At 38.1% G+C, this 72,089-nt stretch overlaps 2 protein-coding genes across 5 annotated transcripts; one reads left to right on the plus strand and one right to left on the minus strand.

Moving 5' to 3' along the window:
* The first annotated feature begins 27,636 nt into the window (after nucleotides 1–27,636).
* TNMD (tenomodulin) lies at nucleotides 27,637–42,584 on the plus strand. Of its 3 annotated transcripts, XM_006192050.3 has the most exons (7): nucleotides 27,637–27,886; nucleotides 28,054–28,185; nucleotides 36,837–36,977; nucleotides 37,194–37,295; nucleotides 40,186–40,339; nucleotides 41,722–41,888; nucleotides 42,203–42,584. In XM_006192050.3, the coding sequence occupies exons 1-7, from the start codon at nucleotides 27,839–27,841 to the stop codon at nucleotides 42,410–42,412; spliced, it is 954 nt and encodes a 317-aa protein (XP_006192112.1). In that variant the 5' UTR covers nucleotides 27,637–27,838; the 3' UTR covers nucleotides 42,413–42,584. The 3 variants fall into 3 exon arrangements, with proteins under 3 accessions (XP_006192112.1, XP_014420937.1, XP_032330385.1); XM_014565451.2 differs by lacking the exon at nucleotides 27,637–27,886 and having other exon boundaries at nucleotides 28,054–28,189; XM_032474494.1 differs by lacking the exons at nucleotides 27,637–27,886; nucleotides 28,054–28,185 and adding an exon at nucleotides 35,620–35,795.
* A 23,118-nt stretch (nucleotides 42,585–65,702) lies between these two features.
* Nucleotides 65,703–70,364, minus strand: TSPAN6 (tetraspanin 6). Of its 2 annotated transcripts, XM_006192052.2 has the most exons (8): nucleotides 70,123–70,364; nucleotides 68,935–69,123; nucleotides 68,582–68,656; nucleotides 67,783–67,881; nucleotides 67,405–67,539; nucleotides 67,010–67,093; nucleotides 66,333–66,438; nucleotides 65,703–65,921 (listed from the first exon to the last, which is right to left on the minus strand). In XM_006192052.2, the coding sequence occupies exons 1-7, from the start codon at nucleotides 70,207–70,209 to the stop codon at nucleotides 66,370–66,372; spliced, it is 738 nt and encodes a 245-aa protein (XP_006192114.1). In that variant the 5' UTR covers nucleotides 70,210–70,364; the 3' UTR covers nucleotides 65,703–65,921; nucleotides 66,333–66,369. The 2 variants fall into 2 exon arrangements, with proteins under 2 accessions (XP_006192114.1, XP_032330997.1); XM_032475106.1 differs by lacking the exon at nucleotides 68,935–69,123 and having other exon boundaries at nucleotides 70,123–70,346.
* Nucleotides 70,365–72,089: the final 1,725 nt, after the last annotated feature.

Consider the following 72,089-nt stretch of genomic DNA (forward strand, 5'->3'; position numbering starts at 1 on the left):
CACAGGTGATGAGGAGATTAATTTTAGAAGGGGGAAATGAAAAAGACTTCTCAAAAGAGGTAGTATTTGGACTAGGAATGGAAATTTGATGAGGGTTGAGGGTCTCATGCCTTACTAAGAAGGCAAAATTTCTGCAAACAGATGTTTATTTTGTCTATTCTATTTCTGATTCTGTTTATGATTTTTAAGTAAAAGTTATTTATTACATTTTTATTGTAATAAGGAAAAATATAAAAAGGAAAAAGAAAATGTTTTACAATTTCTTTAGTTTACTCCCAATATGATTTTTTTATTATTATTTTTTCCCATAGTTAAGACTTTATTCACCTAACTAGAAAGTTAGGAGTACCATATCAGACCTGGAATAGTTAGACACCTGTTGATGGTCAAATTATCAGAATACAGAGGTTTGGATGTGCCTTCCCCAACAATTCTCCTCCAGCTTTTTATACAGTTGAAAGTGTCCATTTGTATAGTTTGACCTCATCCACCATAAAAGGGACTGTCAGAATTGTTGACTCTTATTGACGAGGTAAGTTATTTTTTAAACTCATTGCTATCATAATCTTATGGTCTCTTTACTGTCATAATCAAAATATGTTTGTTCTTCAATCCTTTTATCTTTGTATTGGCAGAAAGTTGTGCATGGGTCTCTGACATTTCTGCATATTTTGCAAGCAGAGGCACTGACTATATTTTCAAGGATGTTTATATAGCAAATATCCATGAAAGATAAAGATAGTATCCCCCTCTGCAGTAAAGTACAGATTTGTTTATAGTCCGGTAACTTTTCCTCCCCTTCTTGCGCCTACAGATAAGGCCCCCTAGCCAAACAATCCTCTTTATCAAGGGGACAAGGCACAGTTTCTGCTTATCCCTGAGTAGTGGGTTTCAGTTCCTTGCCACCTTACAGAATTATTCAAACAAGCAAATCACATCTTCCCACAGATAACAGGGGGCACCTCACCCTCTTGATACTGCAAAGCTTGCCTCCCACAGCCCCTGGTTGTTAACTCTGATTCTGTGTGCAACCTTATATGCCCTGTAAGGCACATACTCACAGCTCATTTTGCACTGGCTCTGAGTGGGACGTGGTCTTGTACAGTTCAAATTAAAGCCTTTGGCCAATCTGGTTCACTGATATTACAAGTTTTCTTTCTCGTAGATTATTAAGACCTATAATATTGACTTCTACTGGTTTTAAAATGTCATTGCTACCACTGGAACACTAAAGAATAAATCACTGAAATCATTGATTGACGCCTATGGTAAAATAATCCTAATTAAATAAAGGTGGAATTCATTGGATGTGCAGAGGTTCTTATTATCCAACTATTCATTATTGGAATCTAATAGCAATTTCCTGCAGGGAACAAAAAAATGTTTTTGCCATAACACAAAAAATCTTCATCAATGAAGTAACCACAGTACAATTGGGCCCCATTTAAACATCCTTCTTTGACTAATGCTAGTGTATATCATTGGCCATTGTAGCAATGGTCTTTCTTTCCTATGAATATTCAACAAGGCACAGTACAAATCTGCAAAGTGAAATTGAAAAATTTGCAAAATATATAGAAATATGAGACAGATAAAAGATGTTGGCAAATTGCCCAAATAACTCATAAAGTCATTGGCAAATGATGACCTGGCAAAGTTAGATCAGTTAACAACTGAAGAGGAGACGGTGGATAAGGATGATGATAGCACTGACATTTCAATAGAGAATTATTTGAATGGTAAAACCTTAAGAGAGGTCCTTGGGAAAAATGATGCAGCTCTCAAACATCTTTGCAAAAGTGAAGGTCAAAAGTGAAGTAAAGGGTATTATGATCATGCTGTCACATAAGTTTGAATAAAATTACACCCCCAAAAAGCAAAAATTCATTATTTGTTTCTAAGAATTAGAAAATAGTTGAAGTTGAAACTGAATTCAGTTAAATGTAAGATAAGCTTCTTTTTATAATAGTTTCACTTTAGAACTAAAATTCCAATCAAATCTTTTATTTTTCCACTACTTATCGTGGAACATTTCCTGTTTCACATACATTCTCTTTAAGTGGCTTTTTCCAGTGCCAGTTAGTCCTAGATGATCAGGGCTTTTTGTGATTAGTTAGCAAACCACTGTATCAGGCTTCATTTGATCCTGGAGTACATATTCCACTGGCACAGTATTTCTTAAGAGTGGGACCCATACTACTGATAGTACTGATAATTTTAAGTGATTTGTGAATGATACTTATGCATTAGTTTTAATATGGAATAGAAAATATATAACCAATTAATTAAACCCAAGTTTTCATAGACAGTTGTGGCTTAAGACAAAGCTAAATTTTAAAACGTGAATTGTTTAAAATTAACTTAAAGAAAGTGTTAAGTATTATTTTTGTGTAAATGGTAGGCATATATGGCAAAAGTTACAACTGTGGCCCATAAATGACTCAGTTTTAGGAAGCATAACTCTGGCCTTAAGGTACCAGGCACAAATTTCAGGCACCTTAAAAAGATGACATCCAGTGACCAAGGGTGTGTTGAGTAGGACAGCATAGCCTCCCATTAGTGATTGGACAGGCTCTTTCACATCATAATTGTGGAACAGCTCCCAACTATTCAGATACATGTAAAACTCTCCAGAAACAAATAGCACAAGGTCCTGCTGTATAGTATATGGAACTATATTCAATACCTTTTAATAACCTATAATGAAAAAGAATATGAAAATGAATATATGTATGTATACGTATGACTGAAACATTATGCTGCACACCAGAAATTAACACATTTTAAACTGACTATACTTCAATAAAAAAATTTTTTAAAGAACTAATAAACAAGTTCAGAAAAGTTGAATAAAAAATAATTAAGGATAATTTTTTTTCATCTCTCATATCCTCTCTCTCTGTATGTCACTGCATCTTTCTCTACTGTTTGAACACTCCTGCCCCATTCTTACCCTTCTAAACAGAAGGCTTGGCCTGATCCCACTTTCTTATAGCAGTCCAGTCTGGAGGCTCAGAGTACTTTAAAAGCCGCAAAGTTGACCATCCCAAACATCAGGGAAGCAAAATGCCTCTCCCTCTCAGTGCAGGCAAGTGTGTGTGTGTGTGTGTGTGTGTGTGTGTGTGTGTTGTGGGAGGTAGTACAGAGGCAGTCATGTCATGAGTTTCTATCTTCATTTTTCAGTTCAAATGTTTTTTCCAGTAAGTTAGTTATTACATCAATTGATGAAGGAAAGGAAAGTTCTGATGAAAACTAAGCACTAAGACCTTCGAGCATTGATAAGAAAGGTAGGAAAAAAAAACTTAATTTTAAAGCTTTACAATATACTGCTTTCAAGGGGTAGAGATCTTTGGTATGGGCTCTGGTTTTCCAAATTTCAGTCATCTACTGCCTTTCTAGTTTTTTTAATTTACTAAATCATTGGTTTATTATAAGAAGGATATAACTCAGAAACATCTAGATGGAAGAGGTGCATAGGGCAATGTATAGGGAATGGACTCAGAGCTTCCACACCCTCCTCTGGTGCACCACTGTCCCAGAACCTCCACGTGTTCACCAACCCAACCTTCCCAACTTTTGCTATGTCCAATTATCTGTATTCTAGTTCACTTAATATTTTTATTTAAATCAATTCAGTTTTCTTACTTTGCCTCACCTTAAGCAATGATACTTGTGAAATTATAGGGTTTTTTGTCCTTGTTACATTTTTTGTATACAATTTAAAATATATAATATCCACCATTTACCAAATGAGTACTTTGAGACAGATACTATTCCAAATGCTTATATAAATTACTTCATATAATCCTCACATCAAGCCCATGAATTAGACACTATCTTTATTCTCATTTTAGAGATGAGAAAACTGAGGTACAGAAGATTAAGTAACATGCTCAAAGCCACATAGCTGGAATTCTGTAAGAACTGATAAATTCAACAAAGTTGTGGGATATAAAATCAACACAGAAAAAAATCAGTTGCTTTTCTATACACTAACAATGAACAATCTGAAAAGTAATTTAGGAAAACAATTCCATTTACAACAGCAAAAAAAAAAAAAGAATAAAAATCTTTGGAATAAGCTTAACCAAGGAAGTGAAAGACTTGTATACTAAAAACTACAAAATGATTCTGAAAGAAATTAAAGAATATGCAAGTTAATTGAAAGACATCTCTTTTCATAGGTTGGAAGACTTAATATTGTTAAAATGTCCATACTATCCAAAGTGATCTACAGATTTAGTGCAATCCCTATCAAAATCTCAATGGTATATTTTCCAAAAATAGCAAATGCATCCTAAAATTCATATAATATCTCAAGTAATCCTAAATAGCTAAAAAAAAAATCTTGAAAAAGCCTGAAGGTGGAGGTCTCATACTTCCTGATTTTAAAAAATTACTACAAGGCTACAGTAATCAAAACAATGTGATACTGGCATAAAGACAAACATATAGACAAATGAATAGAAGAAAGAACCCAGAAATAAATCCTCACATACAAAGTCAAATGATCTTGACAAGGATACCAAGATGATTCAGTGGGGAAAGGACAATCTTTTCAACAAATGGTGTTGGGAAAACTGGATATCCACATATAAAAGAATGAAGTTGTACCCTTATCTTACATCATATGTAAAAATTAACTCAAAATAGATCAAAGACCTAAACATACGAGCTAAAACTATAAAAGTGTTAAAAGAAAACAGGGGGAAAGCTTCATAACTTTATATTTGGCAATGATTTCTTACATATGACACTAAAGGCAAAGCCACAAAAGATAAATAGATAAATTAGACTACATCAAAATTTAAAAGTTCTGTGCATCAAAGAACACTATCCCAGAGTAGAAAAGTAACATCCAGAATGGGAGAAAATATTTGTAAATCATATATCTGGTAAGTGATTTATATTCTAAATATATAAACAACAACTGAAGAACAAAATAAAGGAGCCATCCAATTAAACATAGGCAAAGGGCTTAGACATTTCTCCAAAGAAGTTATACACATGGCCAACAAGCAAAAGAAAAGAAGGTCAACATCACTAATCATCAAGGAAATGCAAATCAAAACAACAGTTAGATACCACTTTACACCCATTAGGATGTGTACTATTAAAAAAAAACACATAAAATATCAGATGTTGGCAAGGATGTGGAGAAATCAGATCCCTTGTGCACTGTTGGTGGGAATGTAAAATGGTGCAGCTGCTGCAGAAATCAGTATGGCATTTACGCAAAGAAATAAACATACAATTACCTCATGATCCAGCAATTCCACTACTGGGAATATACCCAAAAGTATTGAAAACAGGGACTTGAACATACACCAATGTTTATAGTAGCATAATTCACAATAGCCAAAAGGTGGAGACAACTCAAATGCCCATCGACAGATGAACGGATAAACAAAATGTCCTCTGTACATACAATGCAATAGTATTCAGCCTTAAAGAGGGAGGAAATTCTGGTACATGCTATAGCATGAATGAAGACATTATGTTAAGAGAAATAAATTAAACACCAAGGGATAAATATTGTATGATTCTACTTACATGAGGTACCTAGAGTAGTCAAATTCAGAAACAGAAAATAGGATGATGGTTGCCAGAATCTGGGGGAAAAGGTCAATGGTGAGTTATTTTTTAGTGGGTACAAAGTTTCATTTTGTGAAGATGAAAAAGTTCTGGAGATGAATGGTGATGATGGTTGTGTAACAATGTGAATATACTTAAAATGCCACTTAGTGGCTACCTAAAGATGGTTTAAATAGTAACTTTTATATTATGTATATTTGCCATAAGAAGAAGGAGGAGGAAGAAGCTTACTTATCCTGAAGAACCATTAAGGACCAGAGCTTACAGATTCCAAATACCTCAGAAAACTAGGGTGAGACATGGGGCTAATACAAGGTAATTAGTTGAACAGCTATATATGAAGTGATTGACTCACCACCTGAGATTCCAGGCAATTACACCCACCACCAAAGAATCATTTTATGAAGAAACTGAACTAAAGAAGACCTAGTGGAGGGCAGGAGTGGATGTGGAGCTGAAAAACACGTGGATGAGGTGAAAGTCTGCACACTAAATGAGGGAGCCCTCAATTCCTGTCCCCTCTCCCCTGCTCCCAAAAATGCCAGCAGCCAAGCACCTGGCTCCCAAGAAGATGAATTTTTCTCTTAAGAAATGGAAAGACCTATAAAATACTCTTCAGATTCTGAATCTTGACATTGCTCAGTATAATCAAAGCAGCATGCCAAAAGACCAAACAAGCAAACAATAAAAGGAAACAGGAGGAAAGTGAGATAATGCAAGTAAAAGATTTTTATTTTTCAACCAACAATATATTTACACTGTTTAAAGGTCAAAACAATATAAATAGGGATTCTCTGAGAGGTCTCACTCTCAACCTTGCCTCCATCCACCTCCTTCCCACTCCTAGTCTCCAACAGGAAATCATTTTATTAGCTTCTTGTTTGTCTTTTTAATATTTCTTTAGATAATGTAAGCAAATATGAATATTTTTATTTTTCCTATTTATTTCACAAAACATAGTATACTGTATATTGATTCTTGCAATATTAAATTTTTTAATGTTAATTTTTTTATATTTAAATTTAGTTTTCACTAAAAATGTATTCTGGAGATCTCTTCATATGAGCACATGAGATCTTCATTTTTGTTATAGTGTTGTTTTTGACATTTCTGTATTTGGGGTTTTTTTGTTGTTTGTTTATTTGTGGGGGGTTTTTTGCCTGAAAGGCAAAATTTTGTACGCATGTCATTGTACATATGTAGTTTTATGTATGAATCTATGGGATATCTATAAGATAGATTCCCAAAAGTGGTATTGTTAGGTCAAAGAAAAAATAGATCTGTAATTATGGTATAAATTGCCAGATTCTCCACCAAGGGTTTGTGCCCTTCTTCCTCAAAGGCTCATCAACAGACAATATTGTCAAATTTTTGGATTGTTGCCAAACCAGTAGGTCAGATTTGGTATTTCAGAAAAGTTTAATTTGACTTTCTCTGATTATGAATGAAGTTTGGTGTATTTCTATATTTTAAGGCATCTTTGCATTTCTTTGAAATGTTTGTTTACATACTATGCTGATTTTTTATAATGTTCTTGGTCTTTCTTCCTCAGCTTCTATGAGAGACCACTTTTTCCTGTGATATAAATTGCAAATATTTTCTTAGTTTGTCTTATTTTCTTTCACTTTGCTTATGATGTTTTTTCCCATAAAGAAGCTTTTTCTTTTTTAGTATAGTCAAATTTGTCAATCTTTTTTCTTAACAGTGTCTTAATTTTGAGTCATAGGTAAAAAGGCCTTCTCTTACTCCAAGATTATAAAGGAATTCATCAATGTTTTCCTCTAGTACTTCGGTGGTTTTATTTCTCTTTAAATTTAAGTCATTGATCCACTTGGAGTTTAGCCTGGTAAATAGCATGAGATATGAATCAAATTTTATCTTTTTCCAGCACCATTTATTAAAAATTCTGTATTTTTAAATGTTTTTTCCAGGTTTACTGAGAAAAAATTGGCATACAACACTGTATAAATTTAAAGTGTACAGTAGGATGGTTTGACTTACATATATTGTGAAATGACTACCACATTAGGTTCAGCTAACATCTACCTTTTCATATAGACACAATAAAAAGAAAAGAAAGAAAACAACACCAAAAAAATCCTTGTGATAAGAACTCTTAGGATTTACTCTCTTAAAAACTTCCCTATATATCATACAACAGTGTTAGCTGTAGTCATCAGGTTTTACATTACATCCCTAGTACTTATTTACCTTATAACTGGAAGTTTGTACCTTTTGATCACCTTCCTCCAGTTCCGCCCCCGTCACCCTCTGTCTTTGATAATCACAAGTCTGATCTTCTTCACTATGAGTTTGTTAGTTTGTTTGTTTTATTTTTTAGATTCTACATATAAGTGAGATCATACAGTATTTGTCTTTGACTATCTGACTTATTTCACTTAGCATAATGCCTTTTAGTTCCATCCACATTGCCGCAAATGGTAGGAAATCCTCATTTTTTATGGTTGAATAATATTTACACATATATGTAAATATATCATCCATCAATGGACATTTAGGTTGTTTTTATATCTTGGCTATTGTACATAATGCTGCTATGAACATGGGGGTACAGATATCTTTCAAGTTAGAGTTTTTGTTTCCTTTGGATATATTCCCAGTATTAGAATTGCTGGATCATATGGTAGTTCTATTTTAATTTTTTAAGAATCCACCATATTGTTTTCCATAATGACTATACTAATTTCCAATCCCACTAATAGTGCACAAAGGTTCTCTTTTCTCCACATACACAGCGGTATTTGTTATTCTTTGTCTTTTTGAGACAGCCAATCTAACAGGCATGAGATGATATCTCACTGTGGTTTTAAATTGCATTTCCCTAATGACTAGTGATGTTGAGCATCTTTTCATGTACCTATTGGCCTTTCATATATCTTCTTTGGACAACATCTATTCAGGTCTTCTGCCCATTTTTTGATTAGGGTATTTGTTTTTTGTTATTAAGCTACATGAGCTGTTTGTATATTTTGGAAATTAATCTCTTGTCAGTGGCATCGTTTGCAAATATTTTCTCCCAGTCCATGGGCTGGGCTGTCTGTACAAGTGTCACTGCATATAGTGTTGTTGAATAGGCTGTGCAGTTTCCCATGTGCTCTGGTCAGGTTCCCTGGGCAGGCATGCTGAAGGATGTATTCAGCAATTGAGAGGTGCTACAAATTAGATTCCCTGCCTGGGCACGGTGAGAGAAGCGGCTCTAAAGCCAATAAAGCCCTTTGTTGTCTTAACTCAGATGACGTGCACCCCAAGTTCTCTGAATGAACAGGGCCACTGGCTTCGATCTGCAAACTACTGCCTCTGCCCACCCACATCTAAGCTCAAGTGCCACTGGACTGCACAACTTCCAGGAATTGTCATCAGCCTTTCTGGTCAGATGGGGCCGGAAGACACTCTCCACAGCAAGTGGGGATGTGATTCAGTTCCTTGCCTGAGAGAGGGCAAACCAGGTTCTAGGGCCAGCAAAACTTCTTGTTTGAGGAGTGAATTAGGCAGATCTGCACCCTGCCAAGTTCTCTGGTCAGAATGCACCATGAACCTGGTTCTGCAGACGAGCCATGCTGCTGGCTGGGATCACTGCTTTACACTACCGGTGTCACCTCGGGATGCCAAGATCCAGGTGCTGCTTGTTGTAAGCCCCTCCCCCCTTCTCTATCACAACTAGATTCCCAGAGCTTGAGCCCCACAGAGCCCCCTGCAGTCCCCAAGATGTGAGATCAGAGTAGGGACTCCCACAAAATGACCCACGTTGCTGTGGGAGTGGGCTAGTTGTCAGCATTTATTTCCCCCACTTGAGGAACCGGCGGTCAGAAGAGACCTCTCTGCGTGATGCTGCACTGGCGTGGGGGAACGCAATGCAGCAAACGTCTAGCTGCTTCTCTTATTCTTCTGATGCAGTCTGTCTTGGCTTCTGTGGTGCAGTGAGATGCTTCAGTCTCACCTCGGTGTTCTATGATTCTCTCAGTGGTGATTTGTTCTTGAATAGTTGTAAGTTTTTCTTTTTGTGAGAGGGAGTGAAGTAAAAAAACAATTTACATTGCCATCTTGGTGCCATCTTACTTTCCTCCAAATTCCACCTTTACCACATCTATCTTAGATGCCCTATACTAAATTCTTATATATGTATTGGGGTCTGTTTCTGGACTATTTCTGTTTTATCTGTCTATTCATTCACCAATACTACACACTTTAATACTTGAGGCTTTATAATATGTTTCAATATTTGATTTTTCTATTTCAAAGAATCCTAGTTATTTTTGTTTATTTATTTTCCATATGAACTTTTGAATTCTCTTCAAGAAAAACTACTGACAGTTTATTGGGATTGCATTAAGTTTATAAATTACCTTTCAGAGAATCAATATCTTTACAGTATGACTCTTCCCTGTCCACAAATAGAGCATGTCTTTTCATTTCCTCAGATATACTTTTGTCTTTCAGTCGTGTTTTCCTCATATGTCTTACATACTTTTTTGCTAAGAGTTTTTTTTGTTGTTGTTGCTGTTGCAAAAAGGTTCTTCTATTTCATTGCATCTTCTAATGGATTGCTTGTATGTAATAAAGATATTGATTGATTCCTATAAATTAGCTTCATATTCTACCATTCTACTGAATTCTCATTCTATCTCTCTCTCTCTCTCTTTCTCTCTCTCCATATTTGGACTGCTTTCCAAATGATTCTCTTCCATTAAAAAATTCTTTTTAAAAGCTAAAATTAATATCCCCAGAGAATTAAGAAATTATTATATCCATAGTTCAAGAGCAGGATTCTATGGGAAAAGAATAAAGAACAAGAAGATATTTTTGAAATTTAAAAAGACCAAATAAGAAGTTTAATCAAAACATTATAAGATAGAGGAAATCTTCCATTTAAAAAACTAAACAGCCAAAAGAAAAAATAATCAATTTGAATAGCCATATATCTATTAAAGAAATTGAATCAATAATTAATAACCTTCCCAATCAAACACTAGGCCCAGAGTTCACTGTTGAATTCTACCAAACATTAAAGGAAGAAATTATATCAGTTCTCTATGATATCTTCCAGAAGATAGAAGCAGAAGAAAACATCTTAGCTCATTCTATGAAGACAGTAAAACACCAATACAAATACCAAAAACATTACAAGAAAGAGAACTACAGACCAATATTTCTTACAAACATAGGTGTAAAAATCCTCAACAAAATGGCATCAAATTGAATCTACAATGTATAAAAAGGATTTTACACAATGTCCAAGAGGGATTTATCCCACATGTGCAAGACCGGTTCAACATTTGAAAATCAATTAATGTAATCCATCACATCAACAGGCTAAAAAAAAAGAAAAATCAAATTATATCAATAGATGCAGAAAAAGCATCTGACAAACTCCAACAACCATTCATAATGAAAACTCTCAGCAAAAAAAGGACTAGAGAGTAACTCAATAAAGAACATCTACAAAAAAACTACAGTTAATATCATATTTAATGGGGAGAAACTTGAACATTTTCTGCTAAATCAGGAACAAGGCAAGGATGGCCCCTCACCATTCCTTTTCAAGAGAAGGATATTAAAAGTAGATGGACTGGGAAGAAAGAAGTAAAACTGTCATTGTTTGCAGATGACATGACTGTCTATGTAGGAAATGCAAAAAATTGACCAAAAAAATTCCTGGATTTAACAAGCAATGATTGGAAGAATTTAAGACATAAGAGTAATATACAAAAGTCAATCACTTTCCTATATACGATCAATGAACAAGTGAAATTTGAAATTAAAAATACAATACCATTTACATTGACAATCAAAAAAATGAAATACTTAGATATAAATCTAACAAAATATGTACAGGATATATGAAGAAAACCACAAAATTCTGATAAAAGAAATCGACTAAGAACTAAATAAATGGAGAAATACTCCAAGATTATGCATAGGAAGACTCAATATTGTCAAGATATCAGTTCTTCTCAACTTGATTTATAGATTTAATGCAATCCAAATCAAAATCCCAGGAGGTTATTTAGTGGATATTGACAAACTGACTCTAAATTTTTTACAGAGGGGCAAAGACTTGGAATGTCCAACACAATATTGAAGGAGAACAAAGTTGGAGGACTGGCATTATCCAACTTCAAGAATTACTATAAAGCTGCAGTAATCAAGACAGTATGGTATTGGCAAAAGAACAGACAAATAGATCAATGGAAAAAAACAGAGAACCCATAAATAGACCTACATAAATACAGTCAACTGGTCTTTGACAAAGGAGCAAAGGCAATACAACAGAGCAGAGAGAGTCTCTTTAACAAATGGTGCTAGAATAACCCCTACATCCACATACAAAATAATAATAGTAATAATTATAATTACAATAAGCCTAGACACAGATCTTACACTCTTCACAAAAAGTAACTCAAAATGGATCATAGACCTAACTGTAAAATGCAAAACTATAAAACTCTTAGAAGATAACACAGGAAGAAACTTAAATTACATTTGGTATGGTGATGCCTTTTTATTTATTTATTTTTAATGGAGGTACTGGAGATTAAACCTAGGATGTCATGCATGCTAAGCACGTGCTCTACCACTGAGCTATACACCCCACCCCGGATGCCTTTTTAGATACAACCCCAAAGGCACAATCCATAAAAGAAATAATTGATAATCTGGACTTCATTAAAATGAAAAACTTCTGCTCCACTAAAGACATTGTCAAGAGAATATGATAAAACACAGACTATGACTAAATATTTGCAAAATACATATATGATAAAGTTCTGACATTCAAAACACACAAAGACTCTTGAAACACAACAATAAGAAAACAAATAAGATTTTTAAATGGGCCAAAGACCTTAACAGACCTCACCAAAGAAGATATACAGATGGGAAGTAAGCATATGAAAAGATGCTCCACATCATTGCATACCAGGGAAATGATAATTGAAACAGCAATGAAATACCATTACACACCTATTAGAATGGCCAAAATCCAGAGCACTGATAACACCAAATGCTGACCAGACAGGAACTCTCAGCCATTGCTGGTTGGAATGCAAAATGGCACAGCCAACTTTGGAAGACAGCTTTTGAGTTTCTTACAAAACTGAACATACTCTTGCCATATAATCCAGCAATTGCACTCCTCGGTATTTACTCAAAGAAGTTGAAAACTTATGTCCACACAAAACCTGCAAACAGATGTTTATAGCAGCTTTATTCAAAATTGTCAAAGCTTGGAAGCAACTAAGATGTCCTTCAGTAGGTGAATGTATAAACTGTGGTACATCCAGACAAGGAATATTATTCAGCACTAAATAGAAATGAGCCATTAAGCCATGAAAAGACCTGGAGAAATCTTAAATGCATATTATTAAGTAAAATAAGCCAATCTGAAAATTCTACATATTGTATGATTCCAACTATACAGCATTCTGGAAAAAGCAAAACTACAGAGTCAGTAAAACGTGGTTGCCAGGAGTTAGCAAGGAGGGAGCGATGAATAGGCACAGTAGAGAGAATTTTTAGGGCTGTAACACTACTCTATACGATACTATAATGGTTACGTTACTTTACATTTGTCAAAACGCATAGTATGCACAACACCAAACATGAACCTTAATGTAAAGCACAGATTTCGGGTGATTATGATGTGTTCATGTATGTTCATTAATTGTAGCAAAAGTACTACTCTAGTGGGAGATTTTGAGAGTGGGAATGGCCATGGGTATGTGAGGGATGGAGGTATATGGGTAATCTCTGTACCTTCCATTCACTTATGCAGTGAACCTAAAACTGCTCTAAAAAATAAAATGTATTTTTTAAAATCAAAACCAGAAGGTAAAGGTATAAAAAATGGGAGAGAAAAGATAATAAAATTTGAGGGCCAATCTGGGGGGGTCTAATAGCCACCTAATTAGAGTTCAGAAAGAGACAGAATGAAAGGGATGAAATTATCTAATAGTGCAAGAAAATTTTCCAGAATTGAGGGATCCAAGTCCCTAGAGTACTTGGTGAGTACTTGGTGAGCCCACCAAGTGATCAGCAACATGCACCAAAAAAAAACCTGAAGTGATTCACTTATCACGAAGGGGAGCTGGTTTGTAGTAAGCTTATGTTATAAAAGGTACTGTTCTTTTTCAGTAGCTCTAATTTAAGGCTTGTGAATCCATTACAGTCACTTCAGTGGAGTTTTCATTAGAATCAGTTGGCTGAGCCAAGGTGCTAATGAGGCCCCAGTCATGGGCGTAACCCCTGGGTGGGCCATTCAATGTATTCTGTTCTGTGGCCAGCCTCTTAGCATAGAACATGAGGGAGGCAGGGTTAAGAGGGTTAAAAAGTACAGATGAGTCGATTCGAAACCATCCCCAGTATGAGAAAAAACACTCCAAGTACCTGTCCTAGTGGAAGTGCTGCCTGTTCATGTATAACAGTTAGACTCCTCAGTTTGGATAACCAAGATGTACTAATTATTTAATATATTCAATTACTATCCACACACTGCACTGGCTCTGGGCCTTGAACTATTCTCTGGAGAAGGAAATAGTTGGGTTCTCTGTGTTTTTTGGTGGTTTCCTAGTTTTCTTTCTTCACATAAAAATTCAAGCAAGAGCCCAGAAGTAATTTTTCAGGCTAGTATTTCCAGGCACACGAATTTTATATGCCAGTCAGATTTATTGTAATAGGAATAGAATGAATTAAGTCAGCTGCTTCTAGATGAGGTTTGTGATTGATTTTCCAGAGCACCTTGGAGACTGCCCGTTTATCTCTTACTGTTCTCAGTAAAAAAATAAATAAATAAATAAAAATAAAAAATTTTGCTCTTTGGTCAGGTGTGTGCTATTTTCCACCTCTCTTCCTTGGCACCTACTACTGCACAGCACCACGCGTTCTTTTCACCCAAATTGCTTGGCTTTACCATGTCTCTCTGAGATTTTTTTTCTCCTTCTGGTCATTGCTCTTTTGTCAAATTCTCTTTGAACAATCTCTTCCTTTCCCTGTCTCTCTATTTCATGCTCACCTTCTAATGACTCTTTTGGTAATATCCAAAAGGCTTATTTAGGAAGAAAAAAAAAAACGATCAGCAGGAAGAAAAACATCTTCTCTTACTCCAGATTTTTCTCCCATTTTAAAATATGATATTCTATTCATCTTGGAGATTTTTTTAAGTTTTCAGAAGTGAATATTAATCAAGCCACAGCATGAGGCAGTGAGGAGTCCATTTACTTTTCTATGCCTCAATCTTAGCCTTTGTAAAAGGCAGTCACTAAGTTACCCAAAGCTGATACCTCTTGAATATAAGTAACTTCTTTCTTTTTTCTGTCACTGCTTTCTCACTGGTCTCTGCCAAAGCACTCTGAGTAGAATCCTACCTGTAAAGTGAGGAAACTGAGGGACAAAGCCTGGTTGTGATTTGATGAAGGTCACATGGTTTGTCTGTGGCATTCAGAAATAGCCTGGTAAACTCAGTACACCAGACAGTCTTCCCACTCAATTGTAAATCATTTAAACTCAGATTTAAGTATAATACCTTGCCTTGGTCTCAGTGCCACAGCATTTTATTGTTTCTGGCAGAGAAGGGGGAAAAATGAAAATTAATATAGTGGTTGAAAGTTAAATCTCTTTAACAGACTAAGCTCAAAAAGATACTCACTATTTTCCTTCAGTTCTTCCTCTTGCGCCCCAGGCTTGGTCCTGCTTGAAGAACATATGAAAAATTATTAATTTGTCTTCTCTGGGGCTAACTATCCCTGCTATAGTGAGAAAAGCCCTGGAAAAGGAATCAGGAGACCCAGGGGCTGGTCCTCAGTGGATCACTAACTAGCTGTGTTACTTTGGGCAAGTTGTTTCATGGTTCTGGCCTTCAGTTTTCCTATCTGTAAAAATAAAGGTTGGAGCAGAAAATTGCTAAGATCATTTCAGTCCCAATTTTGTCCGATGCTAGCTAGAATCAATAAAAGAAAACACTTTGTGAGTGAGCACGTGAGGTAAATACAGAAGTAAGAAAAGAGACTAACTGGTTGTTCAGCACAGTAGACAATGCACAAAGGAAAATCCAAAGAGGTATGAAGCTGAAAAGTGTAAGATGCTTTTAGCAACCTAGAAATGGATTTAGATATCATTTAATATAGGTCTGGCATGTTACAGAGAATACGAAGACTTGGATTAGATGATCAGTTCCAACCCTCAAGCTGTCCTTTCTTGTTGGTTGATGTAGTTACCCATCAAAGGGGATATAGAATGGGCTAAAAGCAAAGACCTTCAGAGGTGAAAAATATAGAAGGATAGAATCTGACCAATGCAAGTTTCAATCATCTACAGAGAATGGACACCACTATTTTAACCAAGCACTGATGGCATCATTGGTAACATAAAAGAATGTCTGACACTTGGCAAACATTCTATGAGGCTGCGCACCCATGTACATGAAGGCAGCCAAATAAACTCCTGTTGCTATAATCAGTGTCTCTTTGGGGCAGGTAGATTTCTTCCCTGTTACACTGGAGTAAATGAGTCAGCTTAACTAACTGGAAGAAAGTGGTTCTTCCAGAACCATGCTTCTCAAATTTAGGTATGCATGAAAATTATCTGAGGAAAGTTGTTAAACTGCAGATTCCAGAGTATGACTCCTGGGATTGTGAATCAGCAGACTGTAATTATATGCACCAATCTGTATCTTTAAAAAGTATTGCTGGTGATTCTAATGCAAGTTGGAGTGTACTTTGAGAAACTCTGGGGTAGAGAGACCAAATCAGGCCTCTTCTACAAGGCACCTGTTCCTATATGGTCCATTAGAATAAGGTCTTCAAGCAAAGAGTTCCCTACAGTGAGTTTTCTATCACACCAAAAAGACATAAGCAATACGTAGAAAATTCAGGTATAATCCAAATTCAACGATAGTATTTCTGACTGAAATAAATATAGGCTGTGATTATCCCCCCGTCTTTAGTATCTTCACTATCATCTTTATCAATTTTGTTCCTTAAGCATTTTAACATGCTCTGATCTACCCTGGACATTATTTTACTAAATTCTTCAGCAGTATTTGAAACACTTCATATTCCCTAAAGTAATGACCATTCCCACTGTTTTGAAACTCTTTCTTCCCTTGACTTCCATGACACCAGGTTCTCAAGATTTAACTGTTAATTTTCTGGTCATGACTACTTAGTTTCCTTTGTGGTATCTTCCTCCTATCCCCATTCCTATGGGATAGTGATCTCTGTTTCAGACCCTCTTCTCATTTTAAGCATTCTTCTTGGGCAGGGTTATCTTTTCAAGGAGCTTCAACTAACATCTCTAAGTTAACATCTACTAAATCTGAATCTCTAGACCACATCTCTCTCCTGACCTGAATAGTCAATCATCTCCTTGACTTCTCCACTAGAATGATGCCCAAACACCTCTACCTTGGTGTGTCCAAAACTGAATTTGCAAAATCCAATAGATCTACTAGAGGATCTAGCCATGAAAATCAGGTAAAGAAAAGAAATAAAAATCATCAGAATTGGAAAGAAAGAATTAAAACTATCTATTTCAAATGACATGATCCTATAATGGAAAAAACTACATAATCCACTGAAAAACTATTGGAGCCAATAAACAAGTTCAGCAAGGTTTCAGGATACAAGATCAATATACAAAAGCTACTTGTATGCTTATACACTAGCAATGACTGACCCAAAGTGAAATTAAGAAAACAATTCCACTTACAATAGTATCAAAAAGAATAAAATCTTAGGATAACATTTAACCAAAGAAGTGTAAGACTTGTACACTGAAAACCCAAAAACATAATTTAAAGACATTAAAGAAGACCTAAATAAATGAAAAGACATCATCCTACGTTCATGGATTCGAAGACATGATATTGCTAAGAAGGCAATACTCCCCACATTGTTCTACAGAGTCAAAGAAATCCCCATCAAAGTTCCAACTTCCTCTTTTGCAGGAATTGAAAGGCTTATCTTAAAATTTATATTGAAATGTGAGAGACACATAATAGCCAAAACAATCTTGAAAAACAAGAACAAAGTTGAAGGAGTCACACTTTCTGATTTAAAAACTTATTACAAAAACTACAGTAATCAAAACAATGTGATACTGGCATAAGGATAGACATATAGATCAATGGAATAGAATTGGGAGTCCAGCAACAAACCCAAACCTCTATGATCAATTGGTTTTTGACAAGGGTGCAAGACCATTCAATGGGAAAGGATAGCCTTTTAAACAAATGATACTGTAAAAATTGGATATCCACATGCAGAAGAATGAATTTAGATCTCAACCTCATACCACATAAAAAAATTAACTCAAAATGGATCAAAGGCCTAAATGCAAGAGCTAAAACTATAAAACTTTTAGGAAAAAACATAGGGATAAATCTTCATGACCTTGGATTTGGCAATGGAGTCTTAGATATGACACAAAAAGCATCAGCAACAACAAAAATATAAGTTGGAATTCATCAAAATTAAAACTTTTGTGCATCAAAGGACATTATCAATAAATAATAAGGCCACCCATAGAATGGTAGAAAGTATTTACAAATCATATGCCTAAGAAGAAATTTGTATCTAGAATACATAAGAAAATCCCTTATAACTCAATAGTAAAAAAACAAATAACCTAATTTAAAAATGGGCAAAGAATTTGAATAGACATTTAAAAGGATATACTATCCAACCATAGGAAAGAATAAAATAATGCCATTTGCAGCAATATGGATGGACCTGGAGATTGTCATGCTAAGTGAAGTAAACCAGAAATAAAAAGAAAAATACCATATGATATCACTTATATGTGGAATCTAAAAAATATGAGACAAATGAACTTATTTACAAAACAAAAACAGACTCACAGACACAGAAAACAAAATTGTGGTTACCAGCAGGGGAAGGAGGGGTGGAAGGATAAATTGGGAGTTCAGGATTTGCAGATACTAACTATTGTATATAAAATAGATAAGTAGCAAGGTCCTACTGTATAGCACAGGAACTATATTCAATACCTTGTAATAGCCTATAATGAGAAAGAATATGGAAAGGAATATATATATGTATAACTGAATCACTATGCTGTACACCAGAAATTAACACAACATTGTAAACTGACTATACTTTAATAAAAAATAAAAATAAAAAAGGATATACAAATAGCTAATAAACACATGAAAAAATGTCCAACATTATTAATGATTAGGGAAATACAAACCAAAACTGCAATGAAATACCACTTCATACCCACTAGGATAGCTGTAATTTAAAGAAAAAAAAAAGGACAATAGCAATTCTTGGAAAGGATGTGTAGAAATTGGAACCCTCAAATATTTTTGTTGGGAATGTAAATGGTATAACCACTGCTGGAAACAGTTTGGTGGTTCCTCAAAAAGTTAAACATAGAGTTACCGGACGATCCAGTAATTATACTCCTAGCAATATACTCAAGAGAATTTTTTTGTTTTGGTTTCCATTTTTTAATTGAAGTATAGTCAGTTTAAAATTTTGTGTCCATTTCTGGTGTACAGTATAATGTTTCAGTCATACATATACATACATATATTCCTTTTCATATTCTTTTTCATTATAGGTTACTACAAGACATTGAATATAGTTCCCTGTGCTATACAGTATAAACTTGTTGTTTATCTACTTTATATATATTAGTTAGTATCTGCAAATCTTGAATGCCCAATTTATCCCTTCCCACCTCCTTTCCCCCTTGGTAACCATAAATTTGTTTTCTATATCTGTGAGTCTGTTTCTGTTTTGTAGATGAGTTCATAGTGTCTTTTTTTCTTTTTCTTTTAGATTCTACATATGAATGATATCATGTGGTATTTTTCTTTCTCTTTCTGGATTAATTCACTTAGAATGATGATCTCCAGGTCCTCCATGTTGCTGCAAATGGCATAATTTTGTTCTTTTTTATGGCTGAGTAGTATTCCATTGTATAAGTATACTACAACTTCTTTATCTAGTCATCTGTCGATGGACATTTAGGTTGTTTCCATGTCTTGGGTATTGTATATGATGCTGCTATGAACATTGAGGTGCATGTATCTTTTTGAATTAGAGTTTACTCCAGATATATATCCAGGAGCAGGATTGCTGGATCATATAGTCTATTTTTTGTTTTTTCAAGAGAATTTTAAAACATATATTCACACAAAAACTTGTACATGGTTTCTTTGAACCATGATGAAGGTGTTCTGGAATTAGATAGTGATAAAGGTTGCACAACTCTTGAATATATTAAAAACCACTGAATTGTACAATTTTAAATGGCACATTTTTATGGTACATGAAATAGCTCCATAAAAATATCAAATTTAAAAAACATTAGAAATGGGCAACAGATTTTAACAAGCAACTCACAGAAGAAAAACTAATAGGACTACAATTAAAATGAGAAATAATATTTTCAGCCTAAATCCAGTGACTGCCATCCTTTTAAGGAAAGGGAGATTTGAAGATACACAGATCCACGCACAGAAGGAAGAAGGTCAGCTACAAGCCGAGGAATGCCAAGGACTGCCCAGAGCTATGATAAGCTAGAAAAAGGCAAGATCCATGAGCGAATAAATTTCTGTTGTTCTAAGCCACCAAGTTTGTGGTTGTTTACGGCAGCCCTAGGAAACTAAAACACCCTACTAAGAATCTGTATCCTACAGAAATGCTTGTAGAAGTGAGCAAAGATATTTACAATATACTAGTAGGCTCATTGGAGCATTCTTTATCATCTCAAAAAATTAGAGGTAACCTAAATGGCCGTCAATAGATAGCCAGTTATATAAATTACAGTACATCCCATTGTATATAGAATATTATTCTGCTATTAATAAAGGCTTCTTGTATTGACAAGGAATGATGTCTTTGATATAGTTCCAGGTGGCAAGATCAAGTAGCAGACAAACATGGATGCTTTTACAAGATGATATATTTTAAAAACTATTAATATTGTGTACATATATACATACATGTATATGTGAGTGTGAATTTTCACTTGAATAGTAACAGATATGAAATAATACCCATTAAACTCTTAGTGGTTAATTCTGAGGACTTGTAGAGGTGGGTGAAAACCTTTTGATTTTTTTTTTACTTTTTACTTTTGATAGACTATTTGTCAGTAAAGCTGCACTTCTTTGGTGATGGAAAAAAAATTTAAACACTCCTTCCACACTAAAATGCTTTCAGTTGTTCAAACATTCCATTGTCTTTCACGTTTTCAAGCTGTTGTCCATGATTTCCCTCTGCCCAGAACACTGTCTCTGTCAACATTTTTGCCGGGCTATTCATCGTCCAAGTCTTGATTTCTTCACTCCTAGAAGCCTGCCCTGAGTACCCTTCCCCTCTTTATAACCATGCAAAGCTGGATTAGAGACTCTCTCCTGTGTTCCCAAGCACCCTGTACTGCCCTAAGATAGCACAGAGCATACACTAGGCTGTGATGGTTGGTTTGCCTGTCTCCTCCACTACACGTGTTTTATGTACTGCAGTATTCCCAATCTACAGCCAATAATTATTGAATTTATTAATTGACTTATGGACAGAACCTTACTGAAAATCCAATTCTTTTTATTTCAAAGGGAAAAAAACAGAAAAATATAGAAGACATTGAAGAAGGGAGCCAAAAAGATAACTCAGAGATATTTTTCTTTAACCCAGGTGAAGAGTTAGATGGAAAGACAAAAAGAAAAACAAGGCAGCCTGAGAGAAAAAGATCTGGGTAACATGATCTGTCATAACTTCATCTCTCCCCACAATCAATATTCCTCCTACAATGGACCGCTCAGTACTCCCACACCCCAAACACAAACTTACATGACTTTGCTCATATAAGGGGAAGTGCACGTTTGCAGCTCAAAATGCTCTTCTACCCACCCCCCTGCCAAATCTTATTTTTAACAGCCTTTTGACCTCGCAGAAGCTTTTGACAGAGTTCACCACTGCCATCTTTGTTAAACATCCTCTTCTCTTGGTTTTTGTGACACCTCAGTGTTTTTCTGCCATTTTCCTGGCCACTCTATTTCAATCTCATTTTGCCAGCTCCTCCTCCTCCATCATTTGACTTCTAATGCTGGAATTTCTACAATGAAATCCAGCCAGCTGAAGGGTGAATGTCGAGGCCATGGTGAAAAGTGTAACCACAATGCCAAAGATAATGGAGAAATATTGACAAACTCCTGAGGAAACCAAAGTATGACTCCAAAATTTTCTATCCTATTATTTTGCCCTTCAACAGACAGATATTCTCAAGCATGCAAAAGTTCAAGAAATACAACACTCATGAGGGCTGCTTAAAAAAATAGCTGATAAAATCTAGACAACCAAGAGATGTATCAAAACAAAGAACTCAGGAATAAAAAGCTGCGATGAAAAGACTAGTGGTAAGCACTGAATTGATTTAAATACAGAACCAAGACCAAACAAATTAGAGAATTCTAGGTGAAGAACAGAATGTAAATGTTATAAACTATGAGAAGGTATAAATAATAATACAGCTAACAAAAGAGATGGGAGGAGAAATGCCCCTCGTCATATTTCATAATGATAGCTTATTTCCTCATATTTATAATAATAGTTTATTTTGAACCAGGCTGTGTGCCAAGTATTTCATATGTAGTAATTCTTTCATTCCTCATAACCCAATGAAGTAGACACTTTTTAATCCCCAGTCTAAAAATGAGAAAACTAAGTAAGGAACATAGAGATAAACTAATTTGCCCACCCTGTAGCTAGTAAGTAGCAGAGCTGATTTGAACCCAAGCAAGCTGTCTCCAGAACCCATGCTCTTTACCAACTACCCAGGGAATCAGTCTAACACTATCAAAAATTGAAACATAGAGATAAAAATATAATAACTATAACCTCTTTATAGTTTCCAAATCTTTGATCTTAACTTTAAAATAGTCTTTCAGAGATTACTACTCCTTGAGGGGGAAGAAACATTTATCAGAAGTTTATCAGTTTCTTTACTTTCACTTTGATTTATTTTTCTTTTGTTCAAGCATTTTTTAAAATTTCATACTTTTAAAAAGAGTATGTATACTATTTCTATTGAAATTTTCTATCTATCCATTTCTTACTCTTTTATAATAAAATTGATGCCCAGAATAATGTTCATTAATCTTAGTAATTAATGTTTATCTGCCAGATAGCAAAGTAAGCACTTTAAATTATCTCATTAAGTTATCACAACAATCTTATAAATAGTTAGTATTTTTATCCACTTTTATTCAAATAAAGAAACTGAGGCACAATAATGGTTATTTCTGGTTAGTGCAGATTTGGAGGTATTTTTCCCCTCTTTTTTGCACTTCTCTATATTGCTTCCTTGTTTAATAATGAGTATTTTTTACAAAAATGTGAGTGCCATTCTAAAAGTATATTTTTAAATAAATTACTCTTGAAGATTCCACAGTGGTCAGTCTTGAGACTTTTTCACTTTCTATTCTGCATTCTCTCTCTAGACCATGTCATCAACTCCATAGCTTTGAATACCATCCACAGGTAAATGGCTCTCAAATCTGTATTTCCACTGCAGGGTTTATTTCTGAGCTCCAGACACATATGTTCAACTGCCAGCAAGACATCTCCTCTTGTATGCTTCATAAACACCTCAGTTTCAACATGTCCAGAATCATAGCCATCACCCAAAACTGGTCCTTCATGTTTCCTAATCCCAGTGAATGGCACCACTCTCCACCCAAACACACAAACCAGAAACACATGAGTCATTTTTCATTCCTCCCTTTCTCTCACCCTGTGTATCCAGTTCATCACCAAGTACCTGCTACCTCCAAAGTATATCCCAAATCCATCTACTTCTCTCCACTACTACTTCCTCAACCCAAGCCACCATCATCTCTTGCAATCAGCTTCTAACTTTAAAAATTCTTGCCCCCGTAAAATTCATCCTTCTCACAGCAGCAAGAGAGATGGTAATAAACATAAAAGAAATTGTGTATCTCCCCTACTTAAACTCTTCAATGAACTCCCACTGTTCTTAGAATAAACTAAGAAACCCCTTACCCCTTATGGCAGAAACTGCAAATTGCCTATCCAATATGTTTCCCCCTTCTATAATAAAATCAGGATTTTCTTAGGAGTCATAAGAGGCTGAGTTGAAAATAAAAGCTCTTCATCCTCCATTATAGCTAGGGGTGGCCAAACCCAGTTCTAGCCAATAGATAAGAGGAAATCTACAGGATAGGGCTTCCAGGAAAACAGTCGCTTTCCTAATGGAAAGAGACAGACTCGGCTGTCACATGTCTTTTGCCCTTTGCATTCTCTCCTTTTGCTGCCTGGAAGTAGAACGGTCATCTTGGAAGCATGAAGATGGAAGCCATGCTCAAAGGATCATAGAACAAAAAGATAGAAGCTTGGGTCCTGAAACTTGCATGAGTCTGAACTGATGACAATGAGGCTCCTTTAAGTCAGAAAAATAAACCCTTTATTTTGTTAAACCATCATAAGCTGGTTTCTGTTATGTGCAGGCAAAAACAGTTCCTAATAGATACAATTTCATATGATATGGTCCCTGCCTACCTCTTTAGGCTCTTTAGGCTCTCAAGCAACTCTCCTCCTCATTCACTATATTACCACCTTACTGACTTTCCTTCTACTCTTCAAACACGACCTCTTTTCTGCTTCAAGGTATTTGCATGTGCTGTTCCCTCTGGCTAGAATAATCTTTTTCCTATTCTTCACAGACTACCTTCTACTCATTATTTAGATCTGAGCCTAAAGGATACCTCTTTAGCATAGACGTCCCGATCACCTCCACAATCCAAAATAGGTGCTTTCACAATACCATGAAATTTTCCTTCTTAACATGTTTCATTATTTATATATTTTTATTTATTTACAGGACTTTCTTTTCCCTTTTAGTTTAACTTCTGTCTCCCCAACTAGCCTCTGAGCTCTACAAGGTCAGGGACTGTGTTTGTCTTGTTCACTACTAAATATATATCTAGCCCCTATAACAGTGCCTACCACATAGAGTGCTAATAAATGAAAAATCTACTAAAATTTTGTTTGCTTTGTGCCATTTATCCTGCTCTCCTGAATCAGACTTAATCACTCCTCCCTCTATGGTTCCATGGCATATTGCTTTGACCTCTGTTTTAATTTAATCCTTTTAACAAATGAGGCATGTTTTAAAGGATCTTGAAGTCTGCTCAGAAGAAAAACACATAAAAACTAATTATAATGCAGTATAATAAGCACAACATTTGAAGTATGTGCAAGATGTGAAAATAGAACCAGGGAAAGAGTGATGAAGTCGATGAAGTGGTAGAGATGAGAGCAGGGAAGTCCTTCAGGAGCTGGCAACAATTAGGCAGCATTTTGAAGGCTAAATGGGAATTTTCAGGTAGACAAGCAGAGGAAGGGAAATCCAAGCAAAGAATATAGCATGTGAAAATACCCTGTAAAGTGAAAAAGCAGAGTGCCTAGAATCAATAAGGCATAAAGTGTAAAGAAGGCATTGGAAGCATAGCGTGAGTAACATTGTTGAGGAGGAACCATCTAACACAGTAAACATGGGTTTTTCCATAAGACTGCTCTCATGGCTTTCTTCTCCTTCTTTTTTAAGCTTGACCAAAGAATTGTAGAACAAATAGAACCATGGCTTATAGTTCATAACTTCCATAATCAATTTCATACATGAGCACGTCTGCAACAATTAGAAAATTACTTTTCTTCCTCGAGATGTTAGGATGCAGATGAAGTCATGCATACCTGCTCCAAGGCCTTGCCCAGATAAGACACCCAGTTGGCTCTATCTCTATGGTGGAAATTGTCCAAAATCTAGGCTGGAGAGATTAGGCAGGGTCCAGACCATGAAGTGTCTATGATGTCACCATAAGTAGCTTTGATTTTATAGACAATGGATAGACATAGAAGGATTTTAATCAGGGGAGAGGTTATCCTCAGGTTTGTGTCCTAGAAAAGATCATTTTGAAGGCAATGGATTGGAAGCAAGGAAACCAGTTAGGAGTCTATTACAACAATAGAAGTAGCTATGAGAACCTCAACTAAGACAGTGGAAATTGAGGATAGAGAGAATAAGATTGGGGTGATAATTCAGAGACAAAATTGACTGGATTTAATAATTGATTAGGCATTGAGGCCTAATTAGGCAAGAAAGAAAGAAAGCAAGGATCATTTGGAGGTTTCTATTCTAGAAATGTATCATCATGTCATTCAGTGAGAGAAATAATGTAGAAAGAAGAATATATTTGGAAGGGGAGATAATTCAGTTTGGAACATGTGGTATTTGAGCTACCTGTGGGATATTCAAGTGGGGATGTCTAGCAGGTTAGATGGACACATGGATCTGGAGCCCTAAGGACATCCTAGGTTAGAGATATGGATTTGAGACTCATCAGAGAAGATGACAACCTATACTAAGGCTTTAGAAGCCAATATGGGGAGATAAGAATGGCTTTGAAAGATGTAAGAATTTAGAATCAAAAAGACCTGGTCACTAATTGGATAATGGAATGGGACAATGAGAGGGGAGTCTAAGATAAACCACAGGTTTCTGGTTCTAGAGCCTGGGTGAGTGATGGTTCCACTGTTATGGACTGAATTGTGCCCCTTCCCCACCATTCATATATTGAAGCCCTAACACCCACTATTTTTTAATATGACTGAATTTGGAAATAGGGTCTTTAAAGAGATAATTAAGGAAAAATAAAGTTGTATGGATGGGCCCTAATCCAGTATGATTGGTGTCCTTATAAAAAATGAAGATTTGGACAGATGTATGCACAGAAGGGGAATAACCATGTGAACACAAGGAAGGCCATTTACAAGGCAAGGAAGGAGGCCTCAGGAGAAACCAACTCTGCTGAGATCTTGATCTTGGACTTCTAGTCTCCAGAACTGTGACAATATGAATTTCTGTTGTTTAAGCCACCCAGTCTATGATACTTTGTTGTGGCAGTCCCACCAAACTAGTACAGCCACCAACCAAGATTGAGAATATGGGAAAGAGAATGTTTTGCCTATGTTTTCTTCCAGGAGGTTTATAGTGTCTTGTCTTATGTTTAAGTATTTGATCTATTTTGAGTTTATTTTTGTGTGTGGTGTGAGGGAGTATTCTAACTTCATTGATTTACATACAGCTGTCCAGTTTTCCCAACACCATTTGGTGAAGAGACTGTCTTCTCTCCATTGTATATTCTTGCCTCCTTTGTCACAGATTAATTGACTGTAGGTGTGTGGGTTTATTTCTGAGCTGTCTATTCAGTTCCACTGGAAAAAAACAAAAAGAAGATGGGGGGAAAGTAGGTTGAGGGAAGAGGATGTTGAAAGAAGCAGAGTTTGATGTGGGACGTGTTGAGTTTTGAGATTCCTGAGGTACCTCAAGGTAGAGATATTCAAATGGCTTTGAAATTCAAAAGATAAAATGGGGTTGTAGATGGAGATTTGGAAATCATTGATATATAGGTGATATTTTAAAGTGTAGGAGTGGATGAGACCACCTGAGAAGTGTATATATAGAATAAGATCATCAAGGATAGGACCATAAGGAATATCAAAATTAAGAAACATACTTAGGAAGAGAACCTAGGGAAGGAAAACAATCAGAGATATGAGATGAAGAGAGAGGCAAAAAACTTATGTTTAACCCTTTAAATCTTGTTTTTGATTACAATTAGTTGAGTACATATTAATCTCAGTCCTCAAATAGCTTTAATATAGTGGAGAAGGCAATACCTTATTTGTTTCTGAATCTCCGACACCAAGCACAGTGCCTGACATTTAATATCCCTGAAATAAATATTTGTCAGATCAAATGGAATTGAAATTAGAACTTCATTCCTTTTGTTTTCTTTTGATTGCTTATTTCTGGAATGTGCAGCATGTATTGCGACTGATATTTTAAGTTCATAGTGAAAAATCATTTCAATGTGTCCTAGGCTTGGTTCCCTTCCAAACCAACCCCCGGGACAATAGTTTTCATTATAACCTTCTGTCTTTGCCATTCTGGATGGAATTCTGTGCACAGAAGTTATATACATATATGGGTATCTCTATGTAACAAATCGCAGCCCAGGAGCCCCCTGGGCTCCCTCAGGCTCTGGTATGACATCTTTGAGCCGTATAAATTCAGCTTCTCCTCTGGCATCTGTTAGCCGACTCACTTGCAACTCCACCTCAGCAGTGGTCTCTCAGTCCTCTCAAAGCAGGGAAGGAGTACTGTGTGCTGAGAGACCATGGCAAAGAATCCTCCAGAGAACTGTGAGGACTGTCACATTCTAAACGTAAGTTGATTCATATTTTTTTTCCCTTTTAAGCAGAAGCATGGTTTCACAGATTTATCGTATTGCAATGTGAACATTAGAAAGTGAAATCAAAAGTGACTTTGAATTATGGCTTGCTATTTTAAGGGCTATTGTGTATTGTTTTATTCTCTCTGTTCTTTGCTTAGGCAGAAGTTTTTAAATCCAAGAAGATATGTAAATCCCTTAAAATTTGTGGATTGGTGTTCGGTATCCTCGCCCTAACTCTAATTGTCCTGTTTTGGGGGGGCAAGCACTTCTGGCCCGAGACTCCCAAAAAAGTAAGTAAATGCACATTATTATTGAATGTTTCTGTTTTGAGTTTGATTTAATTTAGTTAGTGATTGACATGTGTATTATTACTCTGAGAATGAAAATCATTAAGTTCCTTTTGTGTTTCTTTTCTGGTGGTATGAAGAACTGAATCAAGATTTAACTCTTTTATTTGCCTAATTATTTTGATAAGAGAAAAAATGTGTTTTCTGCATTTGAGTTAGTAATGATAAGACGCAGAATTACCCATTCTTTTATAATGCTTGGCTTTAAGAAGTTAAGATTCCTCCTAAAAGCAAAAATGTTACTGTAAGAAAAAAATACTTTCCATCTTTCTTTCAATTATCTGGGCAGAAACTGATGGAAAAGTAATTATACTACCACATAAGAAGAAACCACCAGAAATGGCAGCAAAGGATTTTCCGGGATTATGTTTCTGACTTAATGCGTCTGCTGTGAGGACCAGCAGCAAACTCCTTTTCAGAAGGAGCAGTTCTCATACCTGAATTCACATTTATTTGTGACTCAAAAAAAAAAAAAAAACTCTGAAGCGTTTCAACTTCTTCCCAGCCACGATCATTGCTGTCCTGCTGAGACAGTAATGTCAAAAGGTAGAATCAAGTGACACCAAGTGAGTAATTACAGGTATCTCAGAATGCTTCTGATATGAAGATTATTTGGTGGCACTTGGCTGGCCAGTGTAGTTGACATTAGTGTACCTGAGTGTTATTGTTACTTCCGGGCTCACACACAGTGGACACGCTTAGATGTGACCCAAGGAAAATCAGAGAGTGTTTCATGCCAACAATTTCCATTTGAAAGAGAATTAATAAATGTACAAGCTAGGAGGTGTGAAGATGGTTTTCGGGCTTTGCCACATGTTTCTCTCTGAGTGTGGGATGTTGTTGTTGTTAGTGTTGTTATTCATTTGTTGTCATGGGGATGCTCATTGGGATTTGATAACAGATGTAGGAAGGGAAAGGCACAAATCCAGGAGGGAGGATGAAACACAGGAAGACAGTGGGTTGGCATGAACCAATAGGAGCCAAAGGAGTGATAGGAGCAGAGAGGAAAGAATATGGGTCAATGAGGAAGGAGAGGTGGAGGAGGGGCAGGAGGTGCTGTAGAAAATAGAAAATCAACTGGACAAGTATCCAGAAGAAAAAAGAGAAGTAAGGCATAGCCATCTTTGGACTCTTCACCTCTTCTGCCACACCCACTTGGATTTAGTGCCAGAGGCTACCTTATCAAGTTTAAGTAGGAAGGAGGATGTTTAAGTAGGAAGAAGCAAACTTTGTTTGCTTGCATTTTTTAAATTTATACCTTGTTCCAGAAAGGATTTTAAGCCCTATGCATTACCTATAGTTAGCCTTTCCTCTTAGTTCTCTCACTACTCTGCTTCTGAACTACTTACCGTTTACATGTCTTTCTAGAGAAGCCAGGCTAGCAAGCTGAGCAAAGCCACTGAGATCAGGAAAGAAACAGCAAGTGAGTGAGAGTGCCAAAATGCCTTCGATCCAATTTGCTATTACTTAGCTAATTCCCAAGGTGACATGCTGCCCCACACATTGAATCTTAAGTCCTCTTGACAATTACGGATGAGTTAGAGGACAAGTAACCCTCTTGCCTTCCATGGCCATAATGTACTTAACTGAGTGTAGTAGGTAGCTAGCCCTTTGACTTTCATCCATACATGCCTGCCTAACCATGGGGCCAGAGGGCGTTTTTTGTTTTATTGTAGGGATTGCAAATGCCGCTCTGAAAGAGCTTATGTGTTTTTCTAAACTTACAATGCTATTTGTCTCAGTGCAACTATAAATGATTAGGTCAGGACCTTGCTTTTATCTTGCAAGGTGTCAAGCTCACTAATGGGGCCCATGATGCCCTCCGCTTCTGTATTATATCATCTTTGCCTCTCACTCTGTCGGTTCCTTTTTAATGGATTGTAAGGATAAATCCTGTGATTCCTTAAACCAAATGTAAAACCGGGCAGTGCATGCACAACAGAGATGGGGTATGCTACCGAATGAAGTTTATCAAGAGCCAAATCTCTTAAGAAGTAATCCATCTTAGGATGTAATTTTTTAGCAAAGGGATTCTCAGAAATGAACAAAATTATCATAAAGTAATCTGGTAAAAGACAATAAATAGGTGTCTCCTGAGGCAAGTTTTTCTACCATGAACAAAGGTCGTTTGTTTTCCATTCCAGTGGGGAGTCGCAATTTATTGTCTTTGATATTTAAATCCTGGCCTTCACCACAAGCCCAGGCTGGGTCCATTGCAAACCGAGGAACCAGCTGGAAATGCAGATGCTTTACTCTGTCTACTACCTTCAATTCCCAGACACAGAGCCCAAGGGAGCATCTATGTTTCCAATGGCTAAGGCTGCCAGTAAGCCTGCCTCAGAGCTGACTTACGAATGCTGGGAAGTGAAGAGTAGTCAGATTAGTCTTGGAAGAAGATTTGCAGAGGCAAAGGATCCAGGCATCTTGCACGAATTAAAGAGGCTCCCCTTAAGAGTATGGCCTGGCAGGAAACAGCAGTTAGCAAATTAAAACCCAGGCTCTTCTGGACTTCCCTTTACAAGCCTGTAGGACCTATGGGGACTGTCGGGCCCTTGGTGGCGAGAACCGGCAATGCTGCTGTGCTTACAGATGACAGTGATTTGTTTGCCGTCCCGGGGCAGCCTCCAATTCTTAGTGTTCAGTCCTCTGGCCTCCATCACATCTCCTTTTTATTTATTTATTTATTTTGACATCTGTTTATAATAAAGCATTTATTTAACATTCCACATCTGGTGTTGACATTTCCATGCCAGTAAGTTCCCCCCTCCTCCTTTCACTACCTCCCACCTTGGTGTGGACAAAAGGTCCAGAGTCTTGATCTCAAAGAGGGAGTAAGGCATGCTTGACTCCTTCTCCTCACACACCTCAGGCGTGAGGATGCCCCAGCACACAGGAGGGAGGAGGGGAGGGAAGAGGAGGGAGAGGGAGAGAGAGCAGAATAAAGTGAAACAAGGAGGGCTGCCTCTGGGAGGGCTGTTGCACTCCCTTACAGGCTACAGACCCCCCAGCCCACAGCCACACACAGGAGCCACCTGAGCTGAGTGAAAGCCAGTTCATCGAGCTCTGCAGTCAGCTCTCTTACCCGAGCAGAGGGGACCTATTCAGTCCCAGAGATTTTTGACAGTGCTCCACAACGAGGCTCCACTGCCAGGCGTCTTTGAAGCAGATTCCCTAGAGAAACATTCTTGCTCAAAGCTGCCTGTATTACACATTTCACTTGAAACCATCAGCAGTCCACTCCCTAGCTAATTAATCCAACATGGAGAAAACAAGGAATAAAAATGCCAGCCCTTAAACCAACAGATGTCACACAGACCTTGTAGCCTATCCCCTCCAGTCTTCTGTAGAATGACACAGGATGACAAATTAAATACATGAAATGCTGCCATTCCTGCCTGGTGACTTTAGAGTCATTTGGAAAGCAAAAGTCCTAAGGCCCTCACTGCAATCCACAGATTCTTGGGGACGTCCCCTCAGCTGGTACATCCTAGCAGTACGAGATGAGACGTGGTGGGGATGGGTGGGCATCCTTCTGCCATCCCCCTCACTTCACCTACAGATGACCGTTAAGAGTTTCACTCAGGATTGCAAGCCCAATATCACTCTAGGCTGAAAATCCTTTGCCCGGAATGAAAAAAAAAAGGACTTTCCTACTAAGTCTGGATCTAGCTTTCTTGGGCCCATTTCTCTAATGTTAGCATTGGCCAGAGACCAACTTTCTTCACTCCTCTTCTAGGCACACAGAGGATATGACTTTCTTCCCTGAGTTCCCTGGGCTTTCCTACACAGCAGTCTGGTGGGGGAAATGTGGGTCTGGAGAAGCATTTCACACTCTCAAAGAAAGAGTTGGAGTTGGAGCTGGAATCTCATTAGCCAGGGGACTGAACTTCATTAGATGGTGCCACGTCAGCGTTTTTAGAAAGACATCTCTTCATTTTCTTTTCCTCCCAAACCACTGCAGGAGCAAAAGCCACCCTGGTACAGCAATCATCATGGGCCAGCTCTTGCTCTGGGCTACTGTGGAGTGGCAGCAATTGTGTACAGCTGGCTACAAAGGGCACATTCGCATGTCCCTTCATTCTCCTAGGTCAGCTGAGCTGAGCCACTTACTTGGCACCAGCCAGAGAAACCTAGGTCTTCAAAGGGAGCTGTCCCTTAGTGGCTGAGAGGGGGATTGGGGCTACTGTTGGGGGAAAGCTGCCCAGGTAGAAGCAGTCCAATGGTCAACTCGACAGATGCCAGCCCAAATCCGAGCAGCACTGACTTTGTCAACTATTCAACATTGCATCCGGCAAGGGGTGAGAGATAAAGACAAGAGCCAAGCCTCCAAAGCTACTTGGTGACTTGCCCAAAGGGACACAAAGTGCAAGTGGCAGAGTTGAGGTTAGGACTAGAACCTGGTCTAGGGGTTCTTCACACTATTCTTATCTGTCTGCTGCACTTAAGAATAAGGAGTGGTGAAGGCAGTGGGGAGGGGAAAACTTCCCAGCCAGCTTGAATCTGTGGAGGAAAAAAATATTTTTTTCCTTTCTTTCTTTCTGAAAAAAGAAGAATGTCTGTGCTGCTTATGCCAATTTTTGTCAGGGCTGAGAACTGGTGATGGAAGATGCAGAAGTCTGACTTTGCATAAGAAATAATCTGTCTGCTCTGTGTTGGTTAAAGAAATACCCAGAGGCCCTTTAATTCCCACAGGCTAGGTCGGTAATAATATGGCACAACGCATTCCCTCCCCTTCCTTCCAACCTAACACCTGCTAGCCAGCTATGCCGAGCATGTATCTCACCTTTGGAAAGTGTACCTCATAAACAGACAGTAAAGAATGAAGGTGGAGAGCAGAACAGCGAGATTAATCACAGGCTTCAAAAAAAAAAAAAAAAAAAAAAAACGAAGCCAAATGTCCTCAAATCCCTTTCAGGACAGACTAAAGCAACTTGCGCCCAAACAGATCCATCACGCTGAGGTCTGAGGCAGCTTTACTCTTTATAAAAAGCTCTCTTTTCTGATCGCAGAGATTGTCACAAATTGAGGCCAGAAAACACAGCAAACTGTGAGAGGGGGATGTTAGGGCTCATTTGCTGCCTGAGTGGAGGATTTAACTGGACTGAGGAAAGAATACTTAGGCAGGGAAGACAAATGAGTTTGCGCTCTCTCCATGTTTTGTCAGGGTGGTCTTCTTACATCCATCACCACGTGGGCTTCACCACATATCAATCTCATTTCACTTCTGAGTCGTAGGCCACCCCATTGGCTTCCCTGTTCCACACTAGTGTTCTAGTAGTTAAAACCAGTCTTCTATGTGGATGGAGTTGGAACCCGTTTCAGTGGTGCTGGAAAGATGCCCTTGCCCCTAAAATATCTCCTATTCCTAGTGCCACTGTGCTTAAAGTCCACCATTAGTAATTCATTTCTTTGAGTAAGTATTACATTCAGTTTTTTTAAACAGACAAATACCCATCACTAATAACTTAGTGTGAAGTCATTTGTCAGATCAACTTCTTTTGGGGGGGAGGGTAATTAGGTTTATTCATTTATTTATTTAATGGAGGTACTGGGGATTGAACCCAGGACTTCGTACACTCTAAGCGTGCACTCTACCACTGAGCTATACCCTCCTCCACCCTCGGTTTCTTCTTTGATATAAGGTACCTGAAACACCATGATGTCTAGACAGCAGACAAAGGTATAGAGGGAGGGGGAAGGGCTAGAAAGGTATAAAGTGAAAAGGATGTGAAAAGAAGAGAAAAGGGAAGTTAGAAGCACCAAAGATGATCTTTCCCTATTTGCCAGTTTGGCGGAAGTGTACTTTTTGTCATACTCTGTCCCTGCTCTGTCATTCCTGGAATAAGACTGAATTGGGGGCAGTCTGAGATGAGCTACTGGGAGCCCCAGTCACACCTCTCTCAGGCAGTCGTGATGTCTCTGCTTTAGTTTGCACCAGGAGAAGACAAAACTAACATTTATTCCTTCATCTCCAGAAAGACCCTCAGTCCCTAAGCCAGTGAGCTTAGTAAAGTCCCTCTGAAGCCAAAGGCATGAGCTCAGTGAAGCTTGCATAGCCATTACCCAGGCACTGCACTCCACTGGGACCTGGATGAGACAGTATGTCTGGATTTGCTCAAGCCCATCCCTGAACAGTCCAAAGCGGGCCACCAGCATCATCTTCCTAGACAAAGGACAGTCTGTTCCAAAAGGACACCTTCGATAGTTGAATTCCATCTGAGTGAATTTATAGCTCCCCAACCCCCCACCTCCACCCAGAATTCACATATACATGAAGTCATTCTGATCCCACTGCCATGGCTAACAAAAAAGGCAACATACATGCTGGTTAGTAAATACAATCAGAACGGATCCTTCCTCCCTTCCTCACACACACACACACACACACAAACCTTCGTTGAAGGAATGTTGAAAATAATCAAGATCTGCTGAGCTTGGCAGTTTCCAATAGGTTTCATCTAGCAAGGTGTCCAAGTGAAGTGCATTGCCAACAGTGCAGGAAAACTCATTCCACAGAAGTACACTGAACTCCTAAATGTCACCAGTATGGTTCCATAGTCTTCTACCAATGATTGAAAATCCAGCCTGTATTTTCTCTTTTGCCCAGGTAGGCAGTGTTCCAACATCCCCTAGTCTCTAACCTCATTTTTCCGTGCAACAATCCATCAGTAGTGCTACTGATGAAACAAACACCCCACCCCACCCCCAATGACTAGTGGTGTCAACATTTGTCTCAACAATGGATAGGATTTCTAAAGAAATTCCCCCCTAGTGGGAGATCTGACAAGCCTGTGTCTGGAGTAGATGCCTCTCTCCTCTCCTCAGGTCAGGCCAACTGAGAGCTCAATTTGTTGCCGTAGGTAGGAGTTTCTCAAGCTGGCCGCAGAGCTGGAACTGAGGACAAATTTATAACTAGAAGCAAATAACAAGCCTAGATGAATTTGCTACCTGTCACAAACCAGGCCAGACTTCCTGTGTTAACTCTGCAGCTGCTGGAAGATTCTAAACACTGCCTTCCTTCCCCTTTTAAACTATGGTCTCTTAAAAGACCTTGCCAATGTTCGAAATCTCTCCTTAGGAAGATGAGAATTGCCATTGTTGGGAAAAACTTATTCGGCAGATACTTTAGTTCTGACCACATCCAAGGCACTGCAGGCCTGCAAGAGGTCAAAGACATTGTCTGGTGTTTTCCTATTCAGCAACTACATAAACTTTTCACAGTTGAAGTAACATTGCTTCTACGAACCCTTCTGACTTGTTTTTCTACTTGAGTTGGGGAAAATTTGACCAGGTTAAATAAATATGCAGTCACAGACACTGGCAGACATTAAAAACAACCCAACCCAGTGCAAGCTCTAAAAGACTGCCACTGGGAACAGGAGCATGAGAAAGCATCGTTCGCTCTGTGGATTACCTCTGTTTTCAGGCTTTTAGTTTACCAAATGTTTTTTGTAAGGAAAAAATGAAGGAATCTGATAGCCGAAGGCCTCCTGACAACAGGGATGAGATAGATTTCCACCTGGCTCCATCAGATCTGGCCTGGTTTGTGACAGGTAGCGAATTCCTTTAGGTTTTTATATTTGCTTTTAGCTATAAATATGTCCTCAGTTACAAGTAATGTGCTTGTTTGTAAACTGGGACACTCTATGGGACCAGGTCCTCTTGATCCTTAGAAAAAGAATTGTCTCTTTTAGAGGGTGGGAAAGAGTCTGGGGTTTTGTTTCAACCGCTTGAGAGCGACCTGATATGCAGCTTTGCCAAGGTGTTCCTCTCGGCAGACTCCGTATTACACAGTGCAGGGCCCTTGACCCAGTCGTTGAATTCCGTATACGGGATAATCTCGAGAACTTGAAGCCAGCTGAATCAGGCTAGGAAAAGAGAACTCAGGAATATAAGCTGAACGAGTTTGGTTAGCTCATAACAGAGAAGGTTAGGGGAAGGCAGTAAATATTTCCTGGAGTTTAAAGGGTAAAAGGAAGCAAGTGAGGTCATGGTAAAACTATTACCTAATACTGGCCAAAGAGAATGGTCTTCAGATTCTGCAAAGGACAGACTCCAGACGACTGAGGCAATATTAAATCCCTGGTTGGATAAGGAGATAAAGAGCACTACTGAAGTGTTCTAAATGTGTTCAAATCTCTCTCTTAGCCCTAGTGAATTTCTTGGGGCGTCAGGGGGCGGTGACTGCTGGGTACTTGGCAAGGGAAGGGGTACCTTAAAGGAGCAGCATAGGTTTTTGGTGATTCCCCTGCTTACCACAAGGGGAAAATCCCTTACAGGCTGGTTTGCAAAATATCATTTGCTATTTAGTCAAGAGTGCCAAGAAAACTGTTGGAATTCTTAGTAATTAGTTCAGCAACTTGGCTTGAATACAAAATCCTGGCTCTGAAGGGATCCCCATATCAGCTGCAGTGCCAAAAAAAATACCTCACTTTAATCTCGACTCTCAGAGAATTCCCAGCGGCAAGCTGCTGAGATGACACCTTTCTACAAAGGCTCTGGAAAAAGAAGGTGCCCCAGATATTACCCAATTCAAATGTCTTAGGAAGGGACATACTGAGTGTCTTAGAGCTTGTTTCCCTCTGTACTCCCAGACATATGACATGGAGCACACTTTCTACAGCAATGGAGAGAAGAAGAAGATTTACATGGAAATTGATCCCGTGACCAGAACCGAAATATTCAGAAGCGGAAATGGCACTGATGAAACATTGGAAGTACATGACTTTAAAAATGTAAGTTGGATATTTCCCCCCTCAGGCTTCCCACAGAATATTAGAACATTTGAGTCAAGTCAAAAATAGCCTGTAGCCTCCATTTAATTGATAAGACAAAGCTCTCCCTTTGAATTCAAATTTTGCCAGCCTGGGGCCCAGACAGATCATGAAACTCATTAATTGTGGCTCTTTCAGGAAGTTGTTTTTTTTTTTTTTTTTTGGTCTGTTTTATAGGGATACACTGGCATCTACTTTGTAGGTCTTCAAAAATGCTTCATCAAAACTCAGATTAAAGTGATTCCTGAATTTTCTGAACCAGAGGAAGAAATAGATGAGGTATGTAAGAGTAATAATAGTGGCGGTAAAAGCTATCATTTTATTGGGTGCTAACTGTGTATCAGACATTGTACTAAATATTTTACTCTCACTTGATTCTCACTACGACCCTCTAGATAGGTTCTATTATCATCCTCATTTTCAGAAAGTGACTTGCCCAAGGTTACACAGCTGGTGAAGAGCAGATTGGGGTCTTGAACTCAGGCCTTTCAAAAAACTAAAGTTCATGCTTTTTAGTGCAACACTAGACTTTTAGACTTGGGTATCCATTAACAGTATGTCCATTTGCTTCTAGTCTAGTAAAAGGGGTGAGCCAGAGGAACAAAATCAATCCTGCCTAAGATAAAGTCCTCAAAAAAGTCCCAAGGCCACCTGGGATCCTTACCACTTTTGTCACACTGTGACATTCACCTATTTTAAACATTTCAGTTCCTTCACCGTACCATTTTATGCTGGGCTGCTAACGGAGTAATCCACCTTTAACCTCACTAGGACAGGCAAAAGCAAAGAAGGTGAGAAGCACAGTGTAATACAAATTCTCTGGAAACACACTGCTGGGCCAGGATGGGGTAACCTAGGGGACCAGAGCAATCGCACATGGCCCCTGAAGGCCTAGTGGGAGGTGGGAGATGACTGCCTAAAGTAAGCTATCAGTAAAGCCCTTTTAATATTTTCCCTGATATTCTGTCTGTAATTATGGTGTGTTGTTCTCAGTGGGGGAAAAGGGAGAACCTTGGCTAAGGCCATATTACGACTGCATACCCCGACTGTAGCCAGGAAGAGACAAATGTTGGATGGTTTTGTTTGTGTTAGTGTTAACTGGCAAATCTAAAATGAGATTATGTCAATGCCCCAGTGACTTCTCTATATATTACAAATACCTCTTTCTTTTTTTTTTCTCTCTCCCCACTTCTTTTTCACTTTTCTCCTTCCCAACTCTCTCCTTCTTAATTCTTATCCACTCATTTAGCTTTTTCTTTTACTTTTCTTATTTTTTGGGGGGTGGTATTGGGAGCACTTTTTTCTTTTCCTTACCTGAATCACAGGCTTGTCACTGGCTCCCACAGACATGCCATTAGTATCTTCATGGCCAGAGAAGTTATAGACCTTTGTTACTAAGATTTCTAAGAAAAAGAAGATTTCACCCAAAGGTGATGCTCTGCCCCCAAGGTCTATGGCAGTGAAAAGTTTTGGAGATTTTTTTTTTCCCCAAAATTCAGCCTAAGTTGGATGCATCTGAGGAACAGAACGAGTTGCAGGATATTAGGGATTACTATCAGAGGCAAGAGTAAGATGAAAGGAGAATCAATAGGCTAAAAAGCTATTCTATCCAATACCCTGTGCTGCTTCTTACAGAAAATAATATAATCATTTGAGTAGGGCCAGCCAGCAATGACATCCCAAACTGACACAGCAGGATTTATTTTTTCTGAAGAAGTTAAAGGCAACGGCCCATAATGTCTCATTTTGGCCCTAACTTATTCTTCAGTTAATTTTGGCAGATCGTCGAAATAACACAAGTATTCATCTCATGAGAGTGAGATTGCTTTCTCCTCAAGAAAATCCTATTTTTTATATTCAGGCTACAGATTTTTTCTTTACGAGAGAAATTTGTGGTCCTGAATGACAAAAAGCCTCTTATTCTGTACTTCTCTCTCCACTGTATCCATGATTTGTGCATGTTAAACATGCAGAGCAAGTATATAAATAGCCCTGATTTTGCTAACAAAGCGAGTCCGCGTACCAACCTCATTTCATATAGTCCCTTTCAATGCATCCCAAGGTCTTTACAGACTCAAGGACAAAGGAGCTAAAACTGGAGAGTTTTAAATGACTAGGAGAAAAATTATACAAAGCCATATTTCAAGAACAAATAAAAACACTGAAATCATAAAGCTAGAAAGAAACAAAAGAGAGAAGGAAGAGCCTTATTAAGACTCAGGAAAAAAATGTCAAAGCCCAAGAGACAAATGAGTAAGAGCTAGGTATACAAGACAACAGCTTCCAACACTAGAAACAGAAGAGAAGGCAGTGTTCTTGACAGTATAAGAAAGACTACCTAAACAAAAAACTCTCTGTGAGACAAACTCTAAGCATCTAGAATGAAAGGACTAAAGTAAAAGTAAAGTAAGGCCGGTGAAGTCACAAGGAAGGGACATGATTTTAAAATACACAGGGAACTATATTCAATAGCTTGTAATAACCTGTAACGAAAAAGAATATGAAAAAGAATATATATGTATAACTGAATCACTGTGCTGTACACCAGAAGCTAACATAACCTTGTAAATCAACTATACTTCAATAAAAAATTGATTAATTAAAAATAAAGAAATAAATAAAAGACATCTTTTATACTACAACTATACCATTAACAGTCAGTCTTGCAAAAACCAAAGCATTAAATTCAGTCGCAATTTAACTGATTTCACCAATTTAGATTATAGGAGTTTTTCCCAGCTTGAGATCAAATTTAGCTTGCAACCCTTAGTCATAAGCCTAAAACAAGGCAGGCACTCACAACATCCATTTGAAAAGAAGGAAACAAACGTAAATCACTCAGGGTTCCAGAAGCTCAAATCAAAACATACATGGCCCAGTGGGAGGCCCAGAAAATGATGGCGAGCAATCCTGACTTAAGTGAAAGGGTAACAGAGAAGACTCCTGTTTCAGTGAGCAGCCTTACTTTAGACCCGAGAGGGAGGGACCAGTTGTTACCTCTCCCAGGGGCGCCTGCTGTATGCAAGGTACGGAGCTAGTTCACTGGCAGCCCTGGGACTGGAATTTTTATTCAGATTCAAAATATGGTGTTCCCCAGTGTCCCATAATGTCTCACTCATTGTATTAATGTCTCTGCCTATCTTCACCCTGAACCACTTTCTTCTCTCAGAATGAAGAAATTACCACAACTTTCTTTGAACAGTCAGTGATTTGGGTCCCAGCAGAAAAGCCTATTGAAAACCGAGACTTTCTTAAAAATTCCAAAATTCTGGAGATTTGTGATAATGTGACCATGTATTGGATCAATCCCACTCTAATAGCAGGTATGGCCTCCTCCTCTTCCTCCTCCTCCTCCTCTTCTTTCTCCTCTGCTTTCCAAAGTCTGTAACAGGTTAATGTTCCCAGTATTCAGAGACTACGTTTCTAGGAAAACAAATGGTCAGCTTATATCTTCTTAGATGAAACTGTATATGCTGACTGCCAGTGAGGAGGGAATTTTTCACAGCCAAGTTGTAAATGAGATAAATTAATGCTGACAGGCTTTTAAATATCCCAGCAAAGGTAACGCCACCCTAATGTGAGTAGTGATAGCAAAAAGCTAATCTGTCTCTCTTTGCACATCTATATTCATTGCAGTCGGGCTACCAGACTATTACTCAAACCACTGTGTGCCCAACCCAAGAAGGGAGGAAAGAAGAGCCAACAGTGATGCTCTGTTGTCTCAAGAAGGGTGCTCTATGTCAAATGGTGGCGTTCTCCCCAGAAGATAGGACAGTCACTGCAATACAAATTTCTTCATGGCTGTTTTAGGAATCACTATAAAAGTAATTGAGGGCTAACGGTGCAGAGTAGAAGAGTTCAGCTCTCAACTTCCAGCCAGCCCATAGAGGGGGCAAAAGTCCCTGGACATCTTATTTTGCCCAGCTAGCACAGAATTTGGCCTCCCTCATTCTGGATAGCATAGATTACTCTATTACTCAAGAGAGACCACTCTAATCAATGAGGATGTCTATTGGTGCTCTTTGCCCTTAAAAAAAAAAGGCAACCAAATGCAGTGTGGTATCCTGGATTGGGTACTATGACTTCTGCCTGAGCATCCTTCTTCTAAAGGACATTACTGGAAATAATGATGAAATCTGAATCAAGTCTGTAGTTTAGTTAATTATACTGTACCAATACTAATTTCTTAGTTTTGATCATTGTACCATGGTTGTGTAAGATGTTAACATTAGGTGAAACTAGCTGAAAGGTATACAGAAATCCTGTACTCTCTTTGCAACTCTTCTGTAAATCTAAGCTTATTTCTAAATACAAAGTTTTTTTAAAAATTAAGACAGGAAAGAGAAGGGAGGAGGGAGGAGGACAAAGGGCACTGAATCAAATCAGGCAACCAACAAATATGTACTGGGCACCTACCATGGGTAAAATCACTGTGGGAGACACGGAAGTCCCCTGTCCTCAGGTTTTAATTTAGTATGCTAAGGCAAAGCAGTAAGTGATGCCAAATGAGCAAGGACGTCTGTGTACATGGGAATGGTCAGATTTGTTTTGGAAGATCTCCTTAAAATAACAGCTGCAGAAGCTTCAAAAAGTGGTTCAGGCATGCCTAAACGAGGGCTGTGAGAAGACAATGAAAATCTCTATCCCTCAATGCTTGTCCCTCAAGCAAAGCAGTGGCATCACAATTTTGTATTTATTACCTTAGTTTCAGAGTTACAAGACTTTGAGGAGGATGGTGAAGACCTCCATTTTCCTACCAATGAAAAAAAAGGCATTGAACAAAATGAGCAGTGGGTGGTCCCTCAAGTGAAGGCGGAGAAGACCCGTCACGCCAGACAAGCAAGTGAGGAAGACCTCCCGATCAATGACTATGTGAGTTATGTTCACGCTATTCTAGTTAGAGGAAAACCAAAGAGCCCGCATAAAACTCCCTACCTCTTAGATCAAAGTCATTGAAAGAAGAATGTTCATTGTTTTAACAAAAAAAAAGTATTTTAAGAAATTTGGAATCCTTAGAAGGCTCATTCAAAATCAACCTTGATCTCTATTGATGTATCTCCAAGATCAGGCTCGGGAACTGAATTTCTCACCAGTCCCAATTCCATATAGTCTTACGGTCCTCCCCGGCTTGGTGGACCTTTTCCTAGTGAACCTTCCCTTCCAACACTGGCTTCTTCTTCTTTCAGACCGAAAATGGCATAGAATTCGACCCCATGCTGGATGAGAGAGGTTATTGTTGTATTTACTGCCGTCGAGGCAACCGCTACTGCCGCCGCGTCTGTGAACCTTTACTAGGTTACTACCCGTATCCATACTGCTACCAGGGAGGGCGGGTTATCTGTCGTGTCATCATGCCTTGCAACTGGTGGGTGGCTCGCATGCTGGGGCGGGTTTAACAGCAAGTTTGAGCTTGAGTGCTTAAACTTCTGGCAGCCAACATATAATAAATGCATGCTATTCAATGAATTTCTGCCTATGAGGCATTTGGCTCCTCGTAGCCAGTACTCCGGAATTACTTGTAGGTAATTCTTCTCTTCATGTTCTAATAAACTTCTACATCATCATCAATGGCCTGATTGCTGCTGAGCACACTGGGTAAGTGTTTGCTGAGAATATTTCCTGCAGCTGAAATGAAGCAGATCTATCTCACATGGAGGACGACTATGAAAAGTTGCATTTCATCAGGCTTGGGGAGTAGGAAAGGGCAAAGCATAAGGATTCTCAAATACCGTATTCTCTAGGCTGTATTGAGAAAGTGGAAATAGGGGCTGCTGCTAAAATGTCCCCATAAGTGATGCGTAAAAACTTGTCCTTTTGTGCAGAGCCCCAGTGTTTAATTATCTGAGAGACATATTGTGGACTTGCTTAAGCCACTAGACAGGCAGTGAGTCACAGCAGGCCAACACTAAAATATTCCAAGTGCTCAGACTCAGCAAAGGAGAAAGCTAACCCAGCAAAAAGGGGCCCAGACTCCCCTCCTGTGAACAAGAACTCAACTTTGGACAAAATCAACACTTCATAACCTTTAGGTATGACTTCTCTTTAGAGCAATGCCTAGTTACATAACACTCCAAGGCATTGTCTGGAAAATGGGGACCTATAAATATCATTCACAGAAACAGGTATTACAGGACATCACTGAGGAGTCAAATGGGATTTTTTGCCTCCAAAATGACGAGAAACTAGCAGTATGTCACTTTTTTAAAGGAAGGATAAGGTCTCGTTTCCGATCACCTGATACTTCGCTTGGGAATGGGGAAACGAGCAAAGGGGTGAGGGAGGAAAAGAAGTAGTCAGAGGGGAATGTTGAAATTGGAGTCCCAGCCAGTTGTAGTTTCAAAATTCCTGTTCTACCCATCTGTCACGCCTTCTAGTTTCACTTGCAGGTAGCCCCTTCATTGCTCCACTTCAAAGTTACTATGTCATGAAAATGTCTGTCTGGCACTTTCCATTTTCAAAGAGTACAATCTTCATCAAGATGCCTGTGGGCAAGAAGTCATTTTCCCCCATTTAACACTTGAGGAAGCAAATAGAAGCAGCTTTGCCCAAGGCTGAGTTAAGATTAGCCAGTCATTAATTGATAATTAGTATACATGCTGCACTTGGATTACCAATTTTCACAGAATGAGAGCACAATGAAACAGATCTAACAATGCACCATCACTGAAAATATTTTCTTTTTCATTAATGATTTAGAAGACATTTGAGAATTCTGGAGTCCTTCAATTATCATAACAGGCATTAATTTCTGGTTGAAATAGAAAAATGGAAAGGATAGGAGATTAATTTGAGGTTGTATGGACTTTACAATGCTCTCTATCATTGTTAAATAAATTATTCATTTTTGACATTGGTTTTCAAGCTCAGCCAATAATTTTAAATTCCTGAGACGCTCAATTTTCTACAGTCTAAATTGTACTATATATACTACACTCTGCGGGGGATACAAATGAGGTAGAAGGCACGCTCCTTATTGCCAAAAAAAAAAAGAAGACACTCAAAATAGATAAGCCCATGTACAGAAACTTCTACACAACTAACTACAGTTGTATATGGCATGCTACATACACGTGCACACACACATACACACACACACACACACACACAAGAGGTATAGAACGTTTCATGTCATATGTGAGGGTTGAGTTCCTACTCACATTATTTTAATTCAGGAAGCATTTCTTTTTTTTAATTCTTGTTTTTTATTGAAGCATAGTTGATTTACAATGTTAGTTTCAGGTATACAGCAAAGCCATTCAGTTATACATATACATACATGTATATTTTTTTCAGATTCTTCTCCATTACAGCTCATCACAAGAAATTGAATACAGTTCCCTGTGGTATACAGGAAGCATTTCTTGTTCAGATGAGATACCTTGACCTCCATATCATTTCACAACACTGGGAAAATGTGATCCCCTTAATGAAGCAGAAAATACAAGGATGTGCTTAAAGAAGCAGTCAAATCATCTCACTCTTAAGGAAAAAAAAAAAAACAACCAAAACAGCAAACAAACCCAAACACATGAGTCTGTTGCTTCACATAGGCCGAGGTCAGATTGGACAAGAAGAAAGCAGGGTATCACTCTCCTAGGATAGATTTTTGCCCCTCATTGGTGCTCTGTGCAGACAGGCTCCTTACATCATGCCTGGTACTTTCCTCAGACCAACCCATTGAATCTAGAGCTGTCTGTCTGCCTTCTGCCACCCTGCCCTAACCCCAGGCTCCCCATCACAAGGAGTGACACAAAGTGACTCTGCTCTCCAGAGTCAGAGACCTTGTGGTAGTTCTGATGGATCCACGTCCTCCACTCCAGCCTCTCACCAAATACTTCCAGCTTCTTCCTCCTAAACCACTCTTCAATGATGCTCTGGTCCAGGCCATGGGTTATTTCTTAGTACCACTGATACCACTGCCTCCCTGCTGAAGTTCCCAGGCTACAGACTGAAGCTAGAATAAATTCTTTTATTTTTTCACATATAGATTTGATGAATGTCATTTTCTTTCCTGAAAGTCTATCACAGCTACTTAACTACATTAAAGATCGAGGCTAACTTGCATTCAGATAGTCCTGCCTCAAACCACCCTGAGACACCACCTCACACCCGTCTTATCCTCCGACTACGCTACCTACCCCGTTTGTTTGTCTCAGGCACATTAGCTTACTGCTCTATTTGGGAAATCTTACCACCATCTCTGCAGAGTTTCCTCTCACTAAGTGGAAGAGATTAAAAAATCCCATTTTCCTTTTACCTAAACATGAAACCTAAATCTTCTCTACTTTATTCTCTGCCTGTATAAGTTACTATATCCCTCAATGCACATACTGTTTGTGTATGAGTTCAACCTACAAGTTCTAACAAAGGGCTAATACTCGGTCCCATTTCTCCAGAACTTTGCCCAGTATCAAAGGCATATAAGTGGCCTTTAATTGTTTTTTTTTTTTAATTAAAGGTAATGAGAAAGAAGAGAGGGGAAAAGGCAGAAGAAGAAGAAGGGGTTGTAAGCGAGCCCAGCTACAAGGCTCTTCAGAATGTTATTACATAAACTTGGCCTTGAGTTCTGTTGAAATTTAGGATGAAAGTTCTTATCTTACTTAAATCTGTTTTTGCATCTCTTATCTTTTGACACAGTCTGTCTTGACAAGTATGAAGGATTCCTCTAATCCCAGAATAATCAAAAGCATCGATGATTGCCCACAGCTCGATGACCTAGTTCCATTATACAAATGCAGGCTTTTTGCATTTTCTTCTTAACTTTCAATGACTCTATATATTAAAAAAAAAAAAAAGGCCAAAAGCACATCTGCCGTGAAATCATAAGAACCACCATATTACCTTTCAGATTTTTGGGAATCTAAACTCCAATCAAAAAAAAAAGTCAGGAGAGACGAAGTCATCCATTGCTCTCCCCCAGCACAGGGCACTATGCATTAGTGCGCTCAGCGCCCTGCCTGCACACCTAAAATGGCTCTTTGGCAGGGCTAGGGGCAAAGGAAATCTATTTTTGAGTCTTTATATATAAGGCTCACTGTCTGGCTGAGTCCAAAACTGTCACTTTGGCTCCTAAAGTCTAACGCTGAAAGCTTACTGAGATAAATATGGACCTTCTCATTCAGGCTGTCAGGAAATGCGTGGATCTATTTTATTTATACCCTTAAAAAATGATTTCATTTTGGCTTTCCTTTTTTGAAGAAGTTTCATTCCAGGACTTCATTTTGCTGACAACAGGCTGTTCCTTAACAAGAAAGAAAAGTGGCTCCATATTAAAAACCAGGTATGAATGTACACACAAAAAATATGGTCCGTAAGTGGCTCATTCCAAAGTCCAGCTTCTAAGTCTCCTCTGAGTCTCTTTAATTAATTTACATGAAAGCTACTTACCTGAGGACTGCAATTAAGATCAAGAGTCAACTTTGGCATTTGTAGCCTAATGAGTGAACAGTCACTTGTATATGTACTGCTTGGACATTTGGGTTCCATCTGCCTTATTTTTCCTTCCGTTCATTTATTGGACACTCGGACCTATTGTCCTTGCTAGAAAAAGCTCAGAAAGAGAGCGGTCCATTGAACCAAGGGAAACCAACCAAGCCACAATAAATCCCTCAACCAAAACAAACAAACAGACAAAGCCAGCAAGTCCCTAGTGCTGAGATGAACTCTGTCTAACAGTGATATGACCAGATTGTTTATATTTCGCCTTCCCTGCTGATGCTATCATTCACCATTCTGAACTTTCCACTGACAGCAGTATTTCTGCTGGTCTTATAGAGATGTTGGCTACTGAAACACAATTCAGGCTCATACCCATATCAATCATCAGTGAGCCAAGAACAAGACACTTGCCAAAGGTAGGGAACTTAGAGTACAGTTTCCAGCTATTGTTGATTTGCTGAAGCAGACAGCAAGGTGACTAGCTACAAATAGAACACAGGGATTTGAGCTTGTTTATCTTGCAGAGGTGCCCCTGTGGCATGCTGACCCCCAAATTCACTGTGTCCACTGAAATCCATCCCTTGGGGTGGGGTTGCCTCTCTACAGCTTTGTGGCTCTAGCCCTATGTGTCTGTCTGGTGCACGACTGTCATGTAAATCCCCCATGTTCCCATTAATAGCATTGCATGTTTTGGTTATGCTAAATCATATCCTGTTCAAATCAGAATGGTTTGTGGTTGACCCTTTACATTTCCTGTTCCTCCAAACTACTTCTCTCTTTGAAAGTGTCTTTCTCTTAGGTCGTGTCAATCTAGGGTAACTGTCACACTAATACAAACAAGATACAGGAATCTAGCTGTGACATAGCAGATAGGTTAGCCTCTTGTCTAGTCATTTACAATTTATTTGGCATGATCAGATCTGTGCCCTGTAAACAACTGAAAGTATGAGACAGATTTTTTTTTTTTCTGGAAGGATTCAGGAGAACAAGAATTCTCCATCTGCTCTTAGAGATGGAGAACTTCTCTCTTTCAAAAGTCAATGGTGACAGTTTTCTCAGAATTAACCTACCGATTTTGCTGAGAGATACCACAAAGCCCTGATTTCCCGAAGATATTTGCCTTCTGACTCCTTAGAATCAAGTTCAGCTTCATATAACAGAAAATCTCCAAATGATGTAACTTAAACAGGGTAGAAGTAGGTAGTCTTGGTAGTCCAGTCAACTGACCCATCTACCTGTCTTTCTGCTTCACCATTCTCAGGATGATGTTTCCATCCTCAAGGACAACTTGGGGTCTGAGCAAACTCCAGTTCTAATCATCATGTTCCCATTCCAGATTGGCACCACAAAGAACCTGATCAGGACAAAAAGGCAGCCATCTATCTTTTAGGGAGACTTCCATTTACATGTTGTAAGCCTGAACTTAGCCTCATGGACAAATGTAGCTTCGAGGAGACGTGATAGTCTTTGTTCTGGGCTCATTATGAGACCAAATGAAATCATGATTATGTCACTGAGAAAGAAAGTTAGAAGTCATGCTGGGAGACACAATTGCCAATATTGGTCACACACAGTACTTTGTTACAGGATCTAGAATCCCTATTATTAAAGTCATCTCTTTTGTATTAAGTCACTGTCTCTCAAAATCTCTGCTCAATGCAAATACTACTTGGAAAGTGGTAAAATGTGAACAAATTAACATCCATCCCCCTATGATCACAAATTAGTCTATGAGATTAACTTTTTATCTGAAGGATGTGACCATAAGTAAACGGAACCAAAAACAAATAAACAATATGTTCAGGGAAAGCCCCCACAGGACACTGGAGTCAAGGCACCACAGGTCGAAATGTTGAGGGTAGGGAGAGAGCCCAAACCAATTGTGCTTACTTCACAATTTTGCTGAGGACTAACCCCACCCATCTAAGTCAATACAATGGAATGCAGTTGCTGCAGTCTTGTAGATTATTCCCAGACTGTCACACACATAATTTTAAAAATAAATACAAATAAATAAATAAATAATGTTTAAAAGAATGTTACAATGCAAATAATTCTATTCACTGTTATCTTTTCCAAGTTTTTGTTTGTTTTTCATTTTTCCCAGAGAAGGGAGAGGGCAGGGGTAGAAGAGTGGTACTGTGAGATTTAGAACTGGTTGGAAAAAGGAGAGAAGAAAAAAACTTTCAAACACTCTTATTTTGGAATCAAAATAGAGCACCATTTGGAAGAAAACGTATGAGGACAGGTTTTTCTTCTCCAAAATCCTCAAAATCCTTCAAAATCAGTTTTTGGAGTAAGCCCTTTATAAAATGAATTTTTTTTTTTATCAAAGGGGTTTTGTTTTGACAGACAAATTGACTAGAGAAAGTTCATCTTCTACATTATGGGGAATCAAAACGTGTCTAGTGAAGCAGAGTAAATTTCACGACACATCATACAGAGAGCAGATGTGAGACTCTAAAGCCAGAAAAAACAAGTTCTATTTTACCGTCACCCAGGGAAATTTCCCTTTTCTTTCAAGTAGCCAATAATCCACACTTATTTTTCTGAATCTTCATTTTTTGCACCATCAATGGATCCCATCCATCATTCCAATGAATATGGCTTTGGAGATATAAAAGGTTGTAACCAATTTATAGACCAATCCCAGGAGCATAAACCTTTATATTCAGAGAAACTATGGTGACGATTTAGGCCACCAGAGAAAAAATAAAGAAAAAAAATTTATTAGTTTGAAACTTATTCACAGTCTTCAGGCCAACCAACACAAACTGATTCCCTACAGCACATTCGTTGTGGGCATTCAATAAATATTAACCAACATTCCCCGGTGTTTTGACCCAGTGTTATATTTAGCCAGCTCAAGAATGAAGCCCCCTTCAAGTACTGAGAGATTTCTTTACAGAAATTCGACTTGTCTTGATTTTCAGTCCAATTTTTTTTCTAAAATTTGTTTTCCTGGTGTCTACATTTTATTAATGAATGAAGCCTTCCCTTTGAGTTTATGAAAAGTTGTACAGAAAATGGTGAGAAGGGTTTTTACTTGAGGGTATTGCTATCATGGTCTTAGGTATTTTTCACTTGAGGTGATGGGGAGAAGCGGCAGGAAAGCTGATCTGTGTTTAGCTTTTTCCCAAAGTCCCTAAACCTGGGTCCTTGCAGTTTCTTTCTAGATGATCATTAAATGGTCTGTAGGAGCTGAGAAAAAAACACCTCGAATCACAGAAAATTGAAATTTATCTTTCATCAAGCATTCAAGAATTTCCCTCCAGGTATCTAATTCCACATGCCAAAGCACGTTGTTTTCAAAAATAGAAGAATTCAACATCTGATAATTTTTCTTACACATTTCTCTACATTTAACACCCTATTCCAAAGTGCTCAACTGGAATGCATGTCACTCATGAAAGAAGGTCTCTATTTCATTTTAGACAGTGGCATGTCGAGGAGACATTTTTCAGATATAAAAGTTTTAGATTTAAAAGTTTCATTCTGTATCATCTTTGAAAAATGAACAATCCCACCCAGAGGGCCACGTTCCTACCCTATACAGAAACGTCCCTTGTCTCATTATCCAACCCCCCGGGAAAGATTTCCATGCTAAAATAGGGAAAAGACCACCTCAGACTTCTCTGTTACATAAAGCCTGAGATCAATAGGCTGACTGTGCCCCCTACTGGTATAATGGAGAGCTACAGCCAGCCATCAAAAATTCATTGGACAAAAGCCTTACAGAACTAGGAATTAAACATTTGTTTACCATGCCCAGAAACAGGATATTTTGCCACCTGAGTTCAAAAATTACATAAAGGATTATTCATTAGTCTGAAAGCAGAAGCAAGTGAAGTCAGAGCAGCTCCTAGGTCAAGTTCAATATGGATTTAAATATTAGTACCCTTTGACATTATTGTCGGTGTAACTAGCTGCATACTGTGTTCTGACCAAACCATACCTCAGTGTAGCCTGACCCAGTGGTTCTCAAACCTTAGTTTGCATCTGGGGTTTCTGCGGTACCTGTTTAAAATGTACGGTCTTGGTTCCAAGGCCCAGAAATTCTGATTCTGCAGGTTTGGGATGAAGCTCTAGAATCTGCATTTTATCAGTTCTTCCCTCCCCTGGTGATTCTGATACAAGTAGTTCAACGAATACATTTTGAATAACATTGACATATTCTTTACAAAGCATCCTGATAGTATGAATAATTACTGACTCGTATGTCAGCAACACCATCAACAGAGCCATGATCTCCCTAGTGGGGCTGGAGGAAAGCCCCTAGTTTTCTTGCTCTCAAACACACCGGCTCTCTGCCTCTACTTGCCTTACTGTCGTCTGTTAGATGCTTGAGCAAAGGAGAGACTTTTAATTAATAATAATAACAATAATAGCTAATATTTACTGAGTGTCTTCTATCTGCCCAGTACTAAGTGCTTTTCTTATATTAACTAATTTAATCCTCATATTAAGCTGAAGTAGGAACTATTATTTTTATTTTACAAATGAAGACATTGAGATATTGCCCAAGGTCACAGACTCTGTAAGTGACAGAGCCAGGAGATGAAGACAGGCAGTCTGGCTCATGCACTTAACCGCTATGTTATTCTGTCTACATTTTAAAGGGAAAGGACTCGCTTTTTTTTTTCCCTTTGTGATTATATGATTTATATGATTTTAATTTTACTCACTAAGGCACGAAAGTATAAAATAGTGTGAGGAGAAAGAAAGAATGGAAGTATAGCCCTTTATCAGAGGCTTAATTGATCAAGTTCAATTTCCCCGAATAGTATGTGATCATGGTAATACCCACTCGAATGCTTTTATAATAGTTCCACATGCCCCACTAATTCATTGCCTCACTTAAGAGATCTGAAAACTGAGACAATAAGCAAATTTTCCAAGGTCACCACAGAGTTAATGGTGGCAGCAGAGTGAGGCCTGCTCATCTTCCCCTCCTCCGCCCCAAATTCTGCATGCTCCCCACACATTTCCTCTACGTACTGGCCTGATTTGAGTAGCACAGTATCCATCATATGGGAATGGCCATGTATGGAGGATATAAAAGAATAAGCAGTGTATTAAGTGAACTTGGCCTGGCTTTTGGAAACAGTACTAATGCCCAAAAGACAACAAACGCAATTGAAGACATCAGCCTAGACAAGGGTGATGTTTTCTTTACAGTTGTCATAATAAATCTCTCTCTGAACTTCACCTGGCATTTAGGTATATCAGGCCTTCAATTGTAGACCTTTGATTTTTTTCGCCTTTCTTTTTAACCTCACTTTAAACATCACTGTTTCTTTCTCTATACTTCCCTCATACAATATTTTTAAAGCAGCCTGGACATAATATTACTCTTTTCATACCCTTTACAAAATCTTTGTGAGCCCAAAGCATGTGCAATTCTTTCTAGTTGCAAGTGTGAAAGAAAAAGGTCACCAGTAGCTAGTCAAAATGTTCATGAGCAACTGTAAGTTCTAGTCAGAGCTTAGCAGGGCCGCAGAGCAATTTTCAAGAGGGCGCTGCACTCACCATCCTGAGTCATTATGCCAAATGCCAGGGTGTAGGACTTCAGTTTCTCCAACAATCACAATGAGTCTTAATAGTGTGAAGTTATACAAATCCATGAAACAATGGCAATACCAGATTTTGATTGATGACTTTATCCCCAGACAGCTTTTGCAAACCATTCGATAATAAGGCATGTTCCATGATGTCAGCCTTATACTAAGCTACTTAATCATATATATAGCATTAAAACCAATTAAAAAATAAATAAGTGAATTAATGAAATGTGGCACCATTTTCTGAACTATTGAATTAGCAAAAATTAAGAATCTCGGGGTTGGCAAATATATGTTAAAAAAGCACTTTAATATAGTAGTAGAGTATAATTATGTAGCTATTTTGAGGGTAATTTGGCAATATTGATCAAAATTAGAACTGCACACACTCTATTCTTCAGTTGGGAATTTAACCCGAAATATATATAAAAGATCATTCCAAAGGGTATTTGTTGCATTGATTGTATTGGGGGAAAAAAACTAAATTGTCCAGTGATAGGGCCTGGTTAAATAAATATGTCTCACCCCTTCTCTAGAACAAACAATACAGAAGATCTGTATGACCTGATATAGAAAAATCAAGAGGCATTGTTAAATGGTAAAAAACAACAACAACAACAAAAGAAAAGGTAAGCTAAGGAGCAACTTGAAAAATAAAGTAATAGTTAACCATGTGGGACTTCTGGAATGGCAGAGTGAGGGCTTCTATAAATCCACTCTTACATAAAAGCAACAGAAATCTGGAAATTAACCAAAGACCTGAAGCAATCTGAGGGGCATTTAATCAAGAAAAACTGTTTAACCTCTATAAGAACACTTACGGCATTTTTAACTTGACGTACTCCCCATGTTCTCTCCAGTTCCACAGTAGCCTTGAAAAACAGCAAACTGAACCATAGTAGCTGTAAAGAAAACAACAGCATTACAGCCACCAGAGGGAGCAAACTGGGAAGCACCATCCCCAGAACACTGTCACTATTTAACCTGTCTTGCAGCATCCTGGAAAGCCCCATTCATAGAGTGTTTCCATTATTTGACCTGACTCAGAGCTTGCCCCATGGGACAAGCCCTATTTGCAGAGCATCTGTTGAATGCAGTCAGCAGCAACTGGTTAATATGGCAATTGCCTGAAGTAGCTATAATAGTTTGGGCATGCAAAAGCCTAGCCAAAAACTTAAATAAAAAAAAAAGATCTAGAGAATATATCCATAGTGGCCTTTAAAGAGCTGTGATATAACTCTGGGAATCTAGAAGGCTGTGTATATGTGCAGGGCTGTGTACATGCCTAGGAAACACCTGGGAGGAAATCAATCTCTCATCTCTGGCTAACCTTAAGGCTCTAGTCAAGCTGGAAGCACAGGCCAAGGCAGAATTGTAAACTGCCTGCCTGAGTGTTGAAGGCATGCCCCAGCCAGTACAGATGCCCACCCGCATCCTGCCCCACTAGGAAAAGGATGGAAGAATTACCGATTCAAGACACTTAAGGAAATATCTGATGAATCATCATCTAATCACTAAACTGAATAGAGACTTGCATGGCCACACACTAGAGGCAACACAATAGAATTTGTCCAGAAAACTCTCTAAACAAAAGAACCGCAAAAACAAACTGACTAACAAAATAAGAACCAAAAACATCCTGGAGAGGGAAAGGATATGATCTAGAGTTTCCAAATTATATTATCTAAAATATCCAGCTTTTAACAGAAATTATATGACTCATAAAGAAAGAGGAAAATGTGCCTATACACAAGGGGGAAAAAGCCATCAACAGAAACTCTCCCTAAGGAAGCTCAGACATTGGACTTAATAGACAAAGACTTCAAATGAGCTTTTATTAATATGTTCAAAGAACTAAGGGAAACCATGCCTAAAGAATTAGAAAAGTATGACAATGATGCCTCACCAAATAGAGAATTTCAATGAAAAAAGAGATGTTTTTTTTAAAAAAATCTAAATAGAATTTCTGGAGTAGAAAAGCACAATAAATGAAATAAAAAATTCACTAGAAGTATTCATCAGCAGATTTGAGCTGACAGGAGAAAGAATCAGAAAACCCAAAGATAGGTCAATTAAGATTATCCAGTCTGAGTAACAGAAAATTAAAAGGATGAAGAAAAATGAACAGAGACTCACAGACCTGTGAGACACCATCAAGCATACCAACATACACATAACAGGAGTTCCAGAAGGAGAATGGGGTCAGAGAAGGAAGTAGAAAGAGTATTTAAAGAAATAATGGTTAAAACTCCCCAAATTTCATGAAAGTCTTTAATCTACACATCTAGTAAGCTCAAAAAACTCTGAGTAAGATAAACCCAAGAAGATATACTCCCAGACATATCATAGTCAAATTGTCATAGTCATCTTTGAAAGCAACAAGAGGGAAGCAACTCATCATGTACAAGGGATCCTCAATAAAATTAACAATGGACTTCTCATCAGAAACCATGGAAGCAAAATGCAAAGGGATGACATATACAAAGTATTCAAAGGAAAATACTGTCAACCAAAAACTCTGTATTTGACAAAACTATTCTTCAAAAATGAAGGAAAAATTAAGATATGTCCAGATGAACAAAAACTAAAAGAATTTTTTACCAACAGACCTGACATAGAAGAAATAATAAAGGCTTCAGGCTGAAATGAAAGGACCAGGCAGTGACTCAAATCCACACAAATAAATAAAGACCATCAAAAAAGGTTTAACTATATAGGTAAACATAAAAGATAGTGCAAATGTTAACCACTGTATATAAAAAAAGATTAAAAAAACAAGTTTCTACTGTATAGCACAGGGAACTATATTCAATATCTTGTAATGACCTCTACTGAAAAAGAATATGAAAATGAATATATGTATATATATATATGACTGAACTGTCATGCTGTATACCAGAAATTGACACATTGTAACTGACTATACTTCAATTTAAATAATTAATTAATTTTAAAGTTACCAAAAAAAGATAGTAGAAATGTATTTTTTGTAACTTCCATCCTCTCCTATCTTATTTAAAATACAATTGCATAAAGAAAGAAATAACTATAAAACGGTTGGACTAAACTATATTATATAATAAATAAATGCTGGAGATAAATGCTGGAGAAGGTGTGGAGAAAAGGAAACCCTCCTGCACTGTTGGTGGGAATGTAAATTAGTGCAGTCACTATGGAAAATTGTATGGAGATTCCTTAAAAAATTAAAAATAGACAGTTACCATATGATCCAGCAATCCTACTCCTGGGCATATATCTAGAGAAAACTCTAATTCAAAAAGATACATGTACCTCAATGCTCATAGCAGCACTATTTACAGTAGCCAAGACATGAAAGCAACCAAAATGTCCATCAACAGACAGATGAATAGATAAAGAAGTTGTGATATGCATATATATATATATATATACACACACATATATATACACTATTCAGCCATAAAAAAGAATGAAATAATGCCATTTGCAGCAACATAGATGGACATAGAGATTATCATACTAAGTGAGTAAGTCAGACAGAGAAAGACAATTATCACACAATGTCACTTATACGTGGAATCTAAAAAAATGATACAGATGAACTTATTTATAAAACAGAAACAGACTCACAGACATAGAAAACAAACTTATGGCTACCAGGGGGGAAAGGAAGTGGAGGAATAAATTAGAAATATGGGATCAGCAGATACAAACTACTATATATAAAATATATTAAACAACAAAGTCCTACTATATAGCACAGGGAACTATATTCAATGTCTTATAATAACCTATAATGAAAAAGAATATGAAAAGAAAAAAAATATATATATATACATGCCTGTATGGCTGAATTACTATGCTGTACACCAGAAACTAACATAACATTGTAAATCAATACACTTCAACAAAAAAAGAAAAATGTATAATAAAAGAAGCAACAAAGTAATTTAAATGGTACACTACCCATTTATTACAAAATAAGGAAGTAATGGCAGAGCACAGGTACAAAAAGACATTAGACATATGAAAAACAAAGAGCAAAATGGCAGGAGTTAGCCCCTCCTTATCAGTAATTAAATTAAATGTAAGTGAAATAAGCTTTCCAATTAAAAGACAGAGATTGACAGGATGGATAAAAACAAACATAATTCAACTATATACTATCTACAAGAGACACACCTTATATTCAAAGATTCAAATAGTTTAAACATAAAAGGAGGGGAAAAGAGATACAAATAGTAAATACAAAAAGAAATGCAAGCAGTGATCAAAAGAAGACTGGAATAGCTATACTAATAGCAGACGAAATAGCCTTTAAGACAAAGATTATAATTAGAATTAAAGAGGGATATTTTGTAATGACAAAAGATTCAATTCAGCAGGAAGAGACAACAATTTTTAACTTACATGCACCTAACAAAAGAGCCTCAAAGTATGTGAAATTAAAACTGACATAATTGAAGGGAGAAATAGACAATGCAATAATAATAGTTGTATATTTTAATATCCCACATTCAATAATGGGTAGAACTAGGCAGAAGATCAACAAGGATCTAGAAGACATGAACAACACTGTCAACCAAATCAGCCTAACAGAAATCTATAGAACATTGTACCTAACAGCAGTGGAATAAATTTTTTTTTCAAATGCACATGGAACATTGTCCAGGATAGATTTATGCTAGGCCACAAAACAAGTATTAACAAAGCTAAGGAGTGAAAATCATACAAAGTCTGCTCTGCGACCAAAATGGAGTTAGATTAGAAATCAACAAAAGAAAGAAATTAGGGAAATCAGTAAGTATTTGGAAATTAAACAACACATTTCTAAAAACCACATGGGTCAAAGAAGGAATTCCAAGGCAACTAGAAAGTACTTTAATTTAATTAAAATAAAGGCACCTGTATCAAAATTTAGAGGCTGCAACTAAAGAAGTGCTTAAAGGGAAATGTATACCTTTAAATGTCTATAATTTAAAAATAGGAAAGATCTCAAATCAATAACCTAATCTTCCACTTAACAAACTAGAAAATGAGGAGGAAACTAAACCCAAAGCAAGCCGAAGAAGGATATAATAAAGATTAGTATGGAACCAATTGCCCTAGAGAATAGAAAAACAGTAGAGAAAATCAATAAAACCAAAGTTGGGTCTTTGAAAAGATCAACAAATTAACAAACCTTTAGCTAGACTGACCAAGAGAAAAAGAGAGAAGACTCAAATTACTAAAATCAGGAATGAAAGTGGACACATACTACCAACTGTAGAGAAATAAAAGTATTATAAATAAGGGAATACCATAAACAATTTTATGGCATCAAATTAGAAAACCTACATGAACTAGACAAATTTCTGAAAAGACACAAATTATCAAAAACTGACTCAAAAAGAAATAGAAAATCTAAATAGATTTATAAAAAAGTAAAGAGATTGAATTAGTAATCAATAAACTTTCCACAAAGAAAAACCCAGGTTCAGATGGCTTCCCTGGTTAATTCTATCGAGCGTTTGAAGAAGAATTAATACCAATCTTTTGCAAGCTCATAGGAGGAAACACCTCACAACTAATTCTATGAGACCAGTATTACCCAAACCAGACAAAGACATCACAAGAAAACTACAGACCAATGTCCCTTATGAGTATAAGCACAAAAATTCTCAACAAAATACCAGCAAACTAAATCCAGCAACATATAAAAAGGTTTACACACCATGACCAAGTGGGATTTATCCTAGGAATGTAATGTTGGTTCAACATATGAACATCAATCAATGTAAGATGTCATCTCAATTGAAAAAAAGACAAAAACTACATGATCATCTCAATAGATACAGAAAAAGCATTTGACAAAATACAACACCCTTTCATGATAAAAAACATTCAACAAACTAGGATTAGAAGGAAATGTCCTTAACCTGATAAAGGGCATTTACAAAAAAACCCACAGCTAACATCATACTTAATTGTAAACGACTGAAATCATTCTCTTAAGATCAGGAAAGAGACAAGAACATCTGTTCTTATCGCTTTTATTCAATGTTGTACTAGAAATTCTAGGAAATTAGTCAAGAAAAAAAATAAAAGATATACAGACTGGAAAGATAGAAGTACAACTATCTCTATTTGTGTATGACATAATCTTATATATAGAATATCCTAAGGAATATACAAAACAAAGCAAAATAAAATAAAACAAAAATACAGCAAGGCCACAGGACACAAGATCAATATAGAAAATTAACCGCATTTCTGTGCAAGCCATCCAAAAATCAGATTAAGAATGTAACTTTATTATAATAGTATCAAAAGAATAAAATGCTTAGAAATAACTTTACTGAACAAAGCACAAGACTTGCATACTAATAATTACAAAACATTACTGAAGGAAGTTAAAGAAGATATAAATAAATGGACAGGCATTCCATGTTCTTGGATTGGAAGACTCAATACTGTTAAGATAATAATTCTCCCCAAATTGGTTTATACACTCAATATAATCCCTGACAAAATTACAGCAGGAGTTTGCAGAAATTGACAAGGAGATCTCAAAGTTCATATGGGAATACAAGGAATCCAGAATATTTAAAACTATCTAGAAAAAAAGAAGGTAGAGGACCCTCACATTCCAATTTCAAAAGTTACCATACAGCTATAGTGATCAAGAAAGAGTGGTACTGGCATAAGGATAGACATAATGATCAACGAAACAGAATTAAAAGTTCAGAAACAAATTCTATTATTTAAACTGATTTCTGACAAAGCTATCAAGGCAATTCACTGAGGGAAAGAATGGTCAACAAATGGTTCTGGATGACTAGACATGTGCATGTAAAAAGATGATCTTTTTACATGCTTTATTGTCTCCATAAAGCTGTTTATGGCCTTTATCTCAGGCCAAACACAAAAATTTTCTCTAAACTTTCCAAACTGAAATGTAAGAGCTAAAACATACAACACTTTCAGAAGAAAATATAAGAGAATCTATGGGAGTTTGGGATAAGCAAAGATTTCTTAGACATGACACAAAAACCATGGCCCATAAAAGAAAAAACATAATAAATAGGACCTTATCAAAATTCAAAATTTTTGTACTTCAAGACACCATTAAGAAAATGAAAAGACAAACTAGGAGAAAATATTTACAAAACCCATATCAGATAAACAACTTGTATCCAGAATACACAAAGAACTCTTACATGTTAGTAAGACAAATAACCCAGTTTTTTAAATGGACAAAAGAAATGAGCAGACTTCACCAAAGAAGACTTAGGAATGGCTAATAAGCACATAAAAGGATGCTTAACATCATCAGTCATTCAGAAAATGCAGATTAAAACCAGTGAGATACCATTTTGTGCGGACTAGAATGAGTGTAAGACAGACAGTACCAGATGTCAGGTGAGAATATGGAGAAGCAGGAACCCTCGTTGGATGCTGATGGGAATGTAAAATGGCATAGCTACTTTGGAAACAGTTTGGCAGTTTGTCAAAATGTTAGCCATAAAGCCACCATCCATCTCAGCAATTCCACTCCTGGGTATCTATTCAAGAGAAATGAAATCACATGTCCATACAAAGAAATGTTCCCAGGAGCATTATTCACAATAGCCAAAATTGGAAACACTCTTAAATGTCCACCAACTGGCAAATGAATAAACAAATATGGTATATCCACACAATGGAATACTATTTAGGAATAAAAAGGAATAGACTACATCCATGTTACATCATGGATGAACCTCAAAAACATTTTGTGAAGTGAAAGAGACACAAGAGACCATATACTGTATGATTCCATTTATATGTACTGTCTAGAAAAAGGCAAACCTATGGAGACAAAGTAGATTAATGCTTGCCTAGGGTGGGAACAAGAATTAACTCTATGTGAACATGAGGGATCTCATTGTGCGAATGAAAATGTTCTATAATTGATTAAATCACTGGACTGTACACTTGAAATGGATGAATTTTGTAATACATAAAATATATCTCAGTGAAGTTTTAAAAAAATTGTAGCGAACAATCTTGGCAAATCCAAATACTAATGTATGTATCTTGCCAATGAAACGGTTCTCCTGTTTTTCTCATTCCTTATACTACATATTGTCTCCATAAAGCTATGTTTATGGTAAAAAGTCTGCTAAGATTTTTCTTCCACTACTCTCCTCAAAAATGCAAGTTCTACTAGACAAAAATAGTAACATTCTCAAAGAAAATATACTCAAACTGTGTTTCAACATTTTTTTTAACTTGGTTAAATATAATGCCATTAGATGTTTGTACTTTGGGTTACCAATGCTTTAAGAGATTGTTAGCACTTTAAGAAAGCTGTAACAAATATGTATATATTTGGTGGAAAACATTCTTATGTATATAAACATGATGAAAAAAATTGTAGCTAACATTTATATAGCACTTAATATGTACCATATACTGTGTTAAGTGCTTAGCATGTAGCAAGTCATTTAATCCTCATAACAGCCCTATGCAGTAGGTAATATTATTTATTCCTTTTTCATAAATTAGGAAACCAAGGCACAGAGAGTTTAGGTGACTTGCCAAAGAGCACACAGCCAGTAATTAGTAGAGATGGGGGATCCAAACTGTCAGTCTGGATCCACAATCTGTGATCTTAACCATGGCTTCCATTTGTGGGAGAGAAAAATAAAAGAATATATGAATATTCTTGTGTATGGTAATATGTAGAAGGAATCACAAGGAACTTAGATCAGTATTTCCTTCTGGGAAGTGGGAATGAGGGTGGACAGGACAGAGAGACAAATTGATTACTTGATACCACTTTGACCTCTGAATTTTTATCCATTTTATAATTCGTGTATTCATTTTATAGATAAGAAATGTCTGTTTTTAAATCAAAACATTGGTTATCTTTGATTTGTCAGGTTTTTACATTTTTAATTTTCCCAAAAGTTTTAGATATTTTCTGAATTCTTCCAGCTATGTCTTCGGGCCAAGTTCTCTAATAATTACCATGACATGTTTTCTGTTACGTCTCATTCTGCCAACATCAGAGGCCCGGGATGAGGTCACGGCCAAGAAGAGTCACGGTGGAGGCTGAGGAAGACTAGATGAAAGAAGGGCCTGGGTTGCTGACTCGCCTGCTTGGGCCAGACTGTGACTGGCTGGATTCAAGTCTTCAGTGAGCTGTGATGTGCAGCTCTGAACTCCCTAGATGTTCAGGGGCCCACCATGCGGGCTGGCAGTCTTGGAAATTGCTGCTATCCTGTGGAGAGATAGATTATCTGCCTGCATGTGCACATGTGCAAACAAACCCATTTAACGAAAGCCTGCATTTGGATCTGTGCCTACCGGGTGGAGAGTGATTGCCTCCAGCATGTGTGTGTGTGTGTCTGTGTAGCAGAGGTTTGGGTTTGGGGGGGATGTTTTTTCCATTTAATATTTAAAGATATTCACAAGAGAATACATTATGAAAGCAGCTGAGTGTTGTGGAGTGTATTTACTAACATAGGAACTATTAGCTTATGAATTTTAGGGAGCCTTTGACCCTGTGACAAGATGCTTACAAGAAAATGGGAGGAGTTAATGCTTAGACTGTGACTCATTGTCATCATTTTTTTAGTTCAATAATATTGTGGAGGCAGGTAGTAACAACAGATGTGTTTGTTTTTATTATGCACTAATTGTATACTAACACCCTACAAGAGCATATTGTGAGAAAATAGGATACTCTTTTTCATCAGGGCTTTCTTTTCAAAGATTTCTATTCAATAAAGACAGAATTTTTTTTTCTTATTCCTGTTCTCTGGCCACAGACCAGGGTCACATAATCTCCAGAGCCTTTTTGTTATTAAGATGTAGCAAAATTCAAAGAAAGAAGCATGGGCTTCAGAGTCAGACAGATTGAATTTCAAATCCTAGATGTGCTACTTACTAGCTGTGTGAGCTTGGACAAGTTATTTAACTTAACCTTCAGCTTTTTGGTGGTTTTTCTGAGAAAATGAGGCTAGCTCTGCCTCCCTGCACAGGGTAGTGGATTGAAGCACCTTACACGATGTCCAGCTGTTACTAAGTACTTAGTGAACTTTAGTTTTCTTACCTTCCCTGGGCACAGGGGGGAGAGAAACTGAGTAGGAAAAATAATTCTTTGCAAAAGGTCTACTTTCTCTTAGATGCCATTTTCCTGCTAAGGGAGGTCATGACATGCACTTAAGAGTGAAAATGTACGGATGCCATCCCTCACCTCTCAAAATCATATACTGTACCCCCTGTGTGTTGCTCTAACTGTGTACATAAAGCTACTCTGCCTTTCCAGCGATGACGCTGAGTGGTTGTATTACCTGTGCTGTGTACACCCATCTGTGAGCTGATCATCCAGGCAAACACCATGCCAGTTTGATTTGCTTTGAGGATGTTGCTCCCAGGATTATCATTTCCCAGCAAAGGTGGTGAGAAATTTGTTGGAAAAGCGAAGTCTTTACAAGTCACTACTTCAATTTTTTTTAATAAAAACTTTGAGGATGTGGTAATGAGAGCACCATCAGATCAAGTATGACAGTCCTACCCAAAGAACTCGTGTTTGCCCGGTAGCAGAATCTATGATAAACTCTCAGAGCAACTGGCCCGTTTTCTCCAATTCCCACTGGGGAACCAGTTCATTGAACATCAAATGTGCCTACTATCCATGGACTATGTTATAGGAGGGGTTCTGAATTTTTAAGTGTTCAGAATGTTAAGCTTTGGGGTGCTGGAGGGGGATACAAGCAAGCCACAATTACCAACACAGAACTCAGGTGCGCACCCAGAGAACTGATCGTTAAGCCTGATGATCATTTACATTCGGTTCCTCCAAGGTCAGCCTAACCTAAGAGCAGAAAGCCAAACGCCAACCTTCGGGAGTCGCCACGCTTGAAAAGTAAGAGGAAATTAAAACAGCAAAATAAATGAGAAAGAGCAGTAAAAGGAAGAAAAGCAGGATATTACAAGGTCAAAACAAAAACCAAGAATCTTCAGTAGCATCATATGTAGCAAGGAGTTCAAAAAAGAGAAGCAGCCAAAAGTGATTTGTCCAGAAGGAAGTTAGCAGTGGTTTCTGAGGTTGAGTGGTTTCTGACTGGGCAGGTGGTTTCTGTTATATAAACAGTGGCTTGTATGGAATGAGCTATGGAGATCAACAACTTATTTCACACAGAACATTAAGAAGCTATTATAATTAGATTCACTCACTCATTCATTTCATTAGCATTTGCTATGCTCTTACAAGTGCCTAAACTACTAAGCTCCACGGGGTAGGGGCATCTAACAGAAAGCCATCATTAAATCATAACGGCTTCTCTCTCACAAGGAATTTGGGTGAAGTTTTAGACCCACGGCTCAAAAATGAAAGTCTCATTTCCCTGAAACTGTTTCAATTTGTGTATTCTTTTCTGATATATTAGCCTTTCATTTTCCTTTTTGAATTAAAAAAGTTTGGTTTGCCACAACACAGGCAGAGTGTCAACCTTGTTTTTGTTTTTTATTTGTTTTGTGGGGGGAGATAGTTAGGTTTATTTGTGTATTTTTTAATTGATTTTTTTGTGTGTGTGGAGATACTGGGGATTGAACCCAGGACCTTGTGCATGCTAAGCATGCGCTCTACCACTGAGCTATACCCTCCCCTAAATTGTCAACCTTGAAAGGCAAAAAACAAAACACAACAAAATCAAATCTCAGTGTATCTTATGTATGCTGTGAGAAATGGTAGTTACAACTTGTGTTAGTTTTTTTCTATAAATACAAACAAAAGCCCATACAGAGTAGTCCAAAGGAACAAAAGTTTCCTCAGTTTCACACACACACAAATGCATATATGGCTTTGCCTCTCATATTTTAGTCAGTTTTTATTAAAATAAATTTTGCATCGCTGGCAAAGTACCAACTTGGATTCTAACAGGAGGTTAAAAACATCAAGTCTGAAAGAATCTTGTGTGAGCTCTGAGGAAAAACAGAAATGGCATTTATGCCTTGTATTAGGGACTTATTTTCCATAAAAGTTTGATGCTACAACATAAACCCAACCCCTCACAGGAATAGGCCAAAGCTGCCAAGCTTTCCACACTTTCAGAAAATATACGCACGGAGCTCTGCGGAGCTCAGAGCCGCCGTGCAGTGGGCAGCCCTGTGCCTGGAACTGAGACAGCCCGCAAGGCAGCTTTGGCACATCGCGAAGGTGGAGATGAATTTTACAGTCCAATGTGCACACGCACACCTTAGCTAGAAGGGACTTTTGTAACAGGCCATCCAAAGTAAACCCCCCTTAAAAGTAAATACACAGACCCACCTTAAGGGCGACACGTGGTGTTTTTTCTCTTCCTACTTCCCGTATTTCCTGTTTTTTTTCTTTTTAATAACGAGGAAAAACTTTAAACTTTTTTAAAAACTAAAGAAAAATTTAAGATTCTTCTAGGCCACCCTAGTGAAAACTACCTATTTGAAAATTGTTCTCATTAGCCTTTAAATCCTTCTTTAGCTTCACTAATTCCAATTATCTTGATTCTCCACATTTGGAAAGCCACTCTTTTTCAATTGTTTAATCGCTATACTTTATGTCAAGACTCACTCATCAAATGTTTTAATGGAGAATATCCTTTCTCTGCAGTACCTCCAAGTATTTTAAAACATGTAACTCAAAATTCATTATTAATCTTATATCACTAGTGGTTTTTGTCCATTCTCCTTTCCCCTTTACCAAAATTCAAGGACTGCGGATGTGAGAGATGAACTACATTCTACTGATGGATATATAAAGAAACCCAAAACCAAAGGATTCCTCCATTTCAACTTGAATTTTATTAATTTCCTTATAACCCTGAAGGTACAGGTTACATACATCTCTCCTTATTCAACTTCTTAAAGTATTACAATCAAAAATGTCTGATCTCCAGGAGAATGCTAAGCATGTGCTTATTTCATAGCAAGGAATGTCATCCTTTCACAGGGAACAATTTTTGTAAACAGGGACTTTTTTTAAAATCAGAGCCAAGACCTCAGTTTTACATTCGTATCTACAACTGTACTCCAAGTAGAAATGTGGGGCTTAGCTTTCTCAGTGGAAAACAACCACCCAACAGATTTCCTACAATTTAAACATAATTTACAATAAAACACTATTTATTGTGTAAAACGTTTATATTTATTAATCAAAGGCACAAAGCAAAACTAAGACTATGAAAGTTAACCTTAATATTGACAATTAAGTCATAGCAACCTGGTAAAGAAAGACCAGCTAAAGCTAATAAAGAGGAGTTGCTTCAAATTCCTAAGGAAAATACAATGACTGACACCATTAGTAATTAGAACATTTCAAACAATAGGGAAAATATAAACATCAATAAACACCTTATTTTGGAGGCAAAGAAATGTAAAGTGTTCACTGCCTTGTAGCCTGTGGTATGTATCATAGAGGACTGGTTATGCCTTTCAGTCTTGGGTGCCTTAGAGATCAGAGACGGTTACCATCTGGTAACTCTGGTGGGTGTTATCCAACCACTGGCTGGAATTAAATGACACAGTGACTCTGTTTATCACAGGGACGAATGAAAACATTTTAACTTCTTGATGCAAATTATACAATCAAACCAGATAACCTAGGCTGGGAAAGGGCCAGTTTGGAGGGATCAATTTTCCATCCATCACAGTGCCTTTCAAGGGCCCCACGTAGAAAAAAAAAGTCAAGAGGAACACAGTATTGCTTCATTTACATTTATTAAGCTCTTCCAGTGTTTCAGAGTGGTATGGGGATTTCAATGATCTAACATGAATGGGACAAAAGGTGGACTATAACGAGGCTAATGTCTTGATCGAATCGGGCTACTGGTGCGACTTTTCAATCTATTGGTAGGAGAATTCAGGATTCCAGCCAGGCGATCTTGTAAGTTACAGGGTTAGGGGTGGGGATGTCAATGTCCTAAAATGAAAGAAAAAAGATTAGTTTACTTGTAACCCAAATTTCAATATCTGGATTCATTTGTACACATTCTAATCTATTCTGCTAATAAAGATCTTCACGTGTTCCTGGTCAGTAGCTCAGTTCTCACCTCTTACCATGTTTATGGCTCCAGGTCTAAATTTGTTAGAAAGGGGACCACTTAGGATCTTTAGGCTGACACAGGAAGGTAAACCCACAGAGGCCCTTCTGTCCTTTTTGGCCATGACCTGTATTTTGAGGCCTGATGTGCCCATGCAGTGCTGACACAGTACCAACAATATTTGGATGCACTACTGGACGTGACACCTTGGCAAACTCAGTACATGCATCATGTGTACAAGCTGAAGTAAACACCAACACTGACAGAGTTAAGGACCAAAATGAACGTACCTTAACATTGTAGAGGAATTGGCCCGTGTTATGTTGGTCACACTATCTCATACTGGTTATTTGTTATGGCGCGAGAGAGGCAGTAGGCTAGAAAGATTCCAATCAGCTGGAAATAAAATGCAAGCAAAATTACACACACATACCTCACTGCTAATTTCCTCCCTTAAGTTTTTCTAGACAGCAATATTTGCTACTCTGCAGCACCTAGATCATATGCAAAGCATAGAAGTGAAGTAAAATCTCCAACTATGAAAGCAGACATTCTCTTGGACAACCTAGAGCAGTGCTGTAATGATGAAAACACTCTGTAACACCTGTGCTGTCCAACACAGGGGCTACCAGCCACATATGGCTTCTGGGCACTTTGAATGGGACTGAGGTAACTGAAGAGCCAAGATTCTAATTTAATAATTATAATTTCTGAAAGGTGGCTAGTGGCTATTTTATTAGACAGTGCAGATTCAGAAATGTACCTAAGAGGGCACCAGGTCTTAGAGCACTCTGTAGTTGTGGAAAACGTAAGATCCAAGATAAAAAATTGGAATGAAAATAGCAAAAATTTCTATACTGTGATGAGCTACTGAGAATTCTGTGAAAATGTGGAAGCCTTCAAAGTGGAAATCTTGTAGCTTACACCTATAAGAGTGATGAAACATTTCCGAACCACAAGGACTTACCTGAAAACAAGCCACTCCGAAGGAAATTCCTGCGACGACTCCCATTTCTGACTCTATAATGGTCATCACCTTTATAAAACAACCCTAATGGAAGAGAAATTTACAAAAACATCAAGTTTTTTGTCTTAGTTCTTAGTTTTTATGTTATCTTTCTTTTATTAACTTTTTACTCTTTCATATAACAATTCCTGTCTCCTTGCACAGTGCTCTTGAAAGAAGTTTGAGGAACAGAAGTTCAACCTTTTGGATTATGCATTTAAGTGTTACTTGCTAGCTGTGGAAACTCAAGTCACAAATTTATTTCCTCATTTATTCAATGAAAATAACACCTGCCCTGCTTCATTTCCGATTATGTGTATTGTGAGTAAAAATTTAAAATTTTTTTTCCTCCTTACTTCATTGTTGACTTTATCTGCATCTCTCTGAGGAGAACAATCTTCAAGTTTACAGCAGCTCTTGGGAAATCCTTTTTCTAAGTAATAATTAGTATTCTTCCAATCTCTATAGTCGGTGACACCACAACAATGTAACTGAAAAAAAAAATCCGACCAAAGCATTTATAATTACAACTTTGTAGTCAAACAGTTAAACCATCATCTTATTATACTCAATGTTCTCTATTGGCATTATAATTCAAGAAATGAACGCTTGTTTCTAACATCAAGAGTGACATCTTTGGACTGGCCTTACTTTCCATTGGTACTAACAGTAGGCAGATGTTCCCCTCTTGAGAAGCCACCACCAACAACCACTTACCACCTATGACCACTTACCGTATTTTGAATCTTGTCTACTGCATCACTTCTATAATCTCCCGTAACGTTATATTGCTTTAAAGCTTTCTCATAATTATTCTTAAAGCTGTTCTTAATCTACAGCAAAGAAACACAAGGCTAATAAACAAAGATTCTAGAGTGTTCTTTTGGTTTCTAGGTCAAATAAGAAATTCCCACATCTGACCAATGGTCTTATCTTTGACAACAGCAACGTTTCTAAGGTCCAATCCTGTCCTCTAGGTGATAAGAGTTTAGCTAAGGGGACGACTAAGCAAAACATTCCAGTAAAAGACGATAGCCACTAAAAGTTCAAAGTGCTATAGGAGCATGTATTTATTAAAGCGGCAGCTCTGTACTGCTGCATCCCCTCCCACCCCCAATATCTTTCTCCACTTTAAAGTGAGTACACATTTGACTTCCATGGAATTTGTAAGCTACAAAATCATACTCTGGGAGACTGCACTACCACTTAGTGAAACACTGCTATAGATGGCCTTCAGTCCTCACTAACTTCCTAACCCCAGGGTCAGCAGAGAGTAATCCTGATTGCTAATTCAATATTAATGATTTGCATTAAGTATATCCATTTTGTATTATCAATTTCACACTTTAAATAAGTTGTACTATATCCATTTTAGGTACTTACACACAGAAAAATGACTGGAAATACATGTAATTATGGGTACCTTTCATTTTCTTGGGTGATTATCAGTCTTCATCAAAAAAGTGGGCTAGACTTAATTTTTTACAAGAAAGCCGTTACTGTCAGCTACTGAGTTCCCAAACTCAGGCTTACCTCATGTCTGAAAACAAATCCTACGATGGCAGCGACCAGTTCGACCAAAAAAATGAGAGTCAGAAACATTGCATACTGTGGGATTAAAAAAAAAGTCCAAGTCAGCAAATAAGATACATCACAGCTGCAAAGGGAGTCAAAGAAAAAAAAATTGTCTGCTCAATCAGTTCAGCATGTTTTTATTGAAAAGGGCAGGGAAAATACAACAAATGTGGAAACTGGCAGCTAAGGTAAGTTTTCATAGGGAAGAGGAAAAATCAAAAAAGGCCACATCTAGCTCCAAGAAACAAAGCTTACAGCACATAAGCCTGGTTCAAAAACCAACAACCAATTCTAGGAAAACAAGAACTCACCAGTTTTAGCATCCATGCAGAAGCTCGGCAGGTAGCAAAACAGCCGAAGGTGCCCAAAAGAATAATGACAGTGCCAGTGCCGATGAGCACGAAGGGGACATTGGTGGCCTTCTCATTTAAAAGTGAGAAATAATTCTCTAGGCTCACCTTCCCCCAAATGCCAACGGCAAGAAGGATAACGCCAGTGATCTACGTGGGAAGTCAGAGAATAGAAAGTTACTCGCTGTATACAGCAGCATCTTCAAACCACAAACCACTAGGTGTTTAAGAAACAATAGGTGTGAGAATTGATTAAGCTGCCTGTGGTCAATGCTCTGGCCGGGATGTGGCAGACAAGACACAGGGGGTTAGGATGGGGAGCTGCACAGAAGGACAGGCCTTGATCAATCCACACGCTGGATCACTAGGTAGCCCAGGTAACCAGGACAAAATCAGGGGGGCAGCTAAAGAGAGCATCTTGACAAAATTCTTAATCTGATTTTTTTTTCCCCTAGGGCTGAAAACTTACTTAACTGTTTTACTCCCGCCTTAGAAATAAAACTCTCCCAGAGATGGAGCGGGGAATGGGCAGGGGGGTGGGGGGAGGGAGGGGGCGGGGGGGTGAGGGTGGGGGCGGGGTTGGAATGTTTCTAGGAGTTCCAGAAACTTTCCCCTTCCTCCCCAGTTCAGGGATGAGCACAGGGTACAAAGGGATGGTACACAAAGAAAGTCCAAGGATAGATTGGCGGGAGTGCAGCCATTACCATACTTACCTGCGAAATACTCCCCTCCTATGAAGCAGTGAAAAGAAAGAGACTATTACGCAAGCGAGCTCCCCCAGGGGCTGGGCAAGCTTTGCCCCTGCAACGGGTCGGGGACACTCTCTGGGCGTGGGGGAGCGGGGTGGAGGTTAACTCCCTTCCTCGCCCCCCGCACGAATTCGCATGCGAGGCACGTCTGGGTCGCGGCTCAGCTTCTAGGCTGCCGTCGCCCGACATCCCGACCCTGGTGCGGGCGAGATGCCCGAGTTCGAGCCCCAGCAATTCGTCTACAGCGCCGGGGTCCTAGCTGCGACCGCCACTCCCACCCCCACCCCCACCCCCGCCCCTCCTCCACCCGCGATCCGAGCTCCCTCCGCTCGGGGTCACACCAACCCCACCGACCCAAGCCCACGATCCCCTCCCATCCCCGGGCGTCTCCGTCTCTCACCCAGAAGATGAATGTGTAGATCAAAAGGACGCTCTTGAAACATGTGATCACCGGCTTGGTCTGCAGCCTCCGAGATGGGGACGCCATGACTAGCCCAAGACCCTGCCCCGCCGCGCCAGGCGATCGGAACAGAGCGAGCGAGGCGCGGAGTCCCCGAATCTCCCCGGAAACTGCCGAAAAGTTACGAGCGTCTGCAACTGAGAAGAGCCGGAAACACCGTAGTTTTCTAGAGGGTAAAGTCCGGGTAGGCCGTCCGGAAAGCAACGACAATTTCCGAGCGCCCCCTGCCGAAGGTTACCGAAAACTATATACAAAGGTTGTAGTGTCGGAAATTTCTTGGATCTTCAAACGGAGCTTGCTTCATTTTTAGGCTGAAAGAATCTTTCCCGCCCCCTAACCCTCCCCCTGCCCTTATAACTTATCATATTATGTTTCTATCATCAGCAGCGCCAGCAGCGCTGAGATTCGGCCTCGACGGCCCTTAGTGCCCTAGAGGGAAAAAAAGAAATATAAGGAGGTTAAAAGTGACCTAAAAATATTTTATGACATCGCAAAATACTCACAAGAAATATCTTTCCAAAGAGAAAGAGAAGCGGGTTGCAAAACGATACGTGCAGTCACATGTTTTCAGACAAAAACCCAAGTGCACTTTACGTGAGTGGTGAAATTACGCTGATTTTTTCCCCCTCACTTATTTTGTGCTTCTCAGTTTTGAACACTGTTTTATGCGGTGGGAAGGGGGTATAAGAATGAATGGATTATGGGAAATAATCACTTGTTGACAGAATTCCAAAGGTAGGAGAGAATTCAAGTCCTAGAACTTGAGACTATGTGTTCCTAAGGAGTTAAACTGAATAGGAATGAATCATCAGAAAGTTTCCTGTCCCATATGTCCACAGACAGCCTGAGTCAACCTTTGTGCTAGAATGGAATTAAAAAAAGAAAAACCCAGCCCTTTCACAGTCTCCTAAACACTGGTAATAAAACGTTCTTTTTGTTTTGTTTGAGGCTTGACTAAGTGTAAAAACTGGTCTCCAGATAGTTGAGAGGCCTAGAAAGCTTGGATTATGCAAATCAGCAGAGCCAATTAGGTTAAAGTTCTTTGATTCATCTATAAAAAAAGGGATGTCTCTATTTCATAAAGGATGTATAGACAAAGGATGTATGTACCCAGCCCACAGGAATAAGTGCATACATTTGAGCTATAGATACAATAGGTTGATTCCATGTCTCTCATTAAAGGGGAAAAAAGAAATGAGTCCATTGTTTCCTGCTTTCTAGCACCATTTAGGCTTCAAGAGTGACCAAATGAGCCATTCAGATTGCCCTCAATTTAAATAGGTCATTTAACTTCTCACGAGAACCTCAGGATAGGGATGTCTTTTTCATCAATTAAGGTTTGGTTTCTCAACTAAAGTATAAGCTCTCTGAGAGAAGAGACTGAGTGTCAAATGTGTGTGTGTTATTTACAGAGTGGTAGTAATCCCTCTAATCGAAGACAGTATCAGTTCCCTACCCAACCCATTACATCATCATTGACACAAGCATAACATCACAAATGGGCATTTACTGTATTGCTATTGCAAAAAGTCCTGCACTAGTGAAAAGGAGGTGGCTGCCTAAACTTTTTTGCCTGAAACCTTGCTTTCAGTATATACCACAGAACCAGAAAACAGGAAAGTTCCATTGACTTGGTCACACAGAACTTCCCTGTGCTTCAAATATTGACCTAGGACCAGCTCCTGTAACATCATGCCAGATGTCTGAGGTCCAAGAGAGCAACTGTTGGAGAATTATCACACTGCCACACTTTATACTAAAATTTTATCCTAAAATTAGAAAAGCCTAGCACATAAATACCTGGAAATGGGTAAATGATACCTCTGTATACCTCATAAACAGCAAGGTCATCAGGAAATACAGCAGACATTGACTTTTAAAGTGCCACTTGTGCCATGGCTACGGGA

This window comes from Camelus ferus, chromosome X, assembly GCF_009834535.1.
Source record: "Camelus ferus isolate YT-003-E chromosome X, BCGSAC_Cfer_1.0, whole genome shotgun sequence".
Taxonomy (NCBI): domain Eukaryota; kingdom Metazoa; phylum Chordata; class Mammalia; order Artiodactyla; family Camelidae; genus Camelus; species Camelus ferus.

What these genes read in the sequence shown, in the direction of transcription:
- TNMD (XM_006192050.3), top strand. Translation starts at nt 27,839, where the DNA reads ATGGCAAAGAATCCTCCAGAGAACTGTGAGGACTGTCACATTCTAAAC. An exon ending in AGGACTGTCACATTCTAAAC is followed by an intron (nt 27,887 to 28,053) that starts GTAAGTTGATTC and finishes TTCTTTGCTTAG; the next exon opens with GCAGAAGTTTTTAAATCCAA. An exon ending in GGCCCGAGACTCCCAAAAAA is followed by an intron (nt 28,186 to 36,836) that starts GTAAGTAAATGC and finishes CTGTACTCCCAG; the next exon opens with ACATATGACATGGAGCACAC.
- TSPAN6 (XM_006192052.2), bottom strand. Translation starts at nt 70,209, where the DNA reads ATGGCGTCCCCATCTCGGAGGCTGCAGACCAAGCCGGTGATCACATGT. An exon ending in CTGCATGGATGCTAAAACTG is followed by an intron (nt 68,657 to 68,934) that starts GTGAGTTCTTGT and finishes TTAATCCCACAG; the next exon opens with TATGCAATGTTTCTGACTCT. An exon ending in CAGATAAAGTCAACAATGAA is followed by an intron (nt 67,094 to 67,404) that starts GTAAGGAGGAAA and finishes CTCTTCCATTAG; the next exon opens with GGTTGTTTTATAAAGGTGAT.